The 54389-nt window shown below is 43.1% G+C and overlaps 1 protein-coding gene across 4 annotated transcripts; it reads left to right on the top strand.

The window, feature by feature from the left end:
- Positions 1–12640: 12640 nt before the first annotated feature.
- On the top strand, positions 12641–40508 carry npy8ar (neuropeptide Y receptor Y8a). 4 transcript variants are annotated; one of them, XM_082542450.1, is made up of 7 exons: positions 12641–13094; positions 18715–18863; positions 25500–25579; positions 34439–34968; positions 36411–36652; positions 38041–38187; positions 38386–40508. In XM_082542450.1, exons 4-7 carry the CDS (start codon positions 34660–34662, stop codon positions 38834–38836), a joined length of 1149 nt encoding a protein of 382 aa, XP_082398576.1. In that variant the 5' UTR covers positions 12641–13094; positions 18715–18863; positions 25500–25579; positions 34439–34659; the 3' UTR covers positions 38837–40508. The 4 variants fall into 4 exon arrangements, with proteins under 4 accessions (XP_082398576.1, XP_082398578.1, XP_082398577.1 ...); XM_082542452.1 differs by lacking the exon at positions 18715–18863; XM_082542451.1 differs by lacking the exon at positions 25500–25579.
- Positions 40509–54389: the final 13881 nt, after the last annotated feature.

Raw genomic sequence — 54389 nt, 5'->3', positions numbered from 1 at the left:
AGCACCCTCCAGCACCCCACCCAGGGACTCCAAGAAAGCTGAGTATTCTGAACTGCCACTCAGTGCATACGCGTCAGGACATGTACCCCTACCTGAAGGCGCAGGATACAAACCCTCTCGTCGCCTCTCGCCAAGGGCAAGGGAGTCCAGCCCCTCTCAAGGAGAAGGGCTCCAGAGCCCAAGAAGTGCGTTGAGGTGAGCCTGACTATATCTAGCTGGTACCTCTCAACCAGACGCTCACTCAGGCTCCTTCCCCAAAAGAGAGGTGACATTCCATGTCCCAATTGCCAATCTTGGTAGCTGGGGATCAGTCATCCAGGGCCTCCGCTCCTGGCCTCCGCCCGGCACACAATGCACCTGACTCCCTACACCGCCTCCTGTGGGTGGTGGGCCTGCAAGAAGATGGGCCCATGTCTCTTTTTCAGGCTGTGCTAGGTCGGGCGCCATGGACTTAGGCCCGGCCATGAGAGGCTCGCCAGGCCTGGGGAATATTGAGAATATTCAATTTAATAAAAAGTGGATTAGTTGGTTCTCTTGAAGTGGTTTTATTTATAATCCTTTATTGCTCTTTTGTTGCATAATGTAAGTTTGATTTATGCAATCCTTAACCTTGTAGAGAATTGGCAGAGACTTTAATTTAAGTAATGTGGGGAATCCAGGATATATTGTGATGTATTATCACACCAAGGAATTTTCTTGGTTTAGGTTAGTTCTCACCTGTACCACCTTAAAGACTGAATGTCTTTGCTTTGAAGTGGTAGGCTGTGACTGGAGTTTTGGGTCACAGCACATTCATTCATGGACAAACACACCAGTCGCTGGTTTCTACGACCCTGCTGAGGCCTCAGTTCTAATGTCTCAGCTGCCTCCAGAATGACCACATGGTCTGGGGAGGCCTACGGGAGCATCACTCACAGGCTGGGGACACACAGTGTCACGCTGTGGCATTAGGAAATAACAGCTTATTATATGAGCACATTTATTACATACATCAGTGTCAGTACTGATCAGCAGATACAACAACCAAAAAGGATTTGATTATCAGTGTGAATGAGGAACAGCAGAGCAAAGTAGACGTGATTAAGGCCGTCGGGAGGCTTCTATTTATTTTTCTAATGAGAGATTATTACATCGGATCACTGCAGTCCTGGGGCGCACACAGGGCAGCACAGGAAATTGGTTTACAGGTAAAAATCTCTGAAGTTTCTATTAAAGCTGCTCGATTTTATCTGCAGACTGATTCAGTGCAGCTGTCCCATCAGTCCTCATTAAAAGTTTCATAATCAGCTCAGCAGTCTGCATCATAAATATTTGTCAGTGTGAGCTCTGTACGAGGATGCTTGCAGCCATTTCGAGGTTTCCTCCATCATTTGCAAAACTTTACTATCTGAGTTCACAACAGCCAGAGACATATTTTATTCTCCTGATCCTGAGCAGGAGTCGCTGCTGCATCATAGCTTCACTGTTAACTAACTGCACAGTTCATGGAAACCTGCTGGTTTCATTCAGTTAGTTGTTCTCCACCCGTCCATCCACCTGGCAACCTCCCTTTGCCTGAGCCTCACAGCTTCATCAGTCCAGCAGATCTCCACATGAAACTTTCAGGCCTGAAACACTCGGTTCAGCTCTGTTAGAAACTGAACTTAGATCAGTTTAATGTTCACAGTCTGAGTGGACAAACCCACTCACTTATACACTTATACCCACTTTTACAGTGCCAAATCACAACAGCAGCCGCCTCAAGAATCATGCTATATTTAACTCTCATGCCTGCAACTCACCTGCTTCACCTGACAGGCTGGACTGATCAAAGAGCTTCAGGTCCTCGCAGTTTTTATAAATCCTGTTAGGATGTCTCTGCGTTCTTTCATAACCTTTAATATAAACAGTGTTGGGGAGGAACGAGAAACATGTACCGGCGTTAAGTATTTAACATACAAAATCTGAGTAACTGTAATCTGTTACAGTTACTTTTTAAATGGGTGGTAATCAGAATACAGTTACTTTGATGAAATAAATAGAATACACGGTGGTCATTTCATGTTTCATATGTTAGGCTCTCTCCCTCTCTATGCCTTTTCCAGTTTTGATGATTAAATGCAGTCTTAGTCAAGAATGCATGTCTTCCGACACCAAATTCCGACACCACTTCATAAGAAGAATGAGATGGATGAAACTTCAGTATCTTTGATGTACTATTGCTGTGTGATTTTTATTACTATTAATGAAGGCTACTCACCACAGAACTAACTTTGTTAGCTGATGTTAGCTGATGTTAGACTGCAGACTGTTAGGCCATTTCTCAATGCTCAAGTACGCGAGCCCATTCTCGCAGGTCCCGACTTCGTAAGTTCAGACGAGAGTCCGGAGAATCCACCGCGATTGTTCTACAATTGGAATGGCAGTGTACTTGATGACATCACAGCTCTGAAGTTCACTGTTTTTACCATCCCCTCTTAATTTAACTGTGATTAATATTTGCAATGAAAATGACACATGACATAAAAAATTACACATGAGGTAGTAGATTTCTTTAAGAAGAAGAAAAAAAAGCTCATTTAAAAAAAGTATCTTAAGCACTTTGGCAAAATTAGCTTTTACGTATCATCTACCACTGCTGCTCCTTTTGCGGCGGTGGCCATTCCCACCCTGCCTGCCTCCACAACCCCACCAAGCTATGACGAGCTCTGTCAGCCTCCACACCCATCCAAATTCCGGCACTAGAAGACGCCTTAAATGAAAAAAAAAAAATCACCCTAACCCGTTAGTACATGGGGTTCTGCCCGGCCCGAGAGCCGTCGCCAGTCCCCTTCAAGGCCTTCCCCAAACCGCAGCACTATTCACACTTCCTCATCCCTCATTGCCCATCATCACTAAGGAAGTGGTCCCTGCTAGTGAAATAATAATGAAAACCAAAACCACTGAGTCCACAGACTCAGGACCATGAAACTACTGTTACTCATTTTATATTAAGATTTAAAAATCTAGTTGGTATTGCTATAGCGAGTAACCTTCAGTAATAGTAATAAATCACACAGCAATAATACATTTGTACCATTTGCAATAACTTAAACGACTCCGGCTGTTCCTTGTCTCAATGCCGCTATCTTCACTGCTGCTCCTTTTGCGGCGGCGGCCATTCCCACCCCGCATGCCCCCACAACCCCACCATGCCATGACGAGCTCTGTCAGCCTCCACACCCATCCACATTCCGGCACTAGAAGATGCCTTATATGAAAAAAAAAAAATCACCCTAACTCAGACTTTATCAACTTCTTAGTAAAAGGTTTCTCACAAAGCTTCCACCGAGGGATCGTCGCCCAGCCATCGGTTTCTTGCACTCGCAAAAACCTGCAGTCAAAGAACCAAAACAAAACAAGAGAAAGAAAGAAGAAGAACAAAAAAAAGAAAAAGAAAAGAGAGAGTGAGATAAAAGAGAGAGAAAAGAAGAAAGAGAGAAAAAAATAGATGGTTCACCTCCTTGATGACTTCCTAGTAATCCCCCCCTCCCACGTCACCACCAGCTCACAGATTATCAACCCCGAGGGCAGTCTTCTCCGAACTCGGCGTCCCTTTGTCGGAAGAGAAAACGGAGGGACCTTCAACATCCCTGGAGTTCCTCAGGATAACCCTTGACACTGAACGTTTCCAGGCCTCCCTGCCCATCGAAAAGCTCAATTCTCCATCCAAAACATTTTGCACCACTTGCGCCAAACGACAGCTGCTCTCCCTGTTGGGACACTTAAACTTATCTCTCACTTGCTTTCACTCGCTGCACCCAAACCGTCACTCCTTAACTCCGCCATGCTGGATAGCTCTTCCAGGGCCGAACTGCGTTTCTGCCAACTTCTGCTCACTAACTGGAATGGCATCACCTTCTTCTACAACGATCAGCTGTCCCACCCCGACGGCGTTCAGCTCTTCATAGATGCCGCCCCTTCTGTCGGCTTTGGGGGCTATTATGGCCGAAGACATTCATAGCCTTGGCGCCCTACGCAGAGGCAGCTCCGACTCCAGTTCCTCCATTTTCAGCTACAACGTTCGAGACCTAAACCCCAGCATCGCAGAACTTATCAGCATCTCCCAAGAAGCGATTATAAATAGCCTTGCAGCAAGCACATTGTCCTCATATTGGACAGTTTGGAACATGTTCCGTTCATTCCATCCCTCAGTGGCATCAACTTCTTTATCAAACTGCTCACAGGTTCACCATGCTTAACCATTACGTCATCCCAGATATCACCACTCACCAAAGGTTTCCAGCGTTAGTCACCTGCCACGACCCTACACCGCTAACTTCAGATCTTCTACATCGCTGCATTTCTACCCTCCGGCTGAAGTATAGCAACTACTTCCTGGCACGCACACTCAAACCCATGTTCCTACTCGCCTTCTTTGGCTTCTTACGCTGTTCCGAATTCACCTCCTCATCTTTGAAGTCCCATTCGACTCTTCACCTGTGCTTTAGTGACATCCACCCAGTCTCCAAAGACTGCCTCATTTTCATCCTCAAACGAAGCAAAACCAGTCAATCGGGCAGCCCCACGCCTATATACTATTTCAAAATAAACTCACCATCGCCAGTCCCCTTCAAGGCTTTCCCCAAACCGCAGCACTATTCACACTTCCTCATCCCTCATTGCCCATCATCACTAAGGAAGTGGTCCCTGCTAGTGACATAATACCAAAACCACTGAGTCCACAGACTCAGGACCATGATACTACTGTTACTCATTTTATATTAAGATTTAAAAATCTAGTTGGTATTGGTATAGCGAGTAACCTTCAGTAATAGTAATAAATCACACAACAATAGTACATTTGTTATTACAGTTGTAAAAAGCATGAAAATATATATCTAGTAATCCAAAGTATTCAGAATACGTTAATCTCATTGAGTAACTTAATGGAATACATTGCAAAATACATTTTGGGCCATGTATTCTGTAATCTGTAGAGGAATACATTTTAAAAGTAACCTTCCCAACACTGAATATAACATCATAAATTTTGCACTTGTGGCTCTTACATTAAACGTGACGCTCACTCACTGCTTTGAGGTATTTTTGTCCTTGACTCTCAGACCTTTAACACCACTTCTCGTTTTATCTGGACTGTGTCGCACCTGTCCAGTCTCACTGACCAATCACAGCACCTCCAGCACCACCATGTGACCCCTGAGAGACTGCTGGTGGTCAAAGATATGGGTGTATTCAGTAGAGGTCACATGATCAGGCAGTTGAAATCTCAGCTGTCTGTCCTGCAGATGCTGCCTGGATGTTTTCTAAAGTCCAAACTCCTCCTGCTTCTCCCTCAGACCTTCGTCACTGCTTCTCCATCCAAAACATTTTGCACTGTTAGCTTGCCTGAGTGCAGAGGAAAGCTGCCTGAATGGCAGTCGTGAGCAGCTGGAAGTGTCTGCACAGCTAGACGAGGATGTTATGCAGATGTTGTGGCAGCGTGTGGGTCAGCAGGACCCTGTGCTTAAGAACAGCTGTTTTTTCAAATAAGATATACAACAAATGGCATGAATGTGCAGGTAATCCTTTCCTTCCAGAGAATGACCAGCAGCTCGCTCCCATATTTCCTGCGTTACCACAGTAGCAGATGAGACTGTAGTTTTGTTTAAATTCAAATCTTTCATAAGTTCATGTTAGCAGCAGATTTCTTTCACCTGCAGCAGGTGTTTCTGTGACGAGCCTCCATGATCAGAGGATTTTTATCACCTTCAACCATTCACGAGGTGTGAGGCAGCAGTGGTCCTGCTGAGGTCTGAGTTGGTAGGTTTTCGGCGAGATATAGTCAGTGAGATACACTCTGTGGAAGTGTGTGTGTGTGTGTGTGTGTGTGTGTGTGTGTGTGTGTGTGTGTGTGTGTGTGTGTGTGTGTGCACCCTGCAGTCATCACACAGCTTCTTCATGCTGGGAGTTTTTGGGTGAGGAGCTCTCACAAACCTGAAACCTCAATTACTCTATGCTTGGTGTGAAACACTGAAGGATTCATCTTCAGGAGATCTCAGGGACACATATACATGTTTCTTCAAGCTGAGCTCACACAGCAGTTCCACCTCTTCATGTTCTGCTCATCCTTCTCTGAGGTGAGGTTGTGGTGATGTCACAGCAGCTCCCGGACTCTACATACATGTTTGTGGAGGTGATATTACTCCACACATGACTCGTGGGCCCTGATGTCACCAGAGCTGTATGTGTGTAAAAACCAAAACCAACCAAATGTGATTGATTGATTGATCGATCAATCGGTTGGTCAGTTGATCCGTTGGTCGGTTGATTGATGGGATGTTTGGTTGGGTGATTGATTTGTTGGTTGGTTGGTTCAAGCTGAATGAACTCAGATATTCTCTGAAAAGCATCAGGGTAGAGTAGAAACTACAGGAGGAGGGAGTTCAGCTGTATTACCACAGCAGGAGGTAAATAATTAACAATGTGGAGTCCAGACGAGGCTGTTTCATCAGCTCCCCTCCATGTACAGACATAAGTCCTGCCCCTTCAGAGAAAGTAAATGCTATTTCCTCCTCATGTCAGAGGGCGGTAGGCTGATTTCCCTCCTGTGCATCACAATCAGCAGCTTTAACAAACTTGTGAGGGCAGCGGGACTTTAACAACTGTGAGCCGGCCCACCGACCTGGTGCAATCACTCTGCTTTCTGATGCACATCAGAGTGTTTTTAACCCTTGTTCCTCCCCCAGTTCAGCGTAAGTGTCCTGAACTCACTGCCCAGCTGACATCATTCCAACAGCCACACAGATCCCAGCTCACTGCAGACCCCTGGCCGCTTGGCTCCAGTTTAATTATCACACACCTCACATTACTTACTGCTTTGTTTGTCATAGCTGTGATGAATCTTTGATGACTCAGTTTGATTTTCCTACCACTCCTTTAAAATGAAGTGCTGTCCTTTAAACAATTCACCAGAACGTGTGTGTTCTGGCATGAAGAATATCACAGAATGGACCACAGAACCACTGCTCCGGGCCCCGATCACATGTCTGAAGAGCTTTCAGGTGCAAAACAGAGGGGGAGGAGGTGAAGTAGGGTGGATGTGACCACAGGGAAGTTTAAGGACCCTCAAGCACAGAAGTCTGAGTTTGACTGAACTTCAGTTTGGATTACTGAGCAACACCACAGAAAAAAGGGCAGCTTTCATGGAGCTGATGGATGATATCCAGTCAAAATGGTGTGGACAGAAGAAAAATGAATCGTTCCTCTCAGCAGAGGAAAGATTTAGGGTGGAGGAACAAGAAGAAGGGCAGGCTGAGCAATGTGAAAGTAATTGTGGTGCACAGTTTGGACTCTGTCCTTGTTTTTGGTTCAAGATTTGGATGCTGATTGATGCTGAAGGTCAGAAGTCAAACAACGACTCATTAGTGCCCTGGAGAAGCGGAGGAACACTCTGACCCCTGCTCGTTTTTTTCCAGAGACTTTCAAACTCTTTATAACAGTAAAGGCCTCTGAGCCAGTCAGAGCGAAGCCAAGCAGCAGTCCTGTCTGGTGTCGCTGTGAGTCGAGTTTCTCACGCTGGTACCTGATTTGGGTTTACATGAGCCAAGAATAACAGGCTTTTTATGAAAACACTGATGGTGTACCTGCAGTCGCCGGAAATGCCAACATGCGTTAGCCACTGTGCTTCTTATTCTTTGTATTTAATGAATGTACTGGACAGCTGCTGCCTCTAGGCCAGGACTCAGGTGGGAAATCCACCGCCACTTCGTTTAACACCTGCAATCCATTGAGGGCAGGCGAGGGAAACAAAGACAGGAAACAATGGGGGTGGGGGGATTATGCAAAACCATATCAGAGAGATGAGTAGCAACACAAATGACTGGATATTTAGCCTGTGAAGCAGGGTTCTCATACAGTTGCTCAGTCTCTGCACCTGTTAGCGTGCTGGACGATCTGTGTGTCTAACCCTAACCCTTACCTGTCCTGCATTTCTCCTGCTCTCTGACACTCTCTGTGCAATGCTCCATCAGTTTAGAGTCTTTCTCCCCTCGTGGAGGTGGAGCCTGGTTTTCTCTCTGTGCTCTCTGCAGAAAAACATCCTTTTTATTTTCACAGAGAAATTCCTCCTGATCTTCACACAGACATCAGTGGGAGGTCCTATTCTTCTTCTCTTTCATTAATCTGCAGCTCTCAGTGGGAGCACTCACAGACTGCAGAGCTCAGAGATGCTCCTGACTCCACCATCCGTGCAAAGCATGAGGAAAACACCAAAGCTGCCTCAGTGCACGGAGTAATCTGAATAAAGAAATAAAACATTTAGTTTGTTTCACATCTTCATTGTTTCCTTTTTAACTGACTTATTTACAGAAATGAAATCATTGTTTGAAAAATCTTTGATTCTTTGATTCATATTTGATCACAGACGCTGTAAAATATGATGAACCCACCATGAGAAGCCATTAAAAGGTGGGAAGTAACAAAGTACAGATACTTTATAGTTTAGCAGACAGGTACAACAGGTATGTCAGATATAACAGGTATATCAGAGGTCCAGAGGATGGGACCAGGACCACCAGGAGTTACCCAGAATGCACTGTGCTTAAAACAGCCATGGTTGTCTGACGGGTTTTAAAGACTGACTGTTTAAAAAAAAAAAAGATGCTTAATCTTCACTCAGGCTTCCTGTGTTGTTGTTTCCACAGTGATGTAACCACAGCAACAAGAATCAATGATAATTTATGACTTGAGCCTCATTTCCGTATCTGAGCTTCTTCTGCAAGTGAAACCGTTGCAGACCCAGCCAAAGATAATCTGACCACCACTTCCTGCAAATGTTTCACAATAAAAGCCTTGCCAATAATTGACAGGACCTTTAATATGAAATAGATACAGGAAATGTTGAGCCTGTGAACCTTAAAACTTCAACTGACCAATTACCTGACAGCTCAATGTTCCCGTGGCAACCTGCAGGAGGTCAGATACAAGCCAATTCAAATGGTTTGTTTTCCCAGAGCTGCACTCTCCTCTTGATGGATCTTCCTCAGCCGGTCCAGCTGGGCTGGGTGTTGTTACTTCCTGTGTTCCTGCAGGTAATCAGCTGAGACACCTGGGATGCATCAGCTCCCTGGTGCCTCCCTTGCTTATAAGAGGGGACTGGGTGCTGAAAGGCATTGTTGTTGGTGGTGTGTGCCACTCACGGCTGACAGCTGGAAAGCTGAAGCCGTAAGTGTAACGAACAAGCAACCGTGATAAAATGTTAAAGAGTGTTGAAACATGGTGGAGTCCATCATTGTTGTCACCTCCTGAATCCCAGGTGGTGGCATGGTGGAATCACAAGAATAAACCAGATACTTGCACAAATAAACCACATATTGTGAGAATGGTCTTCTAAACATATTAAACACATTGTAGTCCTTTTAAAAGGAATTCTACAACATTTTCTAAGTACTTCATCATTATTTTACATATTAACATGGATTTCAACATTTTTAATATTTCAACACATTTTAATAACTTATAGTTTAACCTGGTTACAAACAAATAAGGTTATTAATTCAAATAAATAAACTAGGTAAAGAAAAACGTACTCAGTCCAAAGTTACTCAGCTGGAAATTTTGCTTCTCAGTGTGGAAGGACAAAACAATATGGTTTGAAAATGCCATTTCACTGCTTTCCTCCTCTCTCAGTCGGCATGTTCATGGTGCCCACATTTTCTTCTGGAATATGTTGAGCAAACCTGGAGAAGCTTCAGCTCAAGAGATCATTATTGGCATTGCTGTCATTTGTTACTGTTAGGATGCCTGGGTCGTCGACCCAGGGTTTTTGAGTTTATAATATTATGTATACTTTCTAGTTTTTGGTTTCTTTGAGTTCTGTCTTATGGCTTATGTCTTTGTCTTCTTTAGTTGCTCTGTCTCCCCTATCACCTGCATCCCCTTGTCTAGTTCGCGTATATATGTATCTTAAGTTCCTATATCCCCGTGTTCAGTCAGTGTTTGTGTCTGCCCTGTTCCCACGTCTCTGTTCCCTTTGTTATAGTGCCTGCCCGTGAGTCTGTGTTATGTTTCCTGTTTTACTTTGAAAATCCATGTCTGTTGTTAATGTGTCTGGTTTTGCTTCCCCTTGTCTCGTTAGGCCTGATTTGCCCCAGCTGTGTTTCCCTCCTGTTACCCATTCCCTGATTGCTCCCTCTGTGTATTTAAGCCCTGTGTTTCTTAGTGTCTGTGTCGCGATCTACCGTGTATTTTGCTGTGTGTTTTGTCAATCTGCCGGTGTTAGTTTATTTTTGACCTTTTTCCCCCAGTTATGTTATGTTTGAGTTCAGCATTAAAGCTGTTTTGGTTTAAGTTCTGTCTCCGGAGTCTGCACCTTGGGTCCTATTCCTGTCTGCACACAGCCACACCTAACAGAAGATCGCGACCAGAACATGGACCCTGCAGACTCTTTTTCCTTTGAGTTCAACGGCGAGATGGAGCGGCTGGTGCGCCTGCTCGACCGCATCGCCCAGTCCCCGGATTTAAGGACCATGGCAGTGGGGCTGAGCGCGGTGGAGGCCATCATTCGGCATAATCCCCAGCTTAGCCAGTTTGCTAAGGACACTGAGTTGGGGAACACCATAACTGCCTGGAGAGAGCAAGTCAGGGCTAGTGAGCTTGCTCTCTCCCTCACTACATCTTCCCCACCGCTGCCGCAGGACAACGCACATTCTGCCTCATCGCCACTGCAGGCTTCCTCCCCTTCCTCACGCCAGCTGGGACCTTGTTCGCCTGTCCGTTCGCCTGCCTTTTTCCTGGCGGCTGTGTGGTCGGAGGATGAGGAGGTCTCCGTTTCTCCACCGGTTCCTGTTCCCTCGTCAAAAAGGAAGCGACGCCACCGTCGCTCCTCTCCTCGGTCATCCGTTCAGCTTCCTGTCTCCGCTGGAGGGTCCGAGGAACCGCTTCAGCCACCTGTCTCCGCTGGAGGGTCCGAGGAACCGCTTCAGCCACCTGTCTCCGCTGGAGGGGCCGAGGAACCGCTTCAGCCGTCTCTTCCTGCTGGAGGGGCCGAGGAACCGCTTCAGCCGTCTCTTCCTGCTGGAGGGGCCGAGGAACCGCTTCAGCCGTCTCTTCCTGCTGGAGGGGCCGAGGAACCGCTTCAGCCGTCTCTTCCTGCTGGAGGGGCCGAGGAACCGCTTCAGCCGTCTCTTCCTGCTGGAGGGGCCGAGGAACCGCTTCAGCCACCTGTCTCCGCTGGAGGGGCCGAGGAACCGCTTCAGCCACCTGTCTCCGCTGGAGGGGCCGAGGAACCGCTTCAGCCGTCTCTTCCTGCTGGAGGGGCCGAGGAACCGCTTCAGCCGTCTCTTCCTGCTGGAGGGGCCGAGGAACCGCTTCAGCCGTCTCTTCCTGCTGGAGGGGCCGAGGAACCGCTTCAGCCGTCTCTTCCTGCTGGAGGGGCCGAGGAGCCCGTTCAGCCTCACGCCTCGTCAGCTGGAGGGGCCGAGGAGCCCGTTCAGCCTTCTGCCTCGTCAGCTGGAGGGCCCGAGGAGCCCGTTCAGCCTTCTGCCTCGTCAGCTGGAGGGCCCGAGGAGCCCGTTCAGCCTTCTGCCACGTCAGCTGGAGGGCCCGAGGAGCCCGTCCAGCCGCCATTAGCCTCTGCCTCGGCTACGCCTGGTCCAGCTTCGGCTTGTGCTTCGCCTGGTCCGGCCTCAGCTTCTGCAGCTCCGCCTGGTCCGGCCTCCGAGTCTGCAGCTCCGCCTGGTCCGGCCTCCGAGTCTGCAGCTCCGCCTGGTCCGGCCTCCGAGTGTTCAGCTTTGTCTGCTCCTGAGGTCTCCAATCTGTCGGTTCCTGCACGTCCCGTCCGGCCTGCACGTCCCGTCCGGCCTGCACGTCCTGCTCGTCCTGTCCGACCTGCACATCCTGTCCGGCCTGCACGTTCTGTCCGGCCGATGACTGGACGTTGTTGCCGTCATGGACAGTCCTCGGAACTACGCCGCCGTCATGGACGGCCCCCTGAACTACTCCGTCACCAGTGCCTCCCGCCCGGCCGGCCTCCTGACCTGCTCGGTCGCCGTCGGTGCCCCCCGCCTGGCCGGCCTCCTGATTTGCTCCGTCGCCACCGGTGCCTTCCGCCTGGCCGGCCTCCTGAACTGTTTTCTGGGCTCTTGGACCATCAGCCTCCGGGCCGCCCCCTTGAACTTTTTTGAGACTATTGCCTGGGCCTCTGCGCCTTTCGTGAGCTCTTTTGTTTGTTTGCTTTTGGACTTTGCCTGGGCCTTGGTGCTGTTGTTTTGGACTTTGTTTCTGTGTTTTGTTCTGTTGCTTTCCGGGCTCCAGTGTTTGCACTTTTTTTTTTTTTTGTTTTGTTGTTTCTGGCTCCTTGTTTTGTTTCGAGCCCTCCATCCTGTTTCCCCCGCCGCCCACCCTGGTTGGGTTGTTTTTGTTTTTTTGATTTTGATGTTTTGGTTTGGGCTGTCTGGAAGCCAGCCCTTAAGGGGTGGGGGGGGGGGGGGGGTACTGTTAGGATGCCTGGGTCGTCGACCCAGGGTTTTTGAGTTTATAATATTATGTATGCTTTCTAGTTTTTGGTTTCTTTGAGTTCTGTCTTATGGCTTATGTCTTTGTCTTCTTTAGTTGCTCTGTCTCCCCTATCACCTGCATCCCCTTGTCTAGTTCGCGTATATATGTATCTTAAGTTCCTATATCCCCGTGTTCAGTCAGTGTTTGTGTCTGCCCTGTTCCCACGTCTCTGTTCCCTTTGTTATAGTGCCTGCCCGTGAGTCTGTGTTATGTTTCCTGTTTTACTTTGAAAATCCATGTCTGTTGTTAATGTGTCTGGTTTTGCTTCCCCTTGTCTCGTTAGGCCTGATTTGCCCCAGCTGTGTTTCCCTCCTGTTACCCATTCCCTGATTGCTCCCTCTGTGTATTTAAGCCCTGTGTTTCTTAGTGTCTGTGTCGCGATCTACCGTTTATTTTGCTGTGTGTTTTGTCAATCCGCCGGTGTTAGTTTATTTTTGACCTTTTTTCCCCAGTTATGTTATGTTTGAGTTCAGCATTAAAGCTGTTTTGGTTTAAGTTCTGTCTCCGGAGTCTGCACCTTGGGTCCTATTCCTGTCTGCACACAGCCACACCTAACAGTTACGTGATACACTGATTTGGTGAGTAAATGTTTTCTTTTATTCAAACTGTTTTTGTGCCTTCTCTCAGTTTAACACCAGGGCCCTGTTTCAGGAAGCCGGTTTGGAAAACTCAGAGTGAAAAACGACACTCACGGTTGAGTAACCCCGAACTGTCCAACTCGGAATATTCCGTTTCAGAAAGGCTGATAACAATTAGTTCAGTCAACGCGGAGTTGCTTTAACCCCAAGTGAAGCGCGCGGACGAGGATACATAAAGCCCTGATAAGCGGAGCACAGATTAAGCGAGTCACCATGGAGACGGAGGGAAAGAAGGCGCGGTCAATGTATTTCACAGCGCTTGAGGCCGAAATTCTGATGGCAGCATATGCCGATAACATGCAAATTCCGCGGAAAAAAGTAACACAGCCACAGCTGCAAAAGCATGCATGGCAAAACATAGTCGACAGAGTCAATGCGTGAGTGTTAATTTAAACATTGATCGAGGGATTTCCACCCATTTAACACGTTATTTTATCATATGTTATTTTGTTATTTTATACATTTTATTTTGTGATGTGATGTGAGCGCAGGTGCAACCCAACAGGCCCCAAACGTGCCTGGCAGCAAGTAAAAATGAAATATAAAAATATAGTCCAAACAGGTAAGGTGTAATTGTATTATGAGCCATAGTGCTTGGTCTGTTTGTCCCATGTAAATCAATTGCAGTTAGAGGCTACATTAATTTTCTTTCTGTAAGCACTTATTGAAATTATCTGAGCACATTACAAGTACATATTTGCTTACTCTGTATGCTCAAATGTGGCCCGTTATAGCCAACAGAAAAAAAGCAGAGGCCCGAAAAACAGGTGGGGGTCCTCCACCACCACCACTCACAGAGGCTGAGCAGTTGGCCCTCAGCCAAAACAGTGGGCGCCCTGTGGCCGAAGGCATCTCTGCGGGGACATCCTCTGAGTCAATAACCCCGCAAGACACAAGTGCCTACATAAGGGGTAAATTCAAAATAATACATGATGTGCATACATCCTTTCTTCACAGTCACCTTTGCAGTGCGACACATTCATTTGATAAACTCTTTACCATAATGAATTATTTTGTAGTGAAGTTATTTTCCGACTGATTTTGCCTTCCCTCAGCCTTGGTTGTCTTTGAGAGCATAATGACAATGAAGTGTAAGGTGCTTGGTATGTTTGTTAATTGCCATTTGGTCCCTTGTAAGTTATAAGTGACCTGTATAAACCTCATATTCTATCAGTTGATGGTGTACTGCATCTGGTGCAGCCTCCTGTTGAGCCAGACCAACATGCAGTTGTGAGTAATACTCCACAGATTATATGAGTTTACAGTAGAACAGCAATGTTGTCTATTTCTTTACTACAGGAAAATAATGAAGAAACATTGACAGCTGTTACAGAGGAGGAAGCAACAGAGACACTTTATGAGGTTTACATCTTTTAATACTTTGTGTACAGGAAATACAGGCGACCAATAAAGCCAGTTGAACAAAAAATCTGTTTATTCTTCTTTCAACATGTTGAGGTGATGGGTCAAAAGAAATGATTGTGACATATGGTGTCTCTGACTGCTCTTCCATCTTGTATGTCCGTGGGAGGGTCAGGATGTTCATGGTTTGGATCACTGCTGATGTTTGGTTCAGAAGGACAGTGTTCTCCTCTAATTGTGGCAATGTTGTGAAGAATCACACATGCCACAATAATGTCACATGCCCTTTCTGGGGTGACCCTGAGTCTTTGCAGGCACTGGAACCGGGCCTTAAGCATTCCGATAGTCATTTCAATTCTGGCTCTTGTCCTGCAATTAGCCAGATTATATCGCTGCTGTGGGCCCGGTTCAGGGTCAGGGTAAGGGGTAAGCAAATAGGGTAAACATGGATACCCCCTATCACCAAGCAAGTAGCCAGTGAACTCTCCTAAGACAGAAGGGTACACTTCAGTTCAAATGTCCCTGAAGCGATTGGTCTTTATATATTTTAAAGTATTCTCAACTCACCATGTCCAAATTTTGTGCTCAGTGTACATTCACGGAATATTTGTGAGTCATGGACAGAGCCTGGCCACTTGGCTTCCACATTTGTGATAATGTTGGCAGCATCACATATGATCTTCACAGTGCAGAGAACACAAATTAGCATCCATTACTATAATGAAATAATTTGTTAGTTTGAAATGCTACAGGGAACTATGTACCTGTACATTAATGCTGTGGAAAGACTTCCTGTTCACATAGTCTCCTTCATTTACTGAAGGAGCAATGATTGGAATGTGAGTGCCATCTGTACAGCCAATCACGCCTGGGAACCGTGAAAATAAATGTAAAATTTAAGTAGTAGTCCAAGTATCACCACATCATAAATTAAGTTTTGTTCATCCTGATACCTGCAATTTTGTGGCATCCCTCTTTGATAAATCTTGTGGGTCTGTGACCGGGGAACACCACAGACGAGTACAGGAGACGTTTCAGTGCAACTGTAACATTCCTGACTGCCCGACAGACGGTAGCCTTGGAAACGTGCTCAGCGTCACCAATATTATACAGAAAGCTCCCGTTTGCAAGAAACCGAAGTGCAATACAAATAATATGCAATGAACTGAGAGCATGTCCGCGATGTGTCACATGCGTAATATATGGCCTGAGGATGTTATCCAAATAAATTATAGATTGTGCTGAGAAACGGTAACGTTCGCACAGAAAATCATCAGGAAATGATAAAATGTCCAAACGCGCTCTGATCACTCTCTCCCGGCGGAGAGCTCTGCGGAGAATTTGGGCTTCACGATCTACTGGCTCTTCAAGGAAGTGGCACGCCATGTCCGACACTTCCTACTGTCAGGTTTCCGACAAAGGGGCGGAGACAGTCAGGGTTAGTTGTAGTAAACCTGCTAGGGGGCAGGTTAGCTTCACGGAGTGTGTCGTCATAGTGACTCACTCAGGCTGCAGCTGAACTCGCTTTGTGAAACCGAAAACCCAGAGTTTTCGTTAACTCAGGGTATACTTACTCAGTTTTTCCACTAAACCGGCTTCCTGAAACAGGGCCCAGGTTTATAAACTTGCCAGCTAGCCAGTGTTAGACTAGCTTTTGTGTTACCAATGGGTGCATGCTGCTGCCTCTTGGCTCATGTTACTTAAAAATTAACACCACAGTTTTAAAAGTCTAATACAAAAATCTCTCCGTGAAATTTTCTGTTGATTATTTGAAATAGAAAAATGAGCCCAGACGTGACTTTTTCGGAAGGTGCAGTCGTTAAAGGTGGGGGCTTGTTTTCAATCCATATGAACTCCTATAACATATGAACTGTATTTATTTTAATGCTTTGTGGTTGCTTTTAAACATCTGTGACATCTATTAATGTCAAATCTAGCCTTTCTTTGATTTAATGAACATTTCTGGTTAATTACATTTTTATTATTATTATTATTATTATTATATAATTATAATAGTTTTTTTGTTGTGTTTAGACGGGTTTTATTGTGAAAGTCCAAAACCATAAACCAGAATAGTGGCCTGTTAAACTGTTAAAGCTTAGGTTGGCTTTATAGTTGAAAATAAAATAATTTAGCTTGTCCGTCTAAACAAATAAGTTGAATTACACAGTTGAATCATAAGAAACATTTTGGGGTTGGCTATGTTACTTATAAACTAGTGCTGTCAGAGTTAATCTCATTAAAATGACGTTAACCACATTAATGTGGCAAATCTCCGTTAGCGAGTTAACACAGATCGCCCCGTGTGAATGGCTGCATGGCGCTAATGTGTTAACGAGCTAACTGCGTTAACTTAAGTTTACACTTAAGTTTCAGAAGAGCTACCCCGTCAGGCCAGGGCTCTGCAGTCTATTCACACCTACAGGCCAGTGGATACTCTGTCAATGATGAGGATGTGCACATCCTGGACAGGGAGGAACGCTGGTTTGAGCGCGGAGTCAAGGAAGCCATGTACGTGGAAGGGGAAAGACCATTTCTGAATCGAGGAGGGGGCCTAAGGATACATCTTTCGCCATCTCACAGCCATTCCCCAACTCTCTGTGAATGGTACTCATGGCCATTGATCAGTGGTTGTTGATCAATGGTCATGAGAATTTGCATAATCATGATGAAGAAACTGACCTCCCAGCCCATTGTTCCTTCAGTGGGCTGGTTTCAGTCATTATGCAAATGTGCTGTTTATAAGATTGGGCAAACCTGCAGTCAGCTGAGACTGAAGAAGTCACTTGGATGAGTGAGGAAACGTTTCTCCCACAAAACGCTACATCCAGATGAACAGAATCAACTTTTGGAGATTTACACTTAAGTTAAATTAGCTTAAGTTTAAACTTAAGTTTCAACCCCACGTTGCTTTCTGGATTTTATACTTATTTATTTTACTGGCTACATAAAATCAAAATTCACATGTTTTATGTAACTAAAATGTTTAATTATCTGGGCTAAAGAAAATAAAGTTATAGACTATAATATTTTATATGCATATTACAGGATGTAACACTAGCATGAGTAAAAACATGGCTTTGATTTTGCCACACCATTTGATTTCCATGCTACCCTAGGAAATTTTCACTAGATCCGCCCCTGCCAGGGCTCAAACTACCGACCCTCCAATTAATAGATAGCCTTCTCTACCTCCTGACCTACAGCCACCCCGTGTGCTAGCATGCCAATGCTAAGCTTTGTGTGCCTCAAGTTTATATTGTAATTATGAGACAGTGTTTCAGGTCATTTTATGGAGTAATGTAAATATCAACACTTCACTGAGTTCTTTTGATTCCTCAGAGGCATCTGATGGAAGACAAAACATTGCTCAGTAGACCATTTAACCCTTTATTTCTCTTTTATATTACTTCTAGACGGGAGATGCGTCCTGCATGACACATTGCCGCGGATCTCAAAATGGTGGTGTACCCCTAACAGTTTTATTACAGACGCTCTCTCATTCTAGTCTAAACAACAGTGTCTCTGTAACTTTCCACTAGAGATGGTCCCCTCGTATCTACTTTTCCCAGGCAAGCGTGAGTGAGAGTCTACAGCTTTCTACTCCCCAAGGACACATGGTCTCATGCCTTTATTTTTCAGGGCTGTGTCCACTTAATACTACACTATATAACTTTATAACACTTATTAATAAAAAGGGAGGCACTGCAAATTATTTAATCCCAACGGTAATGAGAAAGTAAGCTATTGCAGAAGTGTAACTAATTACTTCCCTGCCAAGTAATTAAGTAATATGGTGCATTACTTTAGGAAAGGTGATGGATTACTTAACGTCCCCAGCACTGTAGATGGGTTGAAACTGACTGTGGTGTGTGGAGTGAGTGTTTTACTGACGGGGTGGGTAAAGGAAACACGCCTTCAGATCATGTGTTCCAGTTTTTCAGAATAAAGTTTGTGTATTTGTCAGGGTAGTAAAATGTGGGATTAATCCATGAAATGACTGCATGGATGCCGTGAATGTTCGGCTTCCCCCTCAGCATCTGGTCCTGGTGTTTGGATGCTGAGGGCCCCCTCAGACTCAGGCCTCCTTAAACGTGTTTACGACCCTGGGTAAAGCTGCTCTGTTGTCACTGCTCCCTCCCTCCCTCTGACTCCGCACTGGTTGGAGCTCCTCCTGCTCACAGGCGCCTCTCCGCAGATGGGTGACTGCTCCACTTCTCCCGCTCTTCTCCTCCCAAACACGGCGGCAGCTTCTTTCAGCTGTGTACCGCAGGCAGCAGCAGCCCCTGCGCCGAGCACAGAGGCAGGACTGACGGGAACCGCGCTCCAGGTGTAAGCTCAGCTCAGGTGAGGATCTTTGACGCTTTGTGTCTCTGTGCAGGACTGCAGCTGCGTCCATTTAAATGTGAGTCATGTGAACGTGTTGGCATTTCGCGCGTGCACCCAGAGAAGTGATCTCAGAGATGTGCTGTGTGTTCACCTTCCGATCAAAGCGTGAGACATAAAGGCTCACGTGCACGGACAGAAATTAATCTCAAAAGTTAAAATATGGAAGACCGAAAGTGCCCCCAAAAATCATGACGTCAACAAATTACTGATTAAAATGGTTAAAATGCTTTTACAGGCACCAGAAACCACACTGAAAATAACCATAACATCCACTGTAAAATGTGACACAAATGAAGAATAAAGTTTATGTAGTGACATCCCTGTAGTTCACTCACTGAAGGAGGAAACAGACAAACTAATTAATTAATTAATAGTGAGCAAACAGTGACTACAGTACAAAACAGACATTTTTCATAATGAATAAATTATTAAAATAGAAGGTTAAAGGGAAGGTAAAACAACATCGCTTCAGTCCCATTTCATACATTCAGTGCCTGCACTTCATTTCTGCCTTTGTTCTTTGGTGTGTATTTTATAAGATTTAAAAATGTATTTAATATTTACTGGCATCAGCATCCTTGTCATAATAGTCAGTTGGAGAGGATATTAAATGGCTCAAACAATAATTATTTATTTATTATACATGTAAATATGCGACACGTTGATAGGCTTCTTTCTCTTTTTTGTCTCTTAATGATGACATTTAATTTTATGTGTTTGTGTGCCGAACGCATTTGTGCTTCCACATTAAAGGCATTGATGTCTGTGGAGTGCTTCCCACATCTTGTTAACATAATCAGCATCATTTTAATCATCAGTTCAATGTCACGGTTTGATTTCAAGAGAACGCTGGACCTGTGTGAGGAAATGAAACAGCGACCAGACTGATCCACACGTTTGTTCTGCACACTTCATTCAGTTTTATTTATACAACGCCAAATTACAACAGCGCTCCCCACAGGGCACTTTGCACTGTAAAGACTGCAATCATACAGAGAACACAGAGAAAACCCTGACAGTCATGTGACCTCCTATGAGCCTATGACCGCCTACCTCACTCTGCTTTTCTTCCACACTCTTCAGTTTAAAAACAGTCACACTTCTTATTTACATGAAGCCGAGGTTCGAAACACCCTTGGTTCAGGTGGGTGAAGCTGGAGGGTGGTGTCAGGCTTCTGTCTTCAGGCTGGAAGCGATTGGTAAAGTCCTGCCTGTCAGGGCAGCAGACTCCAAGAGGGACGGGGAGCGTGAAGCTCCGGCTGGCTTGGACTCGTTGACGTCTTTCTGCACTTTTCTAAGTTTGTAGCATCAGTAGCAGAACAGCACCACTGTAGAGTCCATAATAATCACAGCTGGAAGGTGATCCTGGACTTTAAATGACTTTTGACCTGCTCCCACCAGAGCTGACACCTGTCCCACCTGCTGATCTGACCCTGAAGGTTTACCCAGAATGCACGCTGTGAGTGATCAGAAACGGGTCAAAGTGCTGCAGGTCGTTCCGACTCGGACAGATGATAACACATTTGTTCAGAGACCAGGTTCAGTCCTCAAACTGAGTATTTAACCCTTTAAAACCGGTCAGCGCGGACACGCTCCGTTTTGCGCAACTACTTTTAAATCCTTGTAGCACTGCAACCACGTGAGCTAGCGCAATAATTTTTTTTGCATATGAAACCGGAGGAGTTGTACTTACATCTAGGTCACAGTTTCCTTCCACATATAGCTTTGCAAAAACTGCATAAAAAGCACTTGCAGCAACAAAAACATAATATTCCAGAAACGCGCTTTGCCGATCCGATCAGCTGTTCGTAACACTTCCTACATTAGAATAGACGTCAGCGTGAGCTATCGCATGTCCTCCATTACCTGCCCAAAACCGGAAGTGACGTCATTTTCGCGGAAATGTAGTTTTTTACCATCAGGGCCTTATGAGCCTATACTGGTGTTTTTTAAAAGTTATGTTTGACTTTATGACTTTCTGTGTCGTTTCTGGGATGCTCAGGACTCATATTGCACTGCTGGAAATAGTTTATTTTGATGCATATGCTGCTTTTTTGCAAATTTGCATTATAATATTTATTTTTCGTTTTTCCTGCAGTGTATAAAAATTGGTGTATTTCAAAAATAAAAATATGAAGACACTCAAAATAAATTTCCTGTGGTGGGAAACTATTTTGTGCAACTTTTTTGTATTTACAGTTTTGAGGGATAAGCCTCTTATATTTCTCTAACTAGAAATATATGTTAAAAAAACAAAAACAATTTTCAATTTTTTTGTAGTTTATTGCACTTTCTTGCAATTTAGGTAATTTCTATGCACTTAATGCATGCATATTATTAAAATTTGGGCTATAATGGTTGTATTGATGTATAGCAACTCGAAATGCTCCCAAAAATGGCACTACAACATGTAAAAATATAATATAAGCTCTGGCAGACTTGGTTCTATGGTAGGTCTTAAAGGGTTAACTGATCTGGGTTCAGTTTCTATCAGAGCTGAACCGAGTGTTTCAGGCCTGAAAGTTTGATGTGGAGATCTGCTGGACTGATGAAGCTGCGAGGCTCAGACAGAGGGAGGCTGCCGAGCGGATGGACGGGTGGAGAACAACGGACTGACTGCCGTTAAACTCCTTGCTGTGAATGAGGACTTGTAATCCACTCTACCACAGTATTGTACACTGTATTCAAGTCTACAACATTAGGGGCGTGGCCTCTTTCACTGACAGGTGGATGGTGACACAGGCGGCTGTAGCTGCTAGCTGTCTGCTAACAGGATCTCTGGACTGTGTTTCTGTTGTTGGAGAATTTTAGAGTAATATTAATGACATCATGGGACCAATAATATGACTGCTGTGAGGTTACTGTACTAACAGAGCGTTCAAGAAGGTGGAGCTCCATGTCAGATTTAAATTCTAGGGTTTTATGTGGATGTTACTGAGCACTCAGTAGTGATGGTCTTTGGGTTTTATGATTTCAGTTTCTGATCATCTGTTCAGAGTCTGTGAGTACTTTAGTTTCCTTGGTTTTTCACATTTTACTTTGGTAGTTTTTGTCTGCTATGTCTAGGTTGAACTTTTACTTACTGTTCAGCAGTGGCTCATTCATTTCCTGTTTGCCCGTCCACCGATCGGCCCTTGGTGTGTATGAATAGTCCTGTCCTCCTGTCAATCATCCGCATGTGCTCTTTGAGTTCAGTTTCTGTGTTTTCAGATTTCTCTTCTTTGGACTGTTTAAGTAAAAAGGTTCATGTTTGAATTTCAGTCCTGGTCCTGCAAACATGAACAGTAAGGTGTGTGTGTGTGTGTTTTGCAGTTTTTGCAGCATTATCCTTACAGCTGTGGATCGCCTGTTTGTCCCATTGAGCTGCATCCGTCTTCTTGGCGAGCATTCACCATGTTAGGAACTTCAGCTGCTCGGTCGCTGCAACAGACTCTATTTGACCTTTGAACTGCAGCACAGCAGTGATTATGAATGAAGGAAGACCTTAAACATGGCATCAGACTGACAAAGCGGAAACAAACATCCAGGACGCGGTGTGACGCCTGGCTTCACCTGAGCTCATGAAGCTCAGCAATGAGCGTTTGCACTTGATCTCCACGACTTCCTGTTCCTGTCTCGGAGCTCCTGTCCCTATGAAGAGTTTGGAGCTGACCAAATGATTTGATTTGGATCGAAAAGCAAAACGAAAGACAGACTATGTAAATGATTTTAACAGTTTTCCTACAGGGAAGGATGTGACATCACAGTGATGCAGTGAGTTTATCACAGAAGTGAATTCTCCAGAAATAAATTGAAAGAATCTGTTCTGCACACAGCGATAGAGTCAGGGCAGCCTGAGCGTCAGCGAGTGCTCTGAGCGTTACATCCTCCTGTCAGCTGACATCAGCGTCAGCTTGGCCCGCTGGACTGGTGTTTTACGCCGGCCCACGGCCACTCACCGATGACACAAAGAAAACAGGCATGAAATCTGTTAGAAGCCACAGTCTGCTCACTGCTGAGTCACTCAGGGCTGCTCAGGAACATCTGAGCCCCCCGAGCTCCTCAGACCTGCAGCTGTCTGAGGTCTACGGAAATTTGTGGTTCTCAGCTGAATGTGCTGTGGTGATTTGTCTGTTCTGCTTTTATTTTGGAGGTCAGGTTCAAATGTGGTGTAGAGAGGACCTGAACACTGGAGGCTTATCATTGGCTTATTTGAAAGTCCAGAGGATAAAGTCCAAACTACAACTGCATGTCCTCAACAAAAGACAGCTGTGAAACATGATTCAGAGGAAATATCACAGAAAAAAACAACTCTAACGAGAAGCTCAAAACACTAAAGAAACCAAACTCGCCAAAAAACCAGGAAGTATCAACCAGGAAGTGAAATCCAGGAAGTGAAAATGTCTTCTAGTTACATTTTCAGAAAAGCAGACTTCCTGTTATCCTGCCATGTGACTGGTGACAGGTGAGCTTCCATGACTTCGTTGTCATGGTCGGTCTGTTGGGGTGCTGTCACAGCTGGGGGATCTTCTCGTTCTCTTGTAAGTAAAAGTGATCGTTTCTCAGCCGGCCATCTTTACATCAGTGAAATGTCGCTGAACGATGATGTGGTGGCATCAACATCGCCTCAATAAAACACAATTGTGTTTACAGACATCTTCAGTGAAAAACACGTGAAACATGCCTCGCACTCCTGATTCACTCACTAATGGTTTTAGTGATGAGATCCCCCATGGGTGTTCTGTCCGGCTCTGGAGGATCTGTCTTTGGTTTCTGAGGATTTATGCCTCCGGGATAACACCTGATGTAGATCACCTCACCGTGAGGTGTCTGTGAGAGCTGAGCCACATGCTGTGAGTCAGTGGAACATGGCACTTGATGGAAACACCATTAATCATCCTGCCCCTCGTCCCTCGGTAACCAGGATGCCATCGGGCTTGTTAATCACGCCGTCGTCCCAAAATGAGAAGCTGAAGAAAATAAAAACGGTCTTCAAAGTCTGAACACCTGCGTGGATTTCAGCATGATAGAGGTGTGTCTGCTATCCAACAGGGGGCGCCTGCTTTGATTTATTTTTAATTTCTAAGTGATTAAGATGAATCATCACGTCTTGATGCATTATCCAGGTAAGTAAATCCCTAAAAGTTGATTCTGTTCAGTGATCACTCTTACTGTGTGCACGCTGAGCTGTTGAGAGTAGGATCGTTCGTTCGGGATGAGAACATCTCTGGAATCATTTTCATCATCATGCTAATTGTATTTATCTCACAGCTGCTGGAGGAAGTGAGCAGATTAGCTCCTTCCTGCTGCCTTTAGGGGTGTAATGGTCACCCTCGCCACCCCTCAGCCTAAACCAAGACGTAATTACAGCAGTGAATGAGAAAGCAGTGGGCTGTCTTTGTGTCTTTTAGCATCCCTGTTCCTGAATTGTTCTGTTATAAAAGCATTAGAGGGGCTGGACCAACGGGTGTTGGCTCTGATGGAATTGGGCTTGACTAGAAATCTTCTGTTGGGGGGGATTACCAACAGAGTGCCGTGCTGATTCTCAGCCATGAGCACGACCCGCGGGCTGCAGGACATGTTCACCTACTCATCACCGGTATGTGGAACCTCCACTTGTCTGTCCATCCATTCATCCATTTGGTGCTGCAGAGCTCTCAATTCAGCTCAATTCAGTTTTATTTATATAGCACCAAATCACAGCAACAGCTGCCTCAAGGTACTTTATATTGTAAGGTAGACCCTACAATAATACATACAGAGAAAAACCCAACAATCATGACGCCCTATGAGCAAGCACTTTGGCTACAGTGGGAAGGAAAAACTCCCCTTCAAAAAGAAGAAACCTCCGGTAGAACCAGGCTCAGGAAGGGGCAGCCAACTGCTGCGACCGGTTGGGGTGAAAAGAAGGAAGACAAGATAAATACATTCTGTGAAAGAGAGACAGAGATTAATAACAACTAATGATTCAATGCAGAGAGGTCTATTAATGCATAGTGAGTGAGAAAGGTGACCTAAGAAGAAATACTCAATGCATTATGGGAATCCCCCAGCAACCTAAACCTACTGCAGCATAACTAAAGGAAGGATTCAGGGTCACCTGCCTTTTAAGCGTAATCTAAAACTAACTCTTTCGCGCTACGTCCACACCTACATGGGTATTTTTGAAAACGCAGCTGTTTCGTCCACGCGTAAACGGCGTTTCGAATCACCGAAAACTAAGATTTTTTTAAAACTCATTTTTTGCGTTTACGTGTGGACGAGGAATACAAAGTTCGTCATGCAACGTCAAAGGTATGTGCCTTTTTTCACGTCAGCTGTGCGCCACGTCATTGCTTACATGAGAGGAATTGCAGAATGGCAGATAGTCAGATTAACAGTATTTTGTCTCTATCTTCAGGTTTTACACACTTGCATATAAACACGCAGTTACTGTCCCTCTATTTAGAAAGGCAGAGGCATCACGGTGTGATTATTTTACATGTAGTTGTTTTTTTTCCTGTGTAATAATATTCAACATTGCTATCAATACATTTTTCAAAAAAATGCCTCTCTGTGGAAAATGGGTTTAAAAACATAAACAACTGTGGGATACTGTTTGTCCGTGATTTGAAGAGCCCAGCGCTGCTCCCGATGAAGGGAAAACCAATTCTGCAGGGAGACCTACCTCGGCACTTGTGCAGGTGAAAGCAAAGGTAAGATTTGCTTCACCATATTTTCTAGTCTTTGGCTTAGAATGAAGTTGGTTTGGAAACATATTCAGCGATGCTTCATCTCCTGCTTTGCATTTGTGTAGGTGCCCCGCTCTAGCAGTGTCCAAGAGTTGTTGGTTTTTTTTTTTTTCCCTTTTCATGCTGCCCCCCCCCCCCCCCCCCCCCCCAATGGCTCTGCACCCCCCTAGGGGGCGGGCCCCACACTTTGGGAAGGTCTGTATCAACTGAAGGCTTTTCAGAGAGTTTTTAGGACATCCTAGTAGCAGGGAATTACAGTAGAAGTAATAAATGCATGAACTGGTCAAAAATGACTCCAGGGTTTCTCATGGTGTTATTGGAGGCCAAGGTAATGCCATCTAAAGTAAGAGTTTGTTTAGATACCATATTTCTAAGATTTTCAGGGCCGAGTCCAATAACCTCAGTTTTATCTGAATTTAGAAGCAGAAAATTAGAGGTCATCCAGGTCTTTAAAACTTTCCTGCAGTTTAACTAATTGGTGTGTGTTATCTGGCTTCATGGATAGATAAAGTTGGGTGTCATAAGTATAGCAGTGTATGTATGTGTGCTAGACCTTCTGATGATACTGCCTAAGGGAAGCATGTATAATGTAAACAGAATTGGTCCTAGCACCTACAGCGTGCTCTAATCATTCTAATAGAATATTATGGTCAACAGTATTGAACACTGCACTGAGGTCTAGCAGGACAAGCACAGGGATGAGTCCACTGTCAGAGGCCATAAGAAGATCATTTGTAACCTTCACTAAAGGTGTTTCTGTGCTGTGATGAGCTCTGAAACCTGACTGACACTTTTCAAATAAGAAAGTCTGCGGGTCTCCGTGTAATCGGTTTACTGTTCCAATACTTTTAGCCCTCACTGTACTTCCATCTGTGACTTCATCAAACATGTAAGAATAACCAGGAAGTGTGAGTACGCCATCTGTAATAGTGTGGTGAGCACATGAGCAGAGATTTCCTCCTCTTTGTGTGTCCTTGAATTGCATCCCGCCCTTCCCTTCCCAGCTTCATATTCATTATGAGAAGTTTTTCCCCTTAGCTTTAAAGACACTTTCAATCCTAACAGACATTAAACCTGAAGGATCATTTCACCCCCACTGACCGCCCGGTCATGCCAACAATCTGAGCTCTGCGACGTGGCGGAGACAGACAGCTCGCCGGCCCGCAGGCACCACCGTCTGCATACATGCAAACTCGATGGCACGAAGCTGGCGCTAAGACGAAAGCGTCAGCCCTCTGGAATCATCTGCCACATCGAACTGATATCAAACATCAGGATGTGACCTCTGTGATGGCTGTCCTCACCCGCCTCCGCACAAAGGAAACCTTCATAGCTTAATCCAGCTCAGATTTCATGGCTCTGCTGCATGGCTGTTCCACTTCCACACTCAGAGAAACACAAGTTATTTATATCCGTGCAGCCAGAACACACTCTTCCAGCAGAAAGCAGCCGCAGAGCGCCGAGAGCTCCCAGCCAACACGAACGTCTCAGTGCTGAACATTCGAAGCTCAAACACATTCAAGTTGTTGGTTTAATGTGTGCGTGCTCCCCCTCTGCTGCACAGACCACAAACATGACGGGCTCGACGCTGTGCTGCAGGTGACCTCCTTCCTGCAAGACGTTCCCTCTCACATCGACACACAGTGAGCTGCAGCTTCTGCAACTGTTCTGGTATTTTTTTCCCATGATGAGAGCAACAAACCAAACAGAACCTGCAGTTCCTCTGACGTCCAGCAGAGGCAGCAGTGAGACCGTCCTCATAGACTTCCATGTTAAAACAAACCTGTTTGGTCTCTGTAGATAATTTAAACCTTCATTATATTCGTTTAAGGAAGATATTTTTGTAACTCACCTGTTTGCATTACGAGGAGTGTGGCCTCTCTGACTGACAGGTGGATGATGACACAGGTGCTGTAGCTGCAAGCTGTCTGCTAGCTTCACCTGAACTGGACCTTTGGACCATGATTGTGCTTTTAGACATCATGTGACTAATAATATCGCTGCTGTGAGGTTACTGTACTAACAGACCATCTCAAAGAAATTCTAGGATCCTCATTGGATGTTACTGATTAGCTGGTGTCTATCTGATAGCTAATTATTAACTGATAACTCAGCACCTTCTGGTTGAACTATGGTCATGGCGTGGCTGTAAGCTGTACTAACCAGTGACATAGAACATGAAGATAAATAATCTCAGTCACCCAAACCTGTCATGCACATTTTGAATATTTTACAGAATGTCAGCCCTAAAAAACGTTGATATTTTTTCCAGCGTTTTTGATTCTCACCACTTCTTTAGTTCGTGAAATGTTTGGAATTGATGAACAAATTTCAGCTGTTTTTATGGAGATCATCACTCCTATAACAAACAGATTAAGTCTTCAGACTGTGACGCCTGCAGTGGTAGTAAAACTGATCTGGGTTCAGTTTCTCACAAAGCTTTGTGTTTTTTAACCCAGAGTTTCATGTGGAGATCTGCTGGACTGATGAAGCTCAAACATGCAGCAAAAAGCCCAAAATGTGGACCTATGCAAGTGTACCTGAAGGGTCTGTGAGGCTGAACATGTTCACAGTGTGAAGGGGACATAATGCATCATTGATTAAACAAAGAGCAGCTGACTGTGATTAGTGTCTGATGGAACAACCCTGTTGCACAGCTTTCCTCTGCAGCCCACAGATTACACTGTGCACATTCAGTAAACTCAAAGAGTCTGAGTGCTCTGATTCTCTGCGCAGCTGCCGCTCGGTCAGGTCGGCTTAGGTAATGTGTTCTGAGGAAAGAGAAAAGGAAGAAGAAATGAAATATCAAAGATCAGCAAGGTCATCGGGGGTAAATGGGCAACTGCAGGCGGAGTAGCAGCACCTCCACGTCTTCACAGATTCTGGTCATGCACTTCATAACTTCACCGAAGGTTCAGGCATGCGCTCAGAAACAGCACATGCATGGCCCGAGTGGAATTCTGGTTCTCCTTAAATTCACCACGATGATGTCACCCCGATCTTCCATCATGCTTTAAAAAGTGCACACTATGAGCGTCTCAGGCTGTCCTAAACTTGAGCCCCATCAGCTTCACGCCTGCAGGAGTCCAGCTGAAGTAGCTGAAGTACTAACAGCAGCCAGATGAACCCACTTGTGCCTTTTTCTGGACTGAGTTACCCAACATGTTTGATCCTGTGTGTGGACAGAAGAACCAGAGCCACCAGGCTTCTTTTATCTCCATGGACCAGCTCTTCATAGTCACATGAAGGCATGTGTGATGGAGATGGTGATCAGGTTGAAATTTTACTGCAGAATCTGCTCTGAATCTGTGCTGTGGGATACGACAGAGCCGCCTCTCACACTGTTCCCATTAACAGTGTTTCATAGAGGAGTTCAAAGCAGTGGGTGAACGTCAGCCTGTCGGCTGCAGAAAGTGAGCTGTCAGTCACAGATGGGAAGATGTGGGAGGAAGGAAGTTCAGACATTGTTCAGCCATCTGACGAGTGTGTTGGAGGACTTGTTTTAAGTTGGCACTCAAATCAACACGCTTTCATTTATGGGTAGAAATGAGGCAGAAATTTATCATAAAGCCTGAAAAATCTAATTTCAGTTGCTGTAGGAAATTTGAACCAGAGCTGAAAGATGCAGTCTTTTATTTTGAATCCCTTTTTCCTTTCAGAGTTGGAGCCATTAAGCTCTGCTTTTGCACTGAAAAACTGCTGGACTCTTACTGTGAAAACAGAGTCCAGCAAGCTGTTCTGCAATTAACTTCAATTCAGTTTCATTTATACTTAGTTCATTTACATTTATATATATTTATATAAATCACAATATTAATACTGTGAGGTAAAGATACTACAATAATACAGAGAAACTCCAGCAGTCACATGATTCTCCCCACCCACATCTAAAAAACCCTCCCTTTTAACAGGAAGAAAAGTCAGACAGAACCAGGCTCAGAGAGAGGTGGCCATTTTTTCACATCCATGACAGACTGTGTGGGAAACATGGATGCAGCCACCACAATGCCACTGGATTCTGGACTCTGTGACCTGAAGCCTTAGGCCCGGGGTGGCCAACTCCGGGCCTCAAGAGCTGGTGTCCTGCAGGTTTTAGATGGGTCCTTGATCCAACACAGCTGATTTAAATGGCTAAATTACCTCCTCAACATGTCTTGAAGTTCTCCAGAGGCCTGGTAATGAACTAATCATTTGATTCAGGTGTATTGACCCAGGGTGATATCTAAAACCTGCAGGACACCGGCTCTCGAGGCCTGGAGTTGGCCACCCCAGTCTTAGGCTGTGTCGAAATTCAGGGGCCACATCCTTCGGAGGTCACATTTGTAGGCCGATTACATGGTGACAAAGGCTGTCCAAATTCGAAGGTTGCTCCAAATGTGGCCCAGAAATGCGTCCTCCTTTTCCCCAGATTTGAAGCATGGGCCGGGTGTATCGTTCGTGGCCCACCATATCCCAGGATTCATTGCGAATAAGGGTTGAAGAAAATCTTTTGAGAAAAACGGCAGGTGGTTGAAGTGAAGCAATCCAGAAATAAACTTTTAAAAGTAAGTACTGGTTTTTTTTTTTGTTTTTTTTTTATCTCATTAAAAATATCCAGCGGAACAAATTTAGCATAATGAAAAGTCTTAAAAAATTCAATGTAGCTAACATTCGGTTGTTTTAGGACAAACCAACCAAAAGTCTGGCCCGTGAGCTGTGGTAAGGAAGCAGACTCAACCATGCTGTGCTGAAGTTTATGGTTAAATGAGCTCTCATCCTGTATAAACCACTAATAAATAAGACAGGCAATAAATGGAGAAGTCCTCCTCCTGTGTCTGTGCTGTTTGTCATGCTTATATCATACAATTTGAGCATGTCACTTTTGTTATAAAGCCCAACATTTCTGCAGGATCATATGTCCTGTTTCTCCTTTCTCTTTTTTTCCCTCTTAAATTTCTCTTTAATTGTCCCACACAGGGAAATTTGATTGTAACAGCAGCCAGAAAGACACATATACAAACAAACAGGACACAGAACAGAAACATACACAATTTTCTTTCTTACATATTTACATCAAGGACAATGGTTACTATAAACGGAGTAGTGTACAGTTATTAAATTAAATAAAATTAACTACAGATAAGAAGCAAACCCAGGTTGTGGTGCGAATCGGTTGATTAAATTATTGCAGTTACAGCGCAGATGTAAACATCTATGATTGTTGGGAGCAGTTTTGATTGTACAGTCTGACAGCTGACAGTCTGACAGCTGCAGGGAGGAAACACTCCTTCATGCATTGGTGCATGAAGGATTTTAAATGATTGTGTGATTTAAATACATAAAATATGTCCATGTGATTCTATTAGAAAACTTTGTTTTCATCTTGCAAGTTAACAGATATTTGATAAACTTCTCCTGCTTTTGTTGTTAACTGCCATGGCTGATTTTCTTCTGCAAGCGTCCAGAGTAAGGAGAGACTGAGAAGGGACAGAGGCTCTTCATCCCTGATGAAACACCAGCACAGGTTCAGCAGTGTGTGAGGAAGAGGAGGAGAAAAAGGAGCCAGCAGCAGCTGAGAGATGAAGAGGAGAACAGGGGGAGAACAGGCAGCTGTTCTCTGTACATGAAGGATGGCTGAAAATATTTAAAACAGTTTTCAGATATTTGCTTCGTGTATTTGCAACACAAACTATAACAGCTGCATATAGGGAACCACTGACTGATGTTTATCCTGCAGGACAGGATCTGACAGGGAAAGAAGAGAAAATAAAAGTAACCATAGACAACTTTGATAATGATCTGATTTATCCAGAATGTATTTAGTCAAAATATTGTTTTCATCACAATGGGATTGTACTGGTTTCAGTGGGAAAAGTATGCAAGTAAGAGGTTCAAAGAGCTGTGAAAAGCTGTACATTCATAAAGTATGTATGTAAAATACAATATTTTATAACGATGTTGTTTCTGTGTCATCTCTATTTCTTGAGACTCTTTTACCCAAATATCGGCCTCTTTAATGCTCTGATATCTTCAACATCTTAAATTATATTGCCCAGTTTTCTCATCAATAAAAGAATATTTACTGCATCAGTCTGATTTCCATTTTATGTGAAATGTACAAGGATCAAATCTTTGTAGTTAATTTTTGGGATTTTTTGGGATATTGCCCTTTAATATAACTAAAGATTTCAGCCAGTGGTCACTGTATATTAATATTTGTCTGTTAGACAGTCACAAGTTATAAATGATATGAAATAGAAATATATATACCTTGAATTTTAACTGAAATATAATATTTGAGACAACTGAGTTAAATTTCACCTCTGAGGATTTTTTTTTTTTTCAAAAAATGAAGTATATATAGTAAAATATCAATAATGGAAATCATTTTACATTTATACCATCAAAATGAAATGAGACATTTCAAGAGCTACACTAGCAAACTATTTTACTAGCTAAACTTAGCATAATTGGCTCAGCACATGGCTGTAATGTTCACCCAGATACATCACACGGAGCTGAAACAACACAATTTTCTTCAGTAAAAGTAAAAAAAATGACATAAAATAAAGATTTTCTCTATTTCTGTCAAACCACAGCTGTAGCTGGTTTTGGACACATGTAGTAGCATACCAGCTGAGCAGACAGTGGGCGGAGTCAAGTTGAGACATTGCAAAATTCATTGTTGGAACATTAACAGTAACCTTGTCGGGTTTTCTGATAACCTCCTGCATGAAATCCGCAGAGACCTGTGGGCACTGTCTTTGCCGAACTGACATCCAGCAGATGTCAGAGGAACTGATTGATCTGGGTTGCACCTTTTGGATGTTTTCAGCTCTTGGGTCTCTGTTGGGCTTTTTCTATATGACCAACTACATTTTGCAGCCAGACGAGTCGCCCCCTGCTGGCCATTAGACAGAATGACCGAACACCTGCCTGGAGACAGAAGATTTGTTGTCAGGCGATGATGTAGTAAACATGCCATGTTTTGTGATGTTTTTCTGCACAGCAGAGGAAACACATTGTTTCCAGATGTTACTGGTGTCTCGTCAACATCTGTCAAGCTGCTGTCCTGTGTTGGAGCTTTACGTGTGCATATTTTAAAAACAGTGTGGATCTCTGAGTGTTCTTGTGCAGGAGCGAGGGAGCAGCAGATATGGAGCTGTGTGATGGCTGCCATGACAAGCGGGTGGCTGCTGCGAGTGAGTCAGAGCGTGGCTGTGCACAAACACCTGTGAGTGTGTCTCATTTGGTGGCAGTTCAGTCCCTCAGGGCTGATGAAGGCTGTCAGTGGAGGGCGAAATGAAAGAGTGGGCGAGGCAGACAGCTGATGGTGTCGATGTGCATGTGATCAGAGGATGCGCGCTGCCTGCAGCAGCTGATGGTCTAAAAGCTGTATCTTAATTAAACCGTTAAGTCAGCACGTCGCAGATAAGTGAGAACACGGGTCGTTAAAACGATACTGAGTGTGGGTGTGTGTATAGTTTGTGCACATGTGTAAGAACATTACATATATCATACATGACAGTTCAAACTCTGATATTCTTTAAAACCACAGAGGGCTACAGTGTATCAGCAGCTGATCTCAGCTTATAGTTGTTAGCATCAGAACCTTTCTAGACTCCCTGCTCCACAGGGGGTGCTCTCGAGCTGCTCCGGAATGAGAGGGGCTTTGTGGAGCTGCAGAACAGAGCGGATCATCATTGTTTTCTGTCATCTGATCAGTATCTCTGAAATTAGAAATATCCTGTCTCAGATTGACACTGAAAAAGTAGTTCATGCATTTAGTACTTCTAGGCTAGACTACTATGATTCGTTATTATCAGGATGTCCAAACAACTCCCTGGAAATCCTTCAGTTAATCCAAAATGCTGCAGCAAGAGTACTGACAGGGACTAGAAAGAGAGAGCAGATTTCTCCTATACTGACTTCCCTCCATTGGCTCCCTGTTAAATCCAGAATTGAATTTAAAATCCTGCTCTTTTCATACAAGAATAATCAATAAATAATTAGGCCCCATCTTATCTTAAAGACCTTATAGTACTGTATCACCCCATTAGAGCACTTCACTCGCAGACTGTTAGTTGTTGTTTCTAGAGTATTTAAAAGTAGAATGGGAGGCAGAGCCTTCAGCTTTCCATCCCCTCTACTGTAGAACCAGCTTCTAGTTTGGATTCAGGAGACAGACACTATCTCTACTTTTAAAATTAGGCTTTAAAGTTTCTTTTTTACTAAAGCATATAGTTAGGGCTGTATCAGGTGACCCTGAGTCCTTTCCTTAGTTATGCTGTTATTGGTCGGTCAGTGCACATAGCTGCCCGTCCCTGAGACTGGTTTTGCCGGAGGGTTCTTCTTGTGATTCGATGCCATACAAATAAAACTGAATTAAATTAAATCGTTGCATGAGTTATGGTGAGAGCAAACTACAGTCTGATGATTTGGAAGGTCTGACTGTTGGAGAGCTGAGCTAGGATTTGTTTTTTTTCTGCTACTTGTGCACATGGAGCGACTGTCGGGCTGTGAGGAGTGTTTTTAGGCTTCCTGTTTGAAGTGCAGCCCTCACGCTGCAACGTTTTAGCAAACGCCGACAGTCAGATAGTTGGAGAGTGGTTTTTCTGCCGAGTGTGTCCCAGTGAGCTGGGCTGCATAATGTGCCATTACACCCATGCTGGCAGTGTACGCTAACGAGTGTCTCTGGACGATGGAGTGCAGCTCAGCATGAGATAGCAGCATGTGCTGATGTATTCATTCACTCCTCCTCTTCACCTTTCTCCTCCTCTGCCTGTCCGCTGAGAGCTCCTCATCTCCATCTTATTACTCGCTGCTGTTTTGTGTTCTTTGCAGAAAACGCTGCTGCAGAGCTGATCCCCGGGGAAAGAAACACAGGACGCCATATTTGATTCCATCATCCAACTCCTCACAGCACGTAGCTGGGTGCTGTTCTCCTCCTCCTCCTCCTCTTCCTCCTCGCCCCTCATTGTGTTCTGATCCTCTTTATTGTTGGAAGTTGAGTCGCCACCGCTGGGTTGCCCGCTCCCTACTTCCTCCTCCTCTCCCTTCCTGCCATGTCCAACGACAGCGGCGTCCTCCACGTCTGGGAGGCCTCCGATTGGGCAGACACCTCTCAGTGCCCTCCCTCAGTAGGCGGGGCAACATTCCTCATCGTGGCATACAGCGCTGTCATTGCCATTGGGTTGCTAGGCAACGCAGGTCTGGTGTTCATCATTGCCCGGCAACAGGAGTTGCGCAACGTCACCAACATCCTGATCGCCAACCTGTCGTGCTCCGACATCCTTATGTGCATCGTTTGTCTGCCCGTCACCATCATCTACACGCTGATGGATCGTTGGGTGCTGGGGGAGGCCCTGTGCAAGGTCAGTGTGCCGTGCACGCTCACCGCTGCTGGGACAACAGCACTCACCAGTGTGCAATCATCACCTTTTCCTTCAAAAACAATAAAGAGACGACAGTGAGAAGCTGTCTGCAGGGCTGTGTTGTCAGCCTGAGCACAGTTTCACACCGAGCCTGCAGCTCCTTCCTCCTGGAGTCAGCTGCAGGAGTATCTGAAGGAGCTGCTCTTCTTCAGGCAGCTGTAAAGGACTTGAATACCTGAATATTATACGCTTCATTTCTGGCACTAGATGCTTACTTTTACTAAGATAATCATTCTTTGTTGACATGGAGTTTCTAAGTTATGATTGTTTCTTTTATTTTAACTACTGTAAGTGCTGCTAGCTTATGACTGCACTGCTGAACACTGAATTAATGAGTGTTCAGAACACAGGACGTGCTTTTAAAAGAGATTTTAAATCTCAAGTGTGTTTTTCCTGGTTAAATAAAAAATAAAACCATAACCTTCACATTGGCAGAACCTCACTCTGGGCCACCGGCCTGATAAGCTACCACTGAGGCACCTTAGACAGGAACGGTCCAGGCTCACTGGCCAGCACTTTCCAGTGACTTTCAAAATAAGAGTCATCCAGCATTGTCAGACAGATGTAAAATTAAAAACGAGCCGGGGGGGCAATCCAGGTGCTGACTCTGCCCACCCTGAACATGGATTGCATACTCCTTTTATCCTCCAAAGTTGTGTTGATAAATGAAGACCGTTAGCTTTCCACTGCTTAGTGATGCAGATGAGTCAGGTACGCAGGTGAGACCAGAGGATGATACAAGCCTGTGTTTGTGCTTCCTCTGGAAGCATGTCTATGGGAGCAGAGGGATAAGTGGTGGTCTGCTCCACACAGGAACGTAATGCTTCTCAGTCTGAGTGACCGACCACCTGAAAGCCTGAGCAGCCTCTGGCTTCACAGATAACAGATCGGTTTTAATTACAAGTTTGTGTCACCTCATTTAATAAAAATCTGAAATTAGACAGCAAACAGCAGCAACTCAGAGCCGCTGACGTTACAGATCTAGAAGTTCAGTAGCACCAGATCTGATGGAGCAGAGATGAAGAACAATGCTGACACGGAAGTGAGAGCCATCCATGGCAGTGTTTCATGTGCCCAGCAGGCCGAGCAGCACTTTACCTGCAGACCAGGTACCGCCTGCCCTGCTCACCTGTAGGTGTGTTCATTCACATTTTAAAAGAGAAAAAAAAACTTGCCTTCATTTGCTCACTGTGAGGTCATCATGAAGCTGTCAGCTGATGTAACAGGGGAAACTGAATACATTTGGATGAATGGATAAAAGTGTGATGTCACAGCGTGAAGGTGGAGCTGGTCATGACCATGGGGCCGCGCTCTCACAGTGTACCGCGAGCTCGATAACCACACCTTCAGTTTGTCCTCTGCTGTGTTTCGTGCCCGTCCAGGTGACGCCCTTTGTTCAGTGCATGTCGGTGACAGTGTCGGTCTTCTCCCTGGTGTTGATCGCTTTGGAGCGCCATCAGCTGATCCTCCATCCCACTGGCTGGTCCCCCGCCGCGGGACACTCCTATCTGGCTGTGGGGCTGACATGGCTGGTTGCCTGCTTCATTTCACTGCCTTTCCTCTCCTTCAACATCCTCACCAATGACCCATTCCAGAACATCAGCCTCCCTGCCAACCCCTTCAGGTGAGATCTGGGATACAGGTGTTTCTTAGCTTCAGTCCAGAGATGCTGTTTCATTTTAAACTGAAGCTGAGCTGAGCTATGAGGACACATAACTGATTTTCTCAAAGCCCAGAGTTTATTTTTATTCTTTGGAAATGTTCGGTATTTGTCACACAGCCCAAAACGCCTTGGGCTTGTTTTGCATTTAGCTAAAAGCAGCGTAGCCCTAAGATGTTCAGCAGCAGAACTCATCAGGGGAATAAAGTCTGCTGCAGCACAATAAATGAACCTGAATGTGTCTCAATCCGACCGTCTGGACATTAGCCTGTCAGAAATACTTAATGAACACTTTAAGAAAGACCTTTTATCCTCGGAGGTTCCTGTACCAACTGAAGTCTTTAGAACCGGTTCAGGGCCATCAGAGTCACTGAAGGAGGTGTTTATTTACAGTTCTGATTTTGTGGAAGAAGAATGTCAGCATTTGTTGGAGTTTCTTTAAATTCCGCTCTGGTGCCTGGTGATAGAGACGCAGAGAGTGTTTCATCCACAGAGCCTGACGCTGTCTGAGACTTCAGGGTTCATATCTGGATACTGAAGAGTTTGTATTTACTTCATTTAACAAGAAAACTGAAGATGCATTTCTGTTGGCTCAGACAGTCAGGGAACAGCACTGTATCTGCTTATCAGCACATCTAAAACCTGAAAACGTTAATGCAAGAAGGTGAGTGGACCTGCCGATTTCAGACTCTGATAACAGGACTGAGACAAAGACAGCTTTGCTCTAAGGTCAGAGAGAGTATGATTTAGATATGAAGGGACCTGGTTTTATTGATTCTGGTGTGCAAGCAGGTAAAAATTCAAAAAAAGCCACTAATGTAGTACCAGTAAACCCCTGTACATCCTCAGTACGTTCCCAAACATGTATGTTCCAGAGAAGCAAGCGGTTCATACGAGGTTCAGTCAACAAACTGAAAAAGCCTCTTTTTCAGAGCCTTCCTCTCATGAACCTCTGGGCAGTTTCATCTGTTAGTTTCTGATCTCTAAGTGAAAATTCTGTTACATATTTATACCTCTGAGATTAGCGCTGGATGCCAAGCAGGTGAAAATGCCATCAAATGGGTCAGACATAGACTTAGACTTAGAGCTTTTTATTGTCATTGTGCAGTTTCTTGCACAGCGAAATTGGGTAAACTTCTGGGTCAGGAGTGAAGTAATGTTCAGAACTGTCACCAGAGGTTGGACACCAGCCTCAGTAAAGTTGTGCTCAGTGGGATATTACATCGAGGCACAGATGTTTTGGGATATTGCTTAGTGCAGAAGTTACATGAAATCTTCAACTTCCTAAATCAGTGCTTCTAAAAGTTAAATAAGTGTTTCCGTTTTCATTATCCATGTCTGTCTTGTTTAAGGGATCATTTGATCTGTATGGAGCTGTGGCCGTCAGACAAGCATCGCCTAGCCTACACGACCTCGCTGCTTATCTTCCAGTACTGCCTGCCCCTTCTGCTGGTGCTCCTCTGCTACCTCCGGATCTTTCTACGCCTGAGACGTCGCAGGTCACACAGCTTTCCGTTCACTCACTCTGTGATAACTCGGTTCATCCACATCATCTTTAACTGTTCGTGTTATCGTGTCAGATTAGAGCTCTGTGTGGACACTGTGTGTGGTTACGCTGTGAGTTAATGCTTCTTGAGGTTTGCTGTGACATTTCCTGGTGGATTGTCTGATGATGGATGTCATGCTGTGTTGTGCAGGGACATGCTGGAGCGCAGCAGGAGGACTCGAGGAGCCCAGAGGATAAACGTAATGCTGCTAGCCATCGTCATAGCCTTTGCTCTGTGCTGGCTGCCACTGAATGTCTTCAACACTCTGTTTGATTGGCACCACCAGGCCCTCCCAGACTGTCAGCACGACACAGTCTTCTCTGCCTGTCACCTGACGGCGATGGCCTCTACCTGCATTAACCCCATCGTTTACGGCTTCCTCAACAGCAACTTCCAGAGGGAGCTGAAGTTGACACTGCAACGCTGCCAGTGCGGCAACCGGGCTACAGAGAGCTACGAGAGCTTCCCCCTATCCACCGTGGGCAGTGAGGGCATGACCAAAGCAACGTCACTCAACAGGATGGGCTCGATGTGCATCCCCTCACCAAGACCTGAGATTGGTTCAGCAATACTTGCCAAGACATTACCAGCTGCCACCTAAAATCAAGGATTATGAGAACTGTCTTCTGACAGGTGGTTCATCAGCGGTTCACAGCTGGAGGCAGTGTGCTAACAGCTGGCTGGGATGGCTGTGTAATCAAATGCTGCTTCATCTTGGCTTGGGTTCCATCACTTCACTGCCAGAGATAAACAGCTGATTTGACCTGTCACCAAATGTTTGGTGACAGGAATGAATGAAGAGGCTGAACGATGCTGCTTTGAGTCCCGAACACGAGCAGGAATCCTTGTTTAGAGTAACTCTACTGAGTGACAGAAGAGAGAGGAGGCAGGAGAGCTGGTAGCAGGGACTTTTCAGTAAGACACGCCCCTTAGTTACTATAACTAGGGCTATTAGTTTTAGCTTTTCTCGAATGTTGTTTGAGTGCTGCAACCAGCCATTCTACAGCATGTCAAAATGGCAACATTCTAACGACATTCTAGTGTCATAGACACAGTGGTGGGTTCTGTTGGTCAGTCTGTTGGTTGGACAGTCTGTCCACCAACAGACTGACTGACAGAACAAGCAGCTAACCAAAAGACCATACAACCAACAGACTAACAAACCAGCTGACCAAAAGACCATACAACCAACAGACCAACCAATGGACGGAGCAGCTGATCCACAGACCGTCCACCCGACAGACCGACAAGCTGACCTACAGACTGTCCACCCAACAGACCAACACACTGACCAGCTGACCGACAGACCATCCACCCAACAGACCGAACAACAGACCAAAAAGCTGACCCACAGACGGTCTAACCAACAGATGGACTGACCAATAGACCGACCAGCTGTTCAAAAGATCGTCCAACCAAAGACTTTGGTGTTGAAAGAAGTGAAATCAGCTCACCTAACAGAGTGTCAGCAGCTGCAGCGCCATATTTTCTTCACATTTCTACAGACAGAACCAGTGGCCCCTCCCACTCTGCAATGAAGCAGGGGATGTTGGTGGAACCAGGTTACACTGCTTTGAAGTTTGTTTTGTGCAAAGAGCTCAGCAGGAGCACAGACTGTTACTGCTGCTGAAAAATGTACTAAAAACTGAAGGAAACTAACAAAATCAAGTTTAAAAAATGGTTCTATTACCGAAGCCAATGTGAGATCTCTGGCTATCTCTGCCAACATTTACTGCCAAAATTCTTTTGCAGTTCTTCAGTTTACTTTCAGACACAAATTATTTAGTGTTGCACACAGGTGTTGATTTGATGAGATGAAATGACGACTGTGACTGACAGTTGTATAAAATCACCTAGCAATCGGGTTAACATTTGAGACCATTTTAAGTAGCTGAGTAAAAGCTGTAAAAGTTAGTAGTAGGTCCCAGGTAAAGTGTCAGCATTTTTATTAATCCTTTATTTATCCAGGTAAAAAATCTCATTGAGATTAAAAATCTCATTTCCAAGAGAGACCTGGCATCATAGCAACAAAATAGGTATGTGGTATGTGACTTTTTCTATCTTGAACAGCACAGAAATAAAACCAGAGCTCTGTCACAGCATGCCAGTGTTGCAGGCTGTTTTGAAGCAGTTAAAGTAGATCTGTCCCGTTCTCTCTTATTGTCTGTCACATATATCCTTTTCATTTTAAACATCACCAAAATTTCAAATATTGTGCTCAGAGTATGTAGAAATAATCACTGAGGCTGTGCACAGCTCTAAATTAATTTAGCCTTATTCTGTGCTGAATGAAAAGAAATGTTTCACACTCAGTTTGTAGCAGCTTCACACACTCTTACAATATTCTACTGTTCATGTCAGATGTACTGTTATAGTTACAGTTACTATTACACTTACAGTTATCCATCCCTGTCTTTCTTCCTTTTTGTTAAAGCATAATTTTTATTTCTTATATCTCTAAAATCTCCTCCTGTCTTTTGCAGATGGAAAATAATGCAGTTTTTGGGATTCTTTCCAGTACGGGTTTTCAATTTGATCAACATTTGAGCAATTTTAGAAGCTATAAATTTTCCATACATCCGAATGATAACAAATGTTAAAAGACCCAGTTTCTAATCTCCTTCTTAAAAAATAAAACCTATCTGGCTGTGCATGTTTGTTCTCTCTGTGGAGTCATTTCTGTTTTAAACTCATTTCGTTTTTGGTTCAAATGACCAAACGTGGGACCAAACTCTTCTTTCTCATATAACTGGGGATGAGTTTCCTCTGTCAGCTTCTTCATGCCATTTAAGTGAGAAAGGTGTAGTCTGTGTGGGGCTGTTGGGTAATGTAGTGCAGAATGTTTTCATTAAAAACACTAAGTTTAAAGTTGAAAAGTGTCTTTGTTGTTCTTTCCTTCTCAGGCAAGAAACTTTTGTGGGATCCTGCCCATAGAAAACATAGAACACTTTTTGCCAATCTCCCTTCAAGACCTTCTGCACCTCTGAATGGCTGTCAATATGCTTCTTCTTCTTAAAGGGCTTCATATAAATCCCAATATTACTACCAGAAGAGCATGAGAAGAGTCTTGAAGGTCTTGACTGCCCAAATTAAAAACAGGAAAGGTTTCATTCTAGCTCACATACCTTCTTCCTGTTCCAGGATTAGTTCAAGAAAATGCTGAATTTCTCAAAACTGCGGTTTTCCTCAACATAACAATCCAGGTGGATGTTTTCAGATTTTTACAGAATGGATTTTGGAAGAGGAAGCGAGCTGCTCGCTAGCAACACTAACACTAACCTAACAGTAACAACACAATCTGCACCCAGATGGATTGGTCCAGAGGGAATGAGAGTGGATGGCTGGCAGAACTGGATGGGGTAATGATTGATTGAAGAGGCTTTTTACAGGTTAGAGTTATTAGTATTTGCTCTTTTAACTGCTCAGGCATCAGTCTCTATGGCTGAAGAACACTGCAGTTCTTCTGCTGTCCAGCAGAGGCAGCAGGGTTTACAGTCTGATACACAAACGTTATAGATAATTTCCTCCTTCATAACAGCTGTATGGTTGGAAGCTTTTTATAACTCACTTGTTTAATGTGTTTATTGTTAGGGGCATTGCCAGTTGTGCGAATTTTTCTAATTACAAGTCATATTTATGTTCATGTCTTATTTTTTTAAGCTGAGCTGCAGTCTGTGCACAAGACAAATAAATTCAAAACTTGACTTTTTTCCCCAGAGACAGTGTTAGAAAAATATCTGTGTAATCTGATGACTGATAAATAATGAAGTCATTAGCTGTAAAGTTCCAGACTGTGGCCACACTGGTGACCATTCTTATGTTTTGATCTAAGTTGAACTTGTAACCTGCAGTGAAATCAAAGCGCACAGCTCCCTCAGAATGCTCACACCTCTGCTCGGTGGATCTCAGAGAGAAGAAATGAGCCAGGTCTCCTGCTGAGCGGGCCCCTTCAGGAGGCCGAGGAGGTGGCATTGGAGGCTAGAGAGCTCTCTCGTTTATCCCCACACAGCTCACTGCTGTGCAGTCAGGCTGCTGCCATCAGACACTGAAGGAAACCTGCACAGGTGAGCTCACCTGAAGTTCACATAGTGACCACCGGTGTCAGTAACAACAGTGATGTCCTGGAAGCTGTGCAGAACTCTTTAACATTTGCATCTTAAACCTTTTTTTAAGTGAACAGCACAGACAGCAGGAAGACCCCAAACACCACAAGAAAGGGAGCGCGCACACACACAAACACTTTCACAAACACAGACAGACACATACACACACATGTTGGTATTACAGCAGCACCGGAGCGAAGAGAGCGGCTGTATCCCAATTCAGGTTCTGCAGCGTTAAAGTAAGCAGCCTTAACGGTCCCCAAGGGCCGCGAACTCAAAGAACGCTAAGGCCGGAAGTGCGAGGCTTGTAGGCTTGTGAAATGGGACGGTCTAGCCTCCGTCGCGCTGCCCAGGTTGCCTAGCAACCATGATACTAACTGCTGGAAACATTTCATACAGCTTTGTATGACAGAAATGAAGGAGAATATATTTTGTTCATTTGTTTCTACAAGCGCTTTGTGTGATTTGATAAGTATCTGAGGCTGAGACCACAGGACTGTAAACATAATTGTTGGGCTTCATTTCTGTGCTGAACAGTCATTTTAAGATTAGCTAGTAAATAACAATTAGCTAATGTTGTTCATGAGACTAAAATCATCTCACTTTGGTAATGTAACTATAATATGGTCAATATTATAGTTATTATATTAATCATTATTAGTTATTACAGCAATGAGTTTGAACTCTGTGTCAAATACTGAGCTTCAGTAAAGATTCAAGTTGCATTTATTTATATTTCCTGTCACCTTAAATCTTCACTCAAAGACACTCAAGTATCTTTGACAGTGTATATATAGATGTATCATATAGTAGGGCTGCACGATTTTGCATAAAATGAGAATCACGATTTTTTGGCTTAGAATTGAGATCACGATTCTCTCACGATTTTCTTTTCCAGTATAAATATTTATTGTATACAGTATGAATTCCAGTATAATAATTCCAGTATACAGTATAAATTCCAGTACACAGCAAATTCAAAAGTGTTAAATGTTTTGGTGTTAATAGTCTTCTTGCAAAAGTAGAGTTAATTTTACTCTAAGCAGAGTCACATTCTTTTAATGTAACTCTGAGGTGTAAAATGATAGTAGTTAAAATCGAGTGTTAAAAATGAGTGTTTCTCTGTCAAATCTGGAGGTGTTACAATGGAAACATTAACTCTTGACCTCTTAACTCTGAACTCCTACAGGGGCTATGACACCAACAGAGTAAATTCACAGACTCCGCCCCCAGCACGGCTCCAATCGAAGCTGAAGTGAAGCCGTTTCAGAACATTTTGCTCTACATATTTGAGTTGTTTGCCATGCTTGGTAAGTCATTTTTTCAATGATTGTTTCAATTATTATTATGAGCTTTTACTTCTGTGGCTCTTTGGAGTTGAGACAAAGCTGTGTGAAAGGCATTAGCCATGTTGCTCGCTGATAGCATAATATTCTGTTTTAGCTAGCTGAAAGGTATTGTTTGCGGGCAAATACCACAGCCTTGAAAAAAAAGCTTGCATGTGAATTTTCAGTCAAACCTTTGGTCAAATACACCTAAAACAATGTCTAGAATGTGAAATGTTGGTATAATGGTGCTACTTGAAGCCTGAAAACGATCGCCCATAAAAAAAAACAAACGAGCAAACAGCAGTAGCTGACGTCCTGACTGGATTCTACGTTAGCATTTAGATCCCTCCAGAGTTTTGTGCACACGGTTTAGGTAAAAATGAAAAAGGTTGAGGTTTTACATTTAGTTCAGTATTACCTGTTTCCTGTGTCCTTGTCTTTTGGGAAAATACTTTACACAAGTAATGGCTCAAAGAGGATTCCTTTTTTTTTTTTTTTTTTACTGTGCTGCAATTGTTTACTGGATTATTTGTGCCATTAATTAATGTCAACTAATTTTTATTCAATCTCCGCACAGGATATGCTTGTGAAGATGGAATATGGGGGAGAGCAGAAGTGCGTTGAAGTTCCACAAAGGGATGAATGAAGGACATGCATATTGTATTGAAGAAATAAGTGATGAGAATGCTGTTATTTGCATTTACCATGTCAGACCTTTTGATAAACAAAATTCTAATGAAAGTGAGAACATGTATATTTCCAGTATAAATATTTATTGCACTTATTAACTGCACATCAACTTCGTAACAGTTGAGACTGAACATAAAAACAATAAATAAACATAAAAACAACAAATGTCTCAGGTTTTGTTGTTGCCGCAAAATGTTGTACTGCTTGAAATTCCGTCTCCACCGTTGCTCGACACTGCGTGTATAGAGCAGGTAGTGCAACAATAGAAAAATAGTTGCGGGACGGCACTGTGTAGCGTTTGTCTAGGGTGTTGATCATTTTCCTAAATCCCTCGTTTTGCACAGTGTTGATGGGAGCCATATCTTTGGTCAGGTGATAAGTGATAGCCTCCGTAATTTCTTTGTGCCTGCGGAAGTTCGACGTGTATAGGGAAGCGCTGTATAAGGTTTCCGTTATTGATGTTTGGGTGGTTGACCGGGACGGATTTTTTCCTGTCACTTTCTCGTCATCCCTGACGTGCTCTCCGTTGTTTTTTCCCTGCTAATTTTAGCATCACACGGCACAGGTTCTGTATCACGTGGTATAAGGCTCCGCCCTTGTTATTTGTTGAGCAGGAAGAGTGAGCACTTGTTTTCATGCAGATTACGTCCCGGATCAAAATGCGGTACAGTCGTCGTCATCTTTTTTTTTTTTTTTTTTTTTTTTTAAATCGTTGTTATTTGGAAATGAGATCGCACGTAAGTATGAATCGAGATCGTGATTTTCTAACGATTAATCGTGAAGCCCTATCATATAGAAGAGACAAATATTGTTCTTTCAGTATATTGGCATTACTAAATTTGGCTCAATACTTACATATATGTGTAAAAAGCAAAATGTACGAGCTGTGAAAACTGTGTCTGATAGAATGAAGAGTGGACTGATATATAAAATATTCCTTTAATGGGTGAGAAAATCAGACCATGTCATAACTGCTTTAAGTCATACAGAATAGATATCAGAGCCTTAAACAGGCTGACTTCTGCTAAATGGGTCAAACTGGGCAGAAAGTACACAAACACATATGATGTAACACTATAGATCAACTTACCTCAGAATATATAAAGCATATAAACAATTACAGCAATATGATGCAACAAACACAGCAGTGCAACTGATCCAAAATACTCAAAGCTTCATAGAACTGAAACAAACATTTATTTTTAGCTCCATTGTGCTGCTGATACATACTTTAGGTTTCTGAATATTAAACTTGTTGCTGCCTTTCATAGTGTGTAACTTGAAGGCCCTGAGTACTTTCTCCCACACTGAAAACACTGGAATGATCAAATTATTTTAACATTACCTAATAAGACTGATTCAGGACAGACAATTAGTTATAACTTTCCTAGCAGTCCTTCACAAACAGGGAACAGTCTATCTATTCTCTCCATCTGTCAGCTGCTGCTGGCTCTTCCTCCTCTTCCTCACACACTGCTGAGTTTGTCCTGGTGGATCATCAGGGGTGCAAAGCCTCACAGATGATGTGCCGCAGTGTGTCCCTCAGTCTGTCCTCACTCTGGACACTTGCAGTTGGGACACGTGGAAATCAAATGTGTGATAAGCTGCAGGATTCAAACACAAGTGTAACTTATAAATACATGTTCATACTTTTATTACACAATCAGAGAGAAAGAAACAGAGAGAGAGTGCAGGACAGACAGACAGGTGTCTCAGGTGTATACACTGCTACAAACAGGAGGATTTAGTGTTTGTGTTATTACGAGTGCTAAACAAGAAGAGTTCCCAGATGGTACAGTGGACACATGTGTGACTGCTGTGATTAAAGCATCTTTCTTTCAGCTTAACGAGTGAACCGTCAGCTCGTTCAAACACACGTTAACTGACTTTAATTATCCATAAAATCGTCACATTCTCTGTAAGATTAAAGTTAACTATTGAACGGTGTATATTTTGAAGTAGAGGCTTTAAAACCAAGTAAACACTGAAAGTACAAACATCACTAATTGTAGAAAACCCCTGTGATTTGTGCATATAGACTGTTCCACGGACCCCCTCTAACCACTGCTAAGATGGTACATTCCTCCCATCCTTTGTTTGTGTTTGCGCTGGTTCACCGTGATAGCGCTGGTGGAGCTGGGCTGTTGAACTGAACATGTGTCGTGTGTGTGCGTGAATGATAAGTAAGTGCCTTGTATTTGTTTGTTCTATGGTTGTAACTTATCATACACTTGCCTATGTACATTGTGTGATGCCTTTATAGAGTTTTCCAGCGGTTTGTGTAGCCACGAGACACTGTATATTCACGCTGATTTGACCAAAATGGCGCTACCCTTGTGAACTGAGCTGCCCAAAGTAAAGATGGAGTCTATCCCTGTGCAGCAGCACATTTGTGTCCACCAGGGGGTGGTGTTTAGTCATTTCTGTTCAACCCTTTCTGTATTATTTAGACCAACTTAGTTGACTTTAATTGTTTGCTAATTGTAATTTCTGTTATTTTACAGAACCACACATACACATACATATACTCACACGAATTCACTTCTGGAGATGTTTTGGATTAAAGGCAGAGGTGTGGACTTGATTCGAGTCATTAATTTTATGACTTTAGACTTGACTTGAAAAAATGTTCTAAGACTTGTGACTTGACTTGGACTTTTACACCAATGACTTGGGACTTGAATTGGACTTGAACCGGTTTACTTGAAAAGACTTGATATTTTACCCCAAATATAAAATTTTACATGCATATTATATAGAGATTGAAAATGTGACGTCATTCACGGGTAGAACCGCAAAGGATTCTGGGAACTCGTGGCAAGCGGTACTAGCGCACGCAGGCTTTCAATTAAAATCAGTTATACAGCGATAAAAAGAAACACAAAAATGTCAAGAAGCTGTTGTATTATTAACTGCAATAGCCGGTCGCATGACAGCCACGGGAAGCCGACGGGTAAAGAGATCGGTTGTTATCGGATTACGTCGTTAAAGAGAAATTGTTCGAACCATGTTTCCGAAGTAACAAAGAGGCGACGGATGGCCTGGATTGCAGCCATTCAAAGAGCAAATATAACATCCCAGAACACTCCAGCTCACAGGTTAGTCTGCTCCAAGCATTTACACAAAGGTCAGTCTGCTGTTGTAGTTAATACGTCATTTTTCTTAACATAATTGGTGATATAGGTTACAAGCAAGTCTGGCGCTGAACAGAAATTGTCGCGCTATGCTCCTTTGTTTATTGTGCATAAATAGTGAATTGTCCTGACACAATATTGCGTTTCGCTTCTGTTATTACCATGGTACATTGACAAAAACATATACTTTTATTCACAGGGTAAAACAGTTGTTTTGTATCACTAATTGTCCAATGCGATTACAGCATACAATATTATTGTCACTGTTACATTTCTGTAACGCGTACCAGAAATTATTTCCACTGCTAATTAATTACCATTGAGCTCAAAGGTTATATTAATAAACTGTTAACGAATGTGTATTTATGACGACGATTTGTGAGACTGGTAAACTTATGATACGTACGATGGTCTTTACTTTCTACACGGTGCATTTCAAGGTCCTGTACCCATCCGTCGGTAAACTGTACCTGGGCTTGTTGCAGTGACCGGAAGTTACTAAACTTCATGAGTGTATGCACTCACTCCAAGAACGTATAATTATAAATATGCATATAAATATGCTACAATGAGATAGCTGACTTCATCTAACTAGCAAATGTTGTCCAGGCTACGTTGGTGATGCAGTTTTTTTTAATGTGTATGTCCTACAACCGCATCCAAGAACAACATGCAGCTTATCTCAGAACTGTCGGTGAAAATTATTCTTGGAGCTAGGTTTAATTGAGCTGCATTTTAAAGAGGTGCAATTTCACAATTTGTGTATATTTTCTAAGTTCACTATTTTGTCATGTGTTGAGAAAAACACAGGTTTAAAAATTACATGGTCTAATATTTACATTTAGCATAACTGCAACATGCTTTTTTTCGGGGTTTTTTAAAGACTCAAAAGGACTTGAAATTCAAAATTTCAGACTTGTGACTTTACTCGGACTTTTACACCAGTGACTTGAGACTCGACTCTGACTTGCCTGACATTACTTGAGACTTGACTTGAGACTTGAGGATAAAGACTTGAGACTTAATTGAGACTTGCAAAACAATGACTTGGTCCCACCTCTGATTAAAGGAACCCTAATTCTCATTGCTGTGGACCCTCTCTTTCATCATATAAGTCACCTGTGCCTTCTGACCGAGGATAGGAAAATCCTGCTGTAATTTGCCAGTTTATTAAGCACACACATGTCCAGTTCACTAATGTCACATAACTTTGCCGACATGTGGCCAACAGTAATGTTTTAATGTTCTTCATTATTAAACATTTGCATATAAATAAGTGACATATTATTCCGTACTTAAGTTACTCTTCGTCCGCCCCTCTTCCGCCGTTTTTTTCGGCAAAATTATCCACTCCCACTGCCGCGCTATACATTCTGGGATATGTTGGGCCACGAAGTCTACACCGCCACATCCTTAAAATTCAGGGAAATGAAGGACGCATTTGAAGGCCGCATTTCGAGCAGCCTTTGAATTGGGACAGCCTTCGTCGCGTCGCTGTGACGTAATCGGCCTTAAAATGCAGCCTTTAAGGCTGCAGACCCTCGTTCTAAACTTAGTTCTGTTCGGAGACTTAATATTGGCGGTATTATAACTGATGACCTCTGAAAAGTCTCCACCTGTTGCTCCAATTTTTATAAATATTTATACAAGTCAGAGTTTGATGAGAGTGCTGCTCTGAACTTTATGGAAAAAATCCCTGATGTGCAAACAGTTAAAGAAGATCAGATGAGTTTCTGTGATAGGCCGATATCTATTAGTGAAGTGCTACCTGCTATTCCACGTCTTAAACGTAATAAATCCCCAGGAACCGATGGCTTAACCTCTGAATTTTACATTACTTTTGCAGATCAACTGGCTCCATTTCTTCTTAATGTATACATTGAAAGTCTTATAAATCAGTCTCTTCCCCCCACTTTATCACAAGGTCTGTTAACCCTAATCCCAAAGCCAAAGAAAGATCCCACTTATATGGACAATTGGAGGCCAATTTGCCTCCTTAATAATGATTATAAAATCCTAGCTCAGATCTTTGCCAAAAGATTGCTGTTTTGAATGATATTATTGATGAAACTCAGTCTGGCTTTATGGCTAACAAACACATATCCAACAACATTAGACTTGTTTTTGACCTAATTGATTATGCAGATTTGTGTAGGGCTGATAGGTTTATCTTATTTGTAGATTTCTGCAAAGCGTTTGATACGATTGAACATGGTTTTATTTTTCAGGCTTTGGACAAATTTGGCTTTGGCCCTTATTTTCAGAATGCAATTAAAACAATGTACAAAAATGTAAATTGCTCCATCAAACTACAAGCAGGTACATCAGTTAGGTTTAACTTGAACCGTGGTATCAGGCAAGGCTGCCCCATCTCCCCATACTTATTTCTCATCTGCTCAACTCCTCTCTGATTATCTTAAACGCAGTCCTCTGAAAGGTATAAGAATTGCGGATGAAGAAATATTCATTAGGCAACTTGCTGATGATACCACTCTCTTTTTAAAAAATGCTTCACAGGTGCAGATGGCTATTAACACAATTAATGCCTTTTCTTTAGCTTCAGGACTCCACCTAAACATTGGCGAATGTGAACTGCTTGCCCTTAGAAATTGTACCAGTCTATCTATCGCTGGCATCCCAGTGAAAGAGTCTGTCACTTACCTTGGTATCGTCATTACAGTTTTTTACAGCCGCTAGGACACATGTCACAATACTTAGGTCACTTTTGCAAAACTCTTCACACAATTCTCCTAACTGACCTTCAGCTTGGCAAAGCAGTTCATTTCACATTCAAAATGCACTACAACTACCAAAACACTTTATTCAGGTCTCAAATAAACTCATTCTTCCAGAACACTAGCAAAGGTTGACAGCCGACAAACACACTTTGTCACCCACAAAACAATGACCTAAAAAACACTAACAACATGTAGCATGACACAGTGTTTTCTTGTGTAAAACAAGGACACATCTCTGTTTATAATTTCAATATATGTTACTGGAATGAATCAGACATCATGCAGAATTTGTTAATATTTGTTTATGTATTTTTATTTTTTTGCACTAAGTAATCCCAAAATACAAGAATTTGTATACACACCATCCACTGATACACATACAATAGTAATGCTAATCTACTCGGCCTTCTCCATTTGGCCACAGGTTCTCATCCACATCACATCTTATGTCATCTAGGCCAACACACCTAGGAAATAATCTTCTGGCATACCAGAATTGAAGGAGTTGAAAAATTGAAGGAGTAACACCTGTGTAGATGTTCATCTACAATGAGAATCAGCTGTGGCTGGTTAAACTGCATTTTTAGATTTAAAATATGTTTCAATAAAATATTGCTGTTGAATTTTGCTGTCTTTTTAAGTTTTGCATTGTGTTATTGTTTTGGCCATAAGTTTAACAGTTTTGAAAACAGTATGTAAGCACATGCAAAATGTCCTGTCCGTACAAAGATTTTTGGCAGTTGTTGTGTCTGAGTGAGAAGATAATTCATGAAATTTGAGAGATGTAGTCATTGAATGCATTTTGTGCCAAAACAATGATAACTGGTCCTCAGTTTAGCCCACATAGACTTCTGTTGTGCTCACTGTGTGAGGAGTTTTGCAAAAGTGACCTAAGTATTGAGAAATGTGTCCTAGCGTCTGTAAAAAACTGTAATAAAAATCAATCCACCAGGTGCTCCCTTAATTTCACTCCAATTTTGGACAAAACACAACAAAAGCTTAATGCTTGGCTGCAGCAGGATTTATCCATTAAAGGGAGAGTTTTACTCATGAAAGCAGAGGGTTTATCTCTAACTTGTGCTTTGTCTCTTGATGTAAATAAAGAAACCCTGGAAGATATTGACAGATTTATTTATAATTTCATATGGAAGAATAGAATTCATTATATTAAAAGATCAGTTTTATCCAACTCATACCAACATGGTGGAGTAAACTTTCTTGACTTCTCCTCATTAAGCAGTGTGTTTAAAATAAACTGTATTAAACAATTTTTCAGGAACCCAACCTCAATTTGGAACTTAATTCCCAATTATATTTTCTCAAAAATTGGTGGTCTTAACTTTCTGTCACGGCGAGTGAGATGAGCCGTGTGGAAAATAAAGGAGGATCCAAATGCAGGCACTTGTAAAGGTGTGATGGTGGTTTATTAAACACAAAATAAAAATGGACAAAAGGCGAACCGAACAAGGACTAAACTAGACTGGGGACAAACTGACTACAGAACACGAACCCGAACCCGAACATGAATGAAAGCGAGCAGAAACACTTGGCGGTTGACAGCAGGGAAACACACAGATGAAGCAGGGTGGAATACACAGACGGACCAGCAACTACAATGACAGAGGACACGACTTAAATACACACAGAGAAACGCAGGGGAATTACACACAGGTGGTGGACACAGCTGGGAATAATCAACAAGACGAGACAGAGGTAAAACTGAACACACTCACATGAGACGCAGACCTTCACAATAAAACAGGAAACGAGAACACTACACCAAGACGCCGACCTGACACTGAGACAGACAGAATGACACATGGAACCTGAACTAAACTAAACGTGAGATACAACCGAGAACAAATCCTTAAACATGAATAAACAGAAACATAGAATTCTAATAATAATAATCATTTTAATAATAATACTCATAGCGCCCAAAACCACAACAAACACTCAAAAATAAACTAATCAATCAAAATTCAAAATACTGGGTCGAAACTGACCCAGAACCATGACACTTTCTTTTGCTTTGTAATTACAATATCAATAAAATCCCTTTAAAACTATCCAACTTTCATAAACAAATGCTTCTTTCCTGGTCATTGATTTATAAACACAACTTTTCTCCACATAGATACTATATTTGGAACAATAGAGACATTTTATACAAACATAAGTCTGTGTTTTTAAGTAATTGGTTTGATAATGGGATTCATCGTGTTGCACAACTTATAAATCCTGTTGGAGGTTTACTCTCTTACTCAGATTTTTTGAATACATATGGTCTTCCTGTTCCACCAAAGGAATATGCCATAGTGTTTGATGCTATCCCTGCTGGGGTCTTAATGTTGTTTGGAAATCCTGTTGTTAATGATTTGATACCACTGTATCCTGCTATTACTTATGTCGGTCAGGTGTGTTTCCCCTCTGTAAAGAGGAAAAACAACCGTGAAATACGAACTCCGTTTCAAAAAGACAGAACTTGTGTCCCAACGGCTGTCGCCTACTGGAATAACTGATACCAGGACCTGGAATGGGAGAAGATTTGGACCTTACCGTCAAAATTTCTATTAAATAACAAAGTAAAGGAAATATCTTTTAAAGTAATTCATCGTTTTTACCCAACCAGATCTTTTCTTGTACGTTATAAAAAGGACATTGATGTTAACTATACATTTTGTAATTGTGTGAAGGAAGATATTTCTCATTTATTTTGGTCATGCTTATACACAAATCTTTTCTGGCAAGAATTTTGTGTTTTTGTTGTTTCCTTTATCTTTTCTGAGTTCTCTTTTTGTTACGAGAAAATATTGTTTGGTTTCTTTAAGTACCACATGCACAGGGCAAACAAATTTTATTTGATTAATTTATTGATATTATTGGCTAAATTTCATATACATAAGTTGAAATTTTCTAACGCAAAACCATCCTTTCAGTGCTTTTTAAATGAAACCAAACAATATGTTAAAACCATACAACATTCTCAAAATGTAAAGCTGTCAAAACCATAAACTTATGTTCCCTGTTCAATATCATGTGATTCTTTAATAGACTGTGTCTATTTTGCTCTTTTATACGAACCCCCTGACATTGTGTTTGCTATTTTGTATTTGTATATCTGTATTTTGTGCTTTGTCAATAAAGCGTATTTAAAAAAAAAAAAAAAAAAAAGAAGGCTGCAGACCCTGAACTGGGATACAACCAGTGTGTGTGTGTGTGTGTGTGTGTGTGTGCGCGCACCATTACAGGTAACCAAGGAAACAGCAGATGTATGGAGACGATGCTGCTTGTTTGCACAGGCAGGAGGAGAGAAGGGTTTTTTTTTTTTTATGTGTATGTGTGTATGGAGCCCTGTCTTTGCCCCTCAACAATAAAATGTAACTATTAATCTCAATTTTGCTAAAGAAAAGGATCTGGCTTGCATCAGTCACATGACTACCATTAACCAATGCTCGCCCTTGAGGGCAGAGCGCGTTCGTTACGAGCAGATTGCCTGTAGTGATGGGATTTCCGGCTCTTTTTAGAGAACCGGCTCTTTCGGCTCGACTCACTAAAAAGAGCCAGCTCTTTCAGCTCCGAACCGGCTCCTCAGGTTGTTTTAATTAATTTATTATTAACAATAATATAAAATTATACACAAAAGGAATTACTAATGTAAAAAAAAGTGGTTTTATTTATATATGTTTATATATATAAATATATGCGGTGGCCACTAGAGACAAAACACGTACAAACTCCAAAACACATTTCTAGTTTTAACTGAACTTCCAAAACAGAGCTACCTAGATCACTTAAATTACACAACTAAAAGCATGTGTGTATTGTTTGTGTATTTATACACAAGCACTCATATATATTCAAATAATTTAAAAAAAATGTTCATTTACCTGTTACTACCACACACCAAATCTGGTCGTTGGTACTTCCTGGCTTGTGTAGCCACTACACTGCGCCTAGCATCCTGGAGCACTTCTGTTGTCTTTTGTACGCGTTTTGGAGTTTTTACATGCTTTGTCTCTAGGGTACCGTAAATATACTTTTATTTATTCACTCCACATAAAATGTAATAAATAAATCATATAATACAAAAACCAACTATTTATATTTTAACTTTTAACTATTTAAATTTTCAGCTTTTTCCTTTTAAACAATTTTAAA

The sequence above is a fragment of the Aulonocara stuartgranti genome (assembly GCF_965226115.1).
Source record: "Aulonocara stuartgranti genome assembly, chromosome: 7".
Lineage (NCBI taxonomy): Eukaryota > Metazoa > Chordata > Actinopteri > Cichliformes > Cichlidae > Aulonocara > Aulonocara stuartgranti.
This window is presented reverse-complemented; position numbering and strand designations above follow the sequence as displayed.

Bases quoted from the DNA above. Each gene is read 5' to 3' on its own strand.
- npy8ar (XM_082542452.1), top strand. From the start codon at position 34,660: ATGTCCAACGACAGCGGCGTCCTCCACGTCTGGGAGGCCTCCGATTGG. The intron at 34,969-36,410 runs GTCAGTGTGCCG...GTGCCCGTCCAG, and splicing joins TGGGGGAGGCCCTGTGCAAG to GTGACGCCCTTTGTTCAGTG. The intron at 38,188-38,385 runs GTCACACAGCTT...TGTGTTGTGCAG, and splicing joins CTACGCCTGAGACGTCGCAG to GGACATGCTGGAGCGCAGCA.